This window comes from Ictidomys tridecemlineatus, chromosome Y, assembly GCF_052094955.1.
Source record: "Ictidomys tridecemlineatus isolate mIctTri1 chromosome Y, mIctTri1.hap1, whole genome shotgun sequence".
Lineage (NCBI taxonomy): Eukaryota > Metazoa > Chordata > Mammalia > Rodentia > Sciuridae > Ictidomys > Ictidomys tridecemlineatus.
Genome location: NC_135494.1, coordinates 22,310,717 through 22,382,805, shown reverse-complemented (window position 1 = coordinate 22,382,805; position 72,089 = coordinate 22,310,717). Strand labels below are relative to the sequence as shown.

The following is a 72,089-nucleotide window of genomic DNA, read 5'->3' as shown; positions in this document are numbered from 1 at the left end:
AATGTTTCTAGAGAGTATACTGGGATTTGGGCTTGGTTGAACAAGTAGGAATTGGAATCCTTCTTAGAGCCAGCAGTTACAAGATTTACTTAGAAGTTTCTGTGTCTTGTATAAAGCAGAGTTTGTTGCTCATGGGTACCATCATTTCCAGTGAGTTTTCAAAAAATTTGAGAAAAATATTTCAATGAAACTCTGGGCCATTAATCTTGTCAACCGTCAAATGTTCCACGTCAATATTGGTGATGTCCCAAGATACACAATTTGCACTTTGGGTGTAAACATCGTCTGAACGTGCTGGCTGAGAAAAGCTTGGAAGTGCAGAACAGAAGCATTTTGTGCAGGCAGCTTCCAATTGAAGGAATGGTCTTGTTCCCTGTAAGCACATTGAGGTTTGTTTCTGGTTTAAGCTGCATGAAGTGGAACTGCTTCTCAGAGCCTGCACTCTCAGTTTCTCTCTGAAGCATCTGTTCCATTGGAAATGTATATTCCCTTCAATAGGGCCTCATCTAGGGAGCCTGCCCATGTGCCTCCCACTTGATTCAAACTTCTCCAGTGCACTTGTTGTCAAAGCAGGGACTCTAGGAGAGAGGGCCTCTCCATTCTCCACACTGAGATCTCTCAGCAGGGAGGACTCCTCCATGCTTGGATGGCAGGGCTGTGATCATCTGGAAGGTGTAAATAGGAGGCTTTCAGGGGGCTGGTGGTGTTCCTAGCCAGGGTGTTGGTGACTGCAGTGCTTTTAATCTATGGATCTCAAGGAGCCTTATGCTGCAGGTTTGTGTACTTCTGCATCTGTATGCACACAGTTCTTCATGTGGGGAAAAAGCAGTGTTCTCAAAGTTTGCTTTATATTATATTCAACTGGTAATTTACAAACCCCAGTGTCCCATCTTAGCCCAGAGCCATTCCATCAGCCCAGGGCCAGTGGGTAGTCCAGCAGTCAGTACTATGCACAGCTCCCAGGTGGCTCCAGTGTGTAGCTGAATTTGACAGCCAGTGTACTGTAGGATTTGCCCTTGAGGTTAGAATTTATTGACTTCCTCTTATGTCATTTGACTAGTCAGGATGTCTCATTAACTATCTGTGAAATCTTCAAGTTAGCAATCTCTGGTCATTTCTACCCTCTGAGGAACCCAGTTCAACAGTTGGTCATGGTCATGAGTAGTCCTGGGTCACAATGAGGGAGGAGAAGACAATAATGTGGAATGGTGGTGTAGAGAGTCAGGGTGGGGCCGGAGCCCACACTGTGGTTAGGGTAGGGAAGGGATCTGAAGAGACTACCTTGAAAGCGAGCTCTGGCTGCAGTTAACCAGGAATCAGGGCCTGGAAATGGAAGCCATGACAGGGCTTCTGACTAGAAAGGACACATCCTTCTGGGCTGAGTTGGAGGTCCATCCAGGCAGAGGCAAACAGAGAGGATGAAGGAGAGCGGGGGATGGTCTAGATCACAGAGTAGCTTCGTCATCATATCTTAGAGAATGGATTTTTTTCTTCCAGTTGTTGGTAAATGCTAATTCATTCACGTGTTACATTCACATCCACCTCATCCATTTGAAAGGCCGCTCAACCACCACAGGCAGTGATATCTTGGTGGATGTGTGCATTCTAAAAGGAGGTGAGGTTGGTGCCAATAGAGTGTGTGGGCACTCAGGCATTGGCAAGCTTGCTTTGGAGAGTGAATCCTCTAAATGTTACTGGGCTTCTTTTGAAAGCTCGTGTGGTTTGGCTGGACTTAGAATTTTTCCACACAATTTAGCATGGTGTATATTTTAGAGAGCATGATCACTGAGGGGCAGCTTGCCGGTTTGAAGCCGTGAGCATGAACATCTATCAAGTTTCTCACCTGGAGTTGGCTACCTACAACTGGTGACAGTGTTTTGCTACTGTTGAGCAATACTGAACAAGTCTCTGTGCCAGTAATTCATTCCTGAACTACATCACCAACAAAAAGACACTGAGTGAAGGTGAGGACCAGAAGAGCCCGGGAACCACCAGACAGCAGCCCTGAAGTCCTGAGCTCTGGCACATCATATGCCAACTCAACTGGGTATCAACCTTGCCTTTCTGGACTCATTAGAACTGTGTCCTTCAACTTTCAGAAGCAAATGCAGAATGACAGAATCTTCTCTGAGGACACTTTTCTAAGTCTTATTTGCAGCACATCTTCTAAGTCTTGTTTTCAGCATGTCTTCACTGGAATGAGTAGTCATTTGGCATTCTGTTGTACTTAAAATTTCATGAGATTCTACCCCTACTTGGTAGGTTGTGTGAAAGTGACTCGGCCTGAATGCATTTTACATCCCAAAATATGGCTTGTCTTTTCTCCTAAACCTATCAGGGCAGTCAGAGCAGCCAAGGAGTACTATAAATTCAGGCATAAAATGGCCAGATAGACTTGGATCACTGTACATCTTTCTAGAACCTTCTTTCATGCTCTGGCTTCCCTGAGGTAAAGTGTGGGGACTCTGGGATCCAGATTTGTTAGAAAGTAGTTTTCTTGGGAGGCAATGCTAGATAACTCCAGGTGGGAACAGGAAGTGATTAGGAACTGGAAGACAGGGTGTACCAGCCAGTTGTTGTCACTAAGTGAGTAAGCACAGTTCTGATAAGGAGTGCTGGAGGTTCATGTAAATCATGTTATTAATAGAACCCTTCCTACAGGGTGAGAGAGCTGGGGGTTCTCCACCCACTCCTGCCAGCCATGGCAGGATTCTGCTGCTGGCCTTCACTGTAGGCAAATGGGCCATGGTCCTGGGGGCTCTAGGTCAGGTGGGGTGTGAAGAAATGGCATAGTGCTGGACAATGTCATCCAGATTTAAATCCCCAGACTGGGATCTTTAGCAGGGCAAGGTCAGAGACTGTACTCAATGCAGCATGTACTTCTCAGCATAGTGCCAGGCACACAGCAGAACTTCATCAATACCCTTGGAATGCGCTGGCTCGCCCCAGCCCTGCTACAGGCCTCTCTAAGCTGAGCTCTCTCTGCTGGTCCTGTCTGTTCTAGTATATTCAGCTCTTGCTTCTTTGTATTTTGCTTTCCTGAATTATGTCCTCTTTCTCCACACTCCTGTGGTCACTCTTTCTCCACACTCCTGTGGTCCCAAATGGCTGTCTGGAGGGGCTGTGGCAGAGAGATCTCATTACTTCCAGAGATGGAGTTTTTAAACCAAATAAGACACGTGCTCTGCTGGTTAGGATTGTCTTCACCATAACGTGAGGTAGAAGGTTTGAAATTAGGATTGTCCTCCCAATCTTAAGGCATGTCATCCCTGTGTGCAGACCAGGAAGTGCCCTGGGAAGAAAGGCAGGTGTGGGTTTGGAATCAGAGACCAGCATGAGAAGAACACTTTCACTGCTTACTAGACAATGAGCTTGGCCTTGTTCTGTAACCTCTTGGGACCTCAGTGTTTGCATATCTGAAATGGGGATAGTTGTATGACTGACTTCAGGAGGTGGGTAGAGAGAATCCTAGAAGTAGAGGAAGAAAACACACAGCATCTGTGAAGCACCCCGCCTCCACCTTTAGTCTTTCCATGATTTTCTAAGCATGTGTTGATTGACTGTTGGTTACAGCATGCCTGTAGATCTACCTGACGCCCCGTCTAATCCACATGGATGGAGAAGCTCACTTTTGCTCAGTTGCCACATTTGCAAGGACACCTTCTAATAGAATCAGATCTAGGAAGCTTGGGTCCCTTTGCAGAAAATACAGGATCCACAGCAAAGTTCAAGCCCCTGAGACAGAGGGCTTCTCCTGGTATCCTTAAGTCCTCATGGGCACTGCAATGCCTTTCTCCACCGATGTTCATTGAGAGCCTGGTCCAGGCCAGGCCAGGGTTCCTTGCTGAGGATGTGGCAGAGAATGAAGCACATGCCTGGCTGGCTTGTAGGGGACTCAACAATCGGGGGCAAGACAGGCCAGTGATGGTGAAGACAAGACCAGTTAGTTGACTTGTCCAAAGGTCTTGGAGCCAAGTACTCTTCTAAGCACCTTATCATAAAAGCTTCCTCATCCCTCAATAGTTGGAGGAGGAACAGTGCTTTGGTTGTCCCCATTTTCCATAGGTGACAACTGAGGCACTGAAAAATCAGGTCACTTGGCCAAGGTCATGGAGATAGCACAGGGGGAAGTGTTGGCTGCAAAACCCTCCCAGGGGGCTACTGCTTTGGGCTCTTTATCACCCACGGCCTGCAACCTCTTGGTCATGCTGTGGCCCCTGTGACTTGTCTGTCACCAAATAGTGATTCACTGCAGGGCATTTCCCGAGTCCATTTCCACCTCAGAGTGCCTTTGTCTCACAGAGAGTTAACCAGTTTCCTGGGCCCCACTGGAGTTCCTAGTTTTGCCAATCTGGGGTGGGGTCTGAGAATGTGTGTTTTTAACAAGGTCTCAGGTGACCCTGCAGGTGATGGGTCTCAACACAGGTGACTTTCCCCCTCCCCTTGGGTCATTTGACAATGCCTGGAGACCTTTCATGTTATCACAAGTCAGGGGTGCTAGTGCAAAACTCAGGTAGAGGCCATGGGTGCTGCTGAATGTCTACACTGCACGGGGAAGACCTCTACAGACTGTGAAGGATATGGCCTGATGGGCCAAGGGCGCCAAGGTGAGGAACCCAGTGTGGAGTACAAGCACATGAACTTGGTTGTGTGAAGGTATGGCCTTGGGGCTTGTTTCAAACGTGGCTTCTGTCAGTGCAAAACTCCAGCACCTCTGAGTGGCAGCGTTTCTGACAAGCTCTGAGCAGGGATGCTGGTGCTTCTGACCAAGCGACCACACTTTGAATAGCAAAAGTGACATGGAGTTCTTAGGACACCATGGACTTCTCAGAAACACAAAGTGGACATCTCCTGTGTTAGATCAGAAGAAAAGAAACTCTGAGTTGGAATAATCCCTTTTCAACTCACCTAGTTGCAAGTTTTCCCCTAAAGCAGTGCTGAGACAGCGGGGCCAGGTGGGGGACAGTGCTCCACTCCTCTCCTAGCTGCAGGCAGTGACCTGCTGAAAATGAGGAGGGAGAAGAGGTGGGTGAGAACTGCCTTGCTTCAGTCCCCAAGCATTCAGTCAAGTCTATTTTCACCTGGAGTGGTGGCTTCTTTTCCAGGGCCCATGCTAGCATTGGGGTTTGCATCTGCCTGACTTTCAATTCTGAAAATGGAAGATGGGAACTGGCTGCTTGAGACATGGTTGCTCTCTTGGGAGAGGGTATGGGAGAAATGACAAGATGTCCAGCCCTCCAGAGCCCGCACCCCTGCCCCTGTGATAAATGGCAGCATTAACAAGGTTTGGTTGAGAGGGTCTCCACAGATTTGTGACTTCCCATGTCCGCCAGCAAATGTCACTATGGCTGGCAGAACAGAAGGCCTTTCAAGAGTGAGCTGGGGAGAACAGAGAGGGGAAAATATCATCAAATAGAAGGCAGAAGCCAAAAGTACCCTTGGCCTAGCGGGATATGGTCCATACTATCATTTTAGGAATGGGGGACATTCTGCAATAAACCCACTATCAGATCGTGTCATTGAGGTTTAGCTTCTGAGATTTAGGCAGAAACTCTCCAATGAAACACAAAGTTCCTGGCTTCTTTCAACTGAGAAAGTCTCCAGGTTTTGGCTCCTGGCCTATATGTATCAGGAAACATTTTCTTGAAGGAAACAAACACGTTGCACTGAATAAACATATATTTGTTGTAGCTTACCCTGAGACATCATATTGATGGGTCTTAAAAATTGATTCATTTTACAAATTCAGCAGCTTATTCTGAAGTTCCATTTCCCTCAAAATCCCTTATGATTGGCACATTAGCCAACAAGCAGAATTCTCTGAAGCCCCAGCAAGAAAAAAATAAAGTCAAATTCCTATTTGCTGATATTTGAGGAAAACAAGGGAGAAGCAAGGGGCCCCACTCACTGGTGACAAGGTCTGGTTGAACATCTTGTATCTAATGCTTACCAAGAATGGTAGCAGAAACAGCACTGGTTCCTCAAACAGGGCAAGAGAGAGGTTGACACAGATGAAGAAGTACATGGCCATCCGCATGGCCCAGTGATTAAAAAATGGTAAAGTCTGGAGAGGAAAAACAGTAAAGGTGGTTCTAACCACTGAGCAGGAGTTATATAACACTCAAACTTCTGTGCTAAGATGAACAGGGGCCGGGGCTGGGACGGCATCTCAGTGGTAGAGCAGTACCCAGCACGCACCAGGTCCTGGGTTCCATCCCCAGCACTGCCAAATAAACGGGTAAATACACAAATAAATAAATAAGACTTGTGATGGGTCACATGCCCTTTAGGTTCTCAGGAGCAGGGGTGATATTACTTGAGCTCAAACTATAAAACACTAACAGAAACATCAAGATGATGATCATATCTCAAAGCACACTTGGTGGACAGTCTCGAGCCAGCTTTAGCACCCTCTTAACGGAGTTGTTGTGACAGTAATAAGAGAACACTCTGAACCAGAGACTGGCAAGGTGAACCCTCAATTACAGTGACCTAATGCCATGTGGGCGTAGCTGAGTCCAATGTGAAAATGTGCACAGCCCGTCTCAACGCGGTATACTCAGGACAGATGTGGCTGCCACACGCCAGATCTCTGCAGGGTGGGACAGTCCCCCACTCTTGCTTGGCAGTCTGGGCATATGAGATGTTTGTTGCTTTTGGAGACCCTGACACCAAGTGCTGATGTAAGAGAGGGTTTTTCCTTACTCTAGCCAAGGGCTTGGTCTTAGTTGAAACTTTAGGGGGAGATAGAAAAGGCTGGATTTTCAGGAAAGGAGTGAATGTGTGGGTAGCATTAGGAGGTAAAAGAAGGGAAAAGAGAAGCCCTCTTTTGCACTCCAGGTAACGCTGGCTAGGAAGAAAGGTGGCCATGTGCGTCCAGCTTGGGCAATCCATCTCCTGGCCCTGGTGGTGTCCATTACCCCCGATCTGATATTAATTGACCGGATGCTCCCTGCACGAGGAACACTGTGTTCTTAGAACTTAACCCAAACCACCAGGCTCAGGGGCTGGGCTGCAGCTCCATGGTGGAGCACTTGCCTAGCACAGGCCTGTCTCTGAGTCAGCTCCCACCACCGCAGAACAAAACACTCTTGGGTTTTACCCAAATTATGTGCCGTACCTAGACCCCTCTGAAAAGTTTCTGTAGAAAGAATGCCTCCAGGTTTGTCTCAACCTCTAGAACTTAAGGTGGACAAGTGGGACAGCTAGATGATTAAATTACCTGATAGCCTGAGGGGAAGTTTGGAATGGAACATTCCTGTTGTACTGGGCATCAGAAACATAGGCAGCTCCAAGAGAAGGTTCTGGAAGGGAGAAAACGTCAGCACAGGAACTAAACTGCTTTCCTTGTGGTAATGCATCAGGCACGGAGGGGAGCCCTGCCCCTCCACCTGCAGCCTGGCTCCCTAGAGGTTGCCACCATCAGCAGAGCCATAGGTGCCTTTCCTGGTGGGTTCCCTGGGACCAAGGATCCTGCAGCAGAGCTGGCCACGTGCACACTGCATTTTCTAGAACTCAAATACAGGTTCTCATTTGAGGAAGGAAAATAAGAAAGCACTAAACAGAATATGTACATGGCTTACGTGGCATATTTACACATAAATAAAGGTTGCATCTGTCCAAATATACATATGAGTATATGCACACAAACCCAAGTATAGAAACCCCAAATTATATTTAAGCCACTTGGTGGGTGATTGAAGGGATTTTTGAGGCGAAATCTGACAAGTGAATTATCCATGTCTTCCAAATCTACTTAAGGTAGATCTCTATACATACATGGAACTGAAAACCAGTCACAAGGCTTTCATGTAACTCATGGTGGGCACTTTTCAGCCAATATATTCTGGACTTTATCCCCCTGTCAGGACACAGAGCTGTATTCTTCTTAACAAGCAACTTATCATTCTGATAATACTCATTTTTTTTCTATTCAAACATAGTTGCATTACATATTCTTATGAGGGTGGGTACGACAGAACAAAGGGAGCTTAACCACTCAGCAACATCCCCCCTTCCCCACCCCCAGCCTTGAGACAGGGGCTTGCTAAGTTGCTGAGGCTGGCTTTAAACTTGCAATCCTCCTACCACAGCCTCCAAGTGCTGGGATTACAGGCATGTGCCAATGTGCTCAGCTCAACATTCTTTTGTATATTATACACACACACACACACACACACACACACACACACACACAAGAATATCACACGTGCACACATAAATACCTTGGGACCCTATGAGTGGTTTTGTAGGATTAAAAAAGTGCATTACGTCTTGATGAAAGAAGACATAGACATCCCACAGGCTTCCAAATGGTATGCAAAGAAGACATGTGCAGGTAAGCATGCGCATGCGCCCAAACACATACACACTTGCGTGCACGTTCTCCTGCTTGTCACTAAGGGTGATGTGATTTTAAACAGTGTCTAACACCGACCAGCCAAAAGGGCTTCTAGAGACTTTGTTTGCCTTTCCTTAGGACCAGGACTGCTGCCTCCCTGTGTGATGATTCACATTCTGATTCTGCATTGATGAGATAAGAACATACACACACTGACCAGCTATTTAGCCCTTTCCATAGACTTCAGAAAGAAAAATAGTCTGATAAGCTAATTGACTGCCTGAGCTATCCACTGTAAACAGAAGCCATCTTCCTGCCTGTTTTGAATGGGTGTCTCTTACTGGTCAGGCAAGTTAATCTTAAAAATGCATCACGTATTCAAAGGGTCAAAAGATTCCCAGCTGTATGCAGATGGTCAATCATAGTTCTATAAAGCTGTTAAAAATTATCCAAACAGAAAAGAAATGCTTGAATTAAAAGTTGATGCAGAACGATATCCTTAGAGATGAATTCACTGCTGTAAGAATGGATTGCTTTTGGAGTCTCACACATTCCAGGGCAGGAGGACACTTCACCAGGGCACATTACCAAAACCTCAGATGCACTATATATGTTTTTGACACATTATACATTTTCTTTAACATATCTAATAAAATATTAATAGAAAAACTATTAATATCAATTATTTTTCCATCAAGCATCTTTAATATTGAGCAATAAAGAGTTTCCCAGTATACTCTTAGAATTCTGTTTTAGGTAAAAACATCTTGTATCAATAAGAGTTGATTTGTTTCTAGCTTTTTCAGTGCATGCACATCAACTTTAAGAAAATTCTTTACCTTATATAAATGTTAAAATAGATTCTACTGTCTTTTATGCCTAAAAAAGAAAAAGAAAAAAATATATGTTTAAAAAAAATAAAGTCCTATTAAAGCTCAGAAAGATCATACTGGGGCAGCAAAGAATTCTGACTTTTTAAAAAAGAATTTACAGCAATATCTTTTTAAAGTTCTGCTGTTCCTGGTTTGAGAAGATGACACAGGGTTTGGTGTAGCCTGTGTGCTCAGCATGTACAAAGCCTGGATTTGATTGACACCCAGGAAAAGAAATTTAAAAAATGAAGCCTCCTTATGACTGGACCCTGAGACAGGAGCCCTTTGACACTCACAAGCTTGAGGTAGACCATTCACAGGCCCTCCAGAGGGAGGATGGGGAAAACCACTCCCACCAACCCTGGGAGCCAGGCCAGGGGGTTATCTCCCTGAGACATCACCCAGACACAGACCTTAATGAGACCAGCACAGGTTTCCCTCCAGTGCCCCTGGCCATGCGGACACCTCTGGTTGTCAAGATCTGCTCAGGCTCTGTAACACCAAGCCTGCTCCAGACAGTCCACAGAAGTGCTCTCGAGGCTTTCCCTGCCTTAAGAGGAGGCACATTTCTGACATCTGTCTCCACTTGCAATCTCCTCTACTCTGCCTTCTGGGCCTACTTCCCTCCTTCCCGTTACTATGCAACTTCTTTCTCCTGCCCATTTCACTTGGGAAATGTTGTTCTCAGCAGATGAACTGTAGTAAGCACGCTTACTTGTACTAAAGCCATTTGTGTCTTCCCAGAAAACAAATTCTTTTCCCCCAACTCAAGAATGTGACCTATCTTAGACACCCCATTCTAACACTTTATACTTTTTAAGTTCATATGGTGTATTAGTTTGCTTTATGCCACTGTAAGACCTGAGGTTGCTCATTTATAAAGAGAAAAAAGTTTATTTGGCTCACAGTTTCCATTTCCAGTTCATATTTGATTGACCCTGTTGCTTTAGACCTGTAGTGAGGCAGCACAGTATGGCAGGCAATGCATGGTAGAGCTACCCACTCACCTCACGGCAGCTGGGAAGTAGAAAGAGAAAGCCAGGAAGGGACCAGGGTCCCAACATGCCCTTCAGAGGCACACCCTTAATGACCCAAGATCCCCCACTGGACCCCACCTCTTAAACATTCCACTACCTCCCAAGAGAGTCACAGGCTGAGGATGGAGCCTTTAATATATGGGAGTTTGGGGAACATTCTTGATCCAAATGATAGCCTTTGGGAACCACTGTCAGTATCTACCATGAAAATGGCAACCACCAAATACAGATGCTCCCCTGGAGGCACCTTATACAGGCTGCACCAGCCCACAGAGGGCCCTGGTGGACACAGGGGTTCTCAGTCTCCACGGCAGGGGTCCACTCCCTGGGGAGCTCTCAAAGACCCTGGTGCCAAGAACACCCCACACCAGCCATGTCAGAACCCACAGGAGGCGGGACCTGGGATCAGCTTTTTAAAGTTCAAATGTGACTTGACGGTCCAGTGACAGTGGGAAGCAGGGTCTACACTGGCATTTCCCTGCAGCTTCCCTCCTGAGGTCGGTTCTCACTGCACCGTGAGGGATGCACCTCCCTTGTCTCCTCTTCTCATAGCTGTGACGTTTCCTCTTCTCCTCGAGATTGAAAACTGGATTTTAAACAGTTGTGTTTCCTCCCTCCCCTCCTGTCCCATCTTTGTAAGCCTTAGAAGGGAGGGGAGAGCACAGAAAGGAGGCACAGATGATTCCAGAGGTTCTCAGGGGAGAGCAAGGATGTTCCTTCCAAACGCCCAGCAGACACCCTCTTCCGTCTCCCCTGCCCTAGGAGTGACCACCGCGAGCCCCAGATTCCGTCAGGCAGGCAGGCGACAGGAGCCAGGAATCTGAAGCTGCTGATGGAAGTGCTGTGAAACACACTAACATGTCTTGATGATATAGATAAGAAAATCAGCAAATCTAGCTTTATTTCAAGGTCAAGAGAAGTCCCCACACTTCTTAACTTACATTCTTCCACTCGGGTTTTTCCTCTCAATGCCAATACTCCGTCTGTCACTACATACAGTCTTGCCCCCGTCTTGCCTGACTCCACTCCTGCCATAAACTCATCCTGCACGTGGATAAACAGAGCAGGCCCCTGTTTCCCAGGGCCCCCTGTGTGAAAGCTGCCAGTGACTTCTCTTCCCTTAGAGCTACTCTCCTTTGCCCAGATAACCAAGTGGGAGATCCTTGGCTTGGCCTTTAGGGGCCCCACAATCCCCTCTCTCCAACTTTATCTCCCTGGCTTTTCCTCCAGGAACAACATTCTCTGGAAAAAACAGATGGGATTCCTTGTCCACTGCCCTCCACGGGCTCCCCCTCCATGCCTGATCTCATGCTCAGGTGATACCCTCCCACTGTCCTTCCTTGGACTCCGTCTCACACTGCAGTCTCTCCAGGAGGACGAGCGATCCCACATTTCCACATGGAAAGACCACCCAGAGAAGCTGGGGCAATGCCCGTACAGTGCGCATCCGGTACAGACAGCAGCCACAGGTGGAGGGCACCGGCCACTCTAGCAAGAAGGGTGAGTGAGTAAGTGACTGCATACAGGCATTATGACAAACACCTCGTGTCCCTCAGCATAGCCACTTGCAAACCAACAACCCACAGGCCAAGTGCAGTCTAAAGGTATGTTTTGTTTGGCCTGTAGAATGTGTTTAGGATGTTGGCTACTAATTCAATTTTTTTCAAAACTGGAACTTACACAAAAATTTGAAATTATGATTTCTCTTTAAAAGATGAATAACATCTGGCAAGGTGGGGCTGTGTTATGGTTAGTTATTGCTGTTCGCCCCAGTACTTCATCACCTGAACTTAATATTTTCCCGTGTTCTTCGGGTCAGCTGGGCAGTCCTTTTGGAGTCCACTTAGCTGATCCTGAAGGTCATGAGCACTGGGTGTTCTAGGAGGATCTTGCTCACATCTCTTGGCCATGTGCATCCAGAGCATCGAGAGAGCAAGCACCAACACTCATGGGCTTCACACACCTCTGCTTATGGACATCTGCTAATGTCCCATTGGCCAAAGCAAGTCCCATGGCCCACTGCAGGTTCAAGGGCTGCAGAAATGGACCCTAACTGTATGGAAAGGAATGGCAAAGTCACCTTGCAAAGGGGCCTGTATTCAAGGATCAGAAGTCTTGGTGAGCATTTTTGCAATCTATGATCAACCCCATGACACAGCTGGAGGTGGGTGACTGTGCTTTTCTTAGGGCAAGGAACATGCCCTCCTGATCATCACAAGCCCTGTCCCCTCTGTCACTGAATCATTCCCACCTAGCTGGCTGGTTTTATGTTGCTCTTGAGGGCACTGCAGATTAAACCCACACTGCTCTCTGGTGAGCCCAGGGAGCCCTGGCCAGCCCTCTGCAGGCTTCTGGTAACTGCCATCTTCCCCTGACAAGAACTTCTCTGCAAATGGCTATAAGGTAACACCAGGGACCCAAGAGCTTGAAGACAGAGTAATCACAGACCTGCATGAAAAAGTTGAAGAGTGAGAACATTCAAATAGAAGCACACAAAATATCAAGAGGTGACCACAGAGGACAGTTGACAAGAAACAGCATGGGGCACAGGCTCTCAGCCCTGGCTGCACCTCAGAATCCCCTAGCAGCCTTAAAGTTACTGGTGGCATGAGCCACATCCTGACCAGTAAAATCAGAATCTCAGGGGCAAAGCTGAACAAAGTACCTTTCTAAAAACTTCCCAATGAGTCTGACCAACAGTGAGGTTGGGAATCCCTAGCATTGGGATATTTCTATTTCAACTCTGAAAGTGAGGGATTCTGATGCATTTTTCAAGGACTATGCAGTTTCCTGTTTTGTGACCCAAAGGTAACTTACAAAAGATTAACCCAGTCAACTGGCCACCCACCTCCCCAGATCTAGATGTTCTGCCGTCTCAGAAAATATGGGGCTCTGCTGAGGACTGTTTGTTGGTACCAGGTGCATTACCCTTAGTGCCTGCTGCCTGGAGGAGGTCTCTGAAAGACCTGGAGTCACAAAATCTCTGGCTTCTGTAGACAAGCATTAAACAAAACGGCTCACACTGGAGTCAGCCAGGACTCTGACTTATTCTCTGTTCTTCTTCTATTTGCTAAGTTGCTGAGGCTGGCTTTGAACTTGAGATCCTCTTGCCTTAGCCTCCCCAGCCACTGCGATTTCAGGCCAGTGGCACCATGCCCAGCTGTATTTCTTGATCTCTCAAAGTATTAGTCATCTGCATGCATCTCTTATTTAGACAAAGAAATATGAAACACACAGAGGGAGGGCATCGAGCATCTCTGGCTAAAATGATTTTCTCTCCACTGAAGGCTCTCATGATCACAATGAAGCCTGTCATTGTGTAAATGCTGGGACCAAGGGCAAGACTGGGAACCAAGAAACCATCTCCTCCTCCTGTCCTTTGCCTGATCACTCATTCATTCACCCACTCACTCACAGAGAGGACTTAGTAGAATCCACCTGTTGGAAGGGGCCTGACTTCTGTGGGAGAACAGCAGGCCAGATGGGAAGCCCAATGTTCCACCCCACACATAAGGGCCCTGTGGACTCTCTCCAGCAGTCTACTAGCCCACTGGGAAGCAAGGAAGCAGGGGATGCCATTCAGCCCAGAGTTGAATGGCAGGGCCAGCCCAGGAAAGATGGGAAGCAGGACTAAAACACTCTGACCTCCTACACACTTGCATGGCCTGAAGGAAATGACCAGCATCACTGTGTGCTAGACACTGGGCTGGACCCAACCTGCGTGGTCATCCCCCAAGGTGACTGAGATTTACCAATCCCACCTTACAGAGGCTCAAGGAGGAGACCAGCCCGTGATCTGGAAACTGCTCCATCAGAACAGGGGTTCTTGCCTCTCTCTCCACCCTCTGTTTCTTATCCCTCCAAAAGACGCAGCCTAAGAGCAGCAGCTTGGAAGCTCCAAGTCATCCAGAGTAGCCTGTCTGTCACAGCAAACACACAGAGCCCACTGTGGAGCTGGGTCCCACAGGCTCAGGAAAAGCCAGGGCTGCAAAACCCCATCCTGTGGTGGGACCCTTGGTTGTTTTCCTTTTGGTACAGAGCCCAGTGTGAGGCTCTGGAGCCAGGCCAGCAAGACCTGGAATCAGGTCTCCACGCAATCCAACTCAGTCCCCAGAGATGGGAGGCCTCTCCTGTGGCACAGGCTTGACAACTTCAAGTGACCCCCAACTCGCAGGGCTGCCCTCCAGCCCACCGTGAGCTTCTTGGCTTCGCAGCTCTCCAGAGCAGCCGGGGCTCTCAGGGTGCAGAGGACAGAGAAAGCGCCCCAAGCAGAGGTTCTCCCTGTCCCATGTCCCCACAGGGGCCTTCGTTCGCAGCAGCAGGTGCTTGCTTTTAGCCGGTTCGTTTTCTCCGGGGGGCTTTTCTCTGGGGAGGCATCTGGCGAGGGGAGGGCGACCAGACGCGCTGCGATCCGGGCGCCCTCGGGCACCAGGGACGGCGTCCCTTACCTTTTGGGCGAGAGGCTCATCGCAGGGCTCCAGACGTAAGCGACTCACCCCTGTGGCTGGGCCGGTCCGGGGCATCACGGCTGCGGCGCACCAGAAAGGGATGCTCCAGCATCTGGGCCCGCCAGCAGACTCTGCCCCCAGCAGGCCCCGGTTGTGCTGGGCTGTCCAGGTGACACAGTGGATCGGCCCGGGGCGAAGGACCTGCTCTGGCCAGAGGAGACAGCTCCGGAGGCCCCTTCCAGGACACGCTGGCCGGGGCGGAGCGGGGTGGACCGCATGCGGGGCTGCGGGACCGCGCGGGTGGCCTGGTCAGCAGCCCTTGGCCCAGCGCGCAGACTGTGCGCCCCAGCGCGACACTGTGTGTGCCCTGCTTTGGGATCAGCGGAATAGGAAGGGAACCTTCCTCCAGAGCTTTTTTGGAGAATTAAATGATTTAATATATGCCCAGGGGCTGCTGCTGCTGGGCGCTGGTAAATATTGGCTCCCTCTTGCCCTGGTGGAGTCCCCCAGAGATGGGGTGTGGACTTTAACTCGGGCTCCTGTCGAGGATGCCCCCAGAGAAAGATATGTGGGTCCTCCTTTCTTCTCCTGGGGCTTCCCAGTACCAGCCTGACCTGGAACTCTGTGTTGCCAGAAATGCTAAATTTTCAAGAGAAAATGGAAATGTGAATTTATTTATTTATTTATTTTGTGTACTAGGGATTGACCTCAGGGGCACTCAACTGAGCCACATCCCCAGCCCTGTTTTGTATTTTATTTAGAGACAGGGTCTCACTGAGTTGCTTTGAAATTGCAATTCTCCTACCTCAACCTTTGGAGCTGCTGGGATTATAGGCATGTGCCACCAAGACCAGCGGAAATCTGAATTTTCATGATCCTGTTCCTGAGGTTTTTTTCTTTTAATGTTGGCTATGAATTTAAAATAAAGATAAATCCTTCCATGCCACCAAGGGCCAGCAAGGGCAAGTGTTGCTGGACACCAGTACCCACCAAATCCCTGGTCACCTCCAGAAGGGCGAGGCCTGGAGAGGCTGTGACTGGCTCTGTCACCTGTAGGCACCTACTGTCCTTCTGGATGGTTCAGCAGGAATCTGTTAGGTCCTGATGGCTTTCAAGGTCAAGGTCAGAGAGAGAAAGATGGGCAGAATTACAGCCCCAAGGATTCTATCCCTTATCCCTGGAAGTGTATAATCTATTTCTTTTCAGACAAATGAGAAGTTTACAGATGTAATTCAGGTTCCTAATCAAGTGACTTTAAAAATAGGGAGGTCACCCTAGATGACCTGGGTTGGCCCCATGGAATCCCAAGGGCTCTTAATGTCAGCAGAGGATGGAAGGGGAGGTGAACCTTTCCAAGCCCATCAAGGACCCTGGGCAGGTTGGAAAGCTGTTACCTCCACCTGCAGGGGCAGCCCCAGGCCTCCAGGAAGGAGCAAGGCTCAGCCCGTGCATTTATGGGCGCCTGTGAGACCCCACTCAGAGGATGCGGCCTTGCCTCACGGACCTCTGGCAATACAGGCTGTGTGAGAAAGCACTTCAGTCTCCTCAGTGTGTTAAGGTGGAAACCTGACAGAATGCTGGCCTGCGCCTCAGAGCTCACATCATGCTCCAGTCACAAGGCTGGCCCGTAGAGCCAACTGTGTGGCCTCAGCTCCTTGGGGGCGGCCAAATCCCACATCTGCAGCCCCACCTTTGATTGTTCCCACCCAGGCCCCACCTCACATCCCCTCTGAGCCCTTCCTCAACTTCTCAAGGCCAGCGGATCACGTCCTCTCTGGTCCTGACTCTTCATGAAGAAAGCCACGTGGCACTTTGCAGATGTAATCCTCCCCATCTTTCCGGCCACAGCATCTGTCAGAGGAAGGAGAAAGGCAGGCTCTTGACTGAGAATCTGTCTGGTCCTATTCCTATCTTGGTTGGTAGGCTTCTATTTTATTGCTTGAAATTGATCTGTTTAAATTTTCTTTGTCTTCCTGATTCAATTTGGGTAGTTCATATGTCTGTAGAAAAATGTTGATGTCTTCAAGATATTCTATTTTATTGGAGTATAAATTTTCAAAATAGGTTTTTTTTAAAAAAATATTTTTTAGTTGTAGTTGGACACAATACCTTTATTTACTTATTTTTATGTGGTGCTGAGGATCGGACCCAGGGCCTCATGTGCTAGGTGAGTGCTCTACCGCTGAGCCACAACCCCAGTCCCAAAATAGGATCTTATTATACGTATTTCAGTAGTGTTTTTCATGATATTTTCTTTTTCTTCACGAATTTTAGTGATTTGAGCTCTCTCTCCCCTTTTTTTCGTTATCGTGGCTGAGGGTTTATCAATTTTATTTATTTTTTCAAAGAACCAAAATTTTGTTTTGTCAATTTTTTCATTTGTTTCTTTTGTTTTAATTTCATTAATTTCAGCTCTGATTTTAATTATTATTTCCTGTCTTTGACTACTTTTGGTGTTGATTTTGTTCTTTTTCTGGGGCTTTGAGATGTAATGTTAGGTCATTGATTTGTTGACTTTTTATTCTTTTAATGAGTGAGCTTAATGCAATGAACTCTCCCTTTAGCACTGCCTTCATAGTGTCCCAGAGATTTTGAAAAGATTGTTCATTCCTTTGGTTTGTATCTCTGTGCCTTCATCTATTCCAATAAATCTTAAATGTGGTCTTTTATGTTATCCCATTTTTCTTGGAAGTTCTGTTCATGGTTTCTTACCATCTTCTTTGTGCGGTTGACTTAATTTCCAGAGTATATATTTTGTCTTCATTCTTGAAGTTCTGTCTTCTAAGTGGTCTAGTCTGTGGTTGATGATACTTCCATTGAAATTTTAATTTTGTTCGTTTCCTTAATTTCAGGGATTTTGGTTGTTGTATTTTTCCACAATCTAACTCTATTGAAATGATCTTTCACTTCCTGTATTTTCTCTTTGATTTTACTCCTTGTACTACCTTTAATTCATATTAGCTTAACTATGTACATTTTAAATTCCTTCTACTATGTTATCTATGGATTCTATTGTTGGAACATCTTGGTTTGTTTGAGGTGCTTTGTTCCCTTGTTTTTTCATGTTGTTGTTGTGTCTTCTGATCTAGTGGTATGGATCTGAGGCAGTAGTTTCTACCCTGTAATCTTATAGTGTCCCTGAAGGCTTCTAGTACCTTACCTTTAAGGGAGAGACTAATAGTAACAGCACCCAGTGCAAACAATATACACTTTTAAACAAAATAGTTCCTATTAAGGCTTCTACAGTTTTGTCACAATAAACAGAAATAATATGTTAAATTATTGTCTACAATATAAAGAGTAAGTCTACTGAAAGGGTTTACAGTTTCTAATGATGGACAGTGAAGGAACAGAAGTAGTGTGAGATGTGATATTTATGAGGGAGAAAGAGAGAAGATAAAGGTAAAAATTTATAGTAAGGACAAGGGGGGAATTAATAGAGGTTGGCTGTTCGTATGAGAGAAGTAAGAGAATCCAGGGAGACAGGTAGGTGAGAGAAAAAAATATATACAGATTTTAAAGAATAATATAAATAATCAAAAAGTAAATATATAAGAATACACAGAAAATCTGTATTATACTATTCAGCCATTCCATTTCTCAATAAATTGATGCATGAAAAATATTTAAATTCTAAGATGATAGAGATGTGAGAGAGGGGGCAAAAGAAAAAATAAAAGGAAAAGTCTCAATGGAAAATTGAATGATAGCTTCCATTGGCTTTCAAAAAATTTCTCAGCTTCCCTTCTTTGATGATAGGTGGAGTTGTCTGAAGTTTGATGGTAGGTCCGGTCCAGTTTTCTGGGACCTGTTGGGTGGTGATCCGATAGCAAAATGCCCTCACGCCCTTTTCCAGTCTTCCCCACCATTGTAGCTGGCCTCCTTTGTACCTGTGCACTTCAGGACTCACTAAGCTGTAGACAGCCCAGTTTTCTCCAGCTGAGTTCCCCGCAGCAAACTGCCCCAAGTCTCTGGTGTTCCATGGGTTTGATAGACCCAGACTGACCCACATAAGCCCAGCTACAATCTGTTGGACTTGGGCTTCAGATTTCCCCAGGCTCTGCCTTGCTACAGACCCTCAATCTCAATTCCTCTGTTTCAACTTACAAGGAGAACACCAGGAATGTCCTCACACAAAGGAACAACACTACAAATAGGCAGCCAGAAGGCGGCCACTAGCACACCCAGCAGAAAGACCTCAGATGCAACCAGATTTGCAGTTCCCCGACAATATATCTCCAGGCCCTGGCTGGTGTCTCCAAACTGAAGCCCTGCCACAGTGGCAAACTTGGAGGCCCTAGATGGTGTCCCAAAATTGTGGTGGCCACGTTTAATCAAACCTGTGGGTACTTTGTCAGTGGACTTCTGGGTAGTGGGCAGCGGGTGATCCACTTGCAGTCTGTGGGCAGTCTGCAGGCAGGAGATCTGCAGGTGGACATTGGGCTGTGGGCAATGTGCAGGCAAGAGGTGGGCAGATAGGCAAATGGCTGATGATAGGTAAAAGTCATTTAATGATCTATGCTCAAAAGGTGAGGGATTTGCTGGTAGATGGCAGGTGATCACGGAGGGCAAATGAGGGGTAGCCAGGGATCAGTGGGCAGTAAGGCTGCCTTTCAGAGGAACAGTATTTCCTCTGGTTGAATCCAGAGTCATGGAGTGACAAGGAATGTAGCCTCTCTCTAAGTCCACCATCTTGGATCTCCCTGATGGTGACACTTTTGAAGTATTTTTGAATGCAGGAAAGTGTAACAGTCAGCTAGTAGTGTCTTCCTACCATCAGCATATCAACAAATAACTCCTCACTAAACTCAGGCAATAATCATATTTTTTTTAACTTTGGAGTGGCAGACCTAGTACTAAGCTAGTAGCATTAATAATCAAGTAAATTCAAATAAGCAATCTACTGGAGTCTGATATAGAAACTGTGGTTTGATTTGGCAGTGACTTGTAAATGTTAAGAGAAGTAGAACTTAAATTATTCCTAAGGACAATTATCCATTTACAATAAGTGGGTTATGTTTATTTTTTAAGTTTCTTATTCTGTAAATATATGTCTAGAATTATGCTTCTTAAGCACTCAGTACCACTTATAATTACAGTATGTGAGCAATTTATATGGCTATCTGTTCATAAGGAGAGCTAGTCCCTGGCAGGACAATCTAGCTCCCCAAAACAACTTCACACCCAAGAAGGGAGAGGATGGATTTTTGGTGGACAGTTAGCTGTGTCTGCCACAGGTTGGGACAGGAAATAACCTCTCAGTTACAGTTAGCCATCTGTATGAAAATACACTAATTTTATAAACAGGGTATTTTTTTTTAAAAGTTAGCCATAAGTGAACTTCCTTATTTCAGGCTTCAGTATTTCTAAAGAAGCAAACTATGTATGATAGAAGACTTCATAGCTCAGACCTTCTTGAAGTTTGTTTTCTAAAGCAGAGTGTCTGATAAATTTAATTTTGTATTTTTAGGTGGGAAAAGGATCTAGAAAGATATTAGTTGTTCTTATTTTAACTTAATTAGAACCAATAGAAAAAATAAGCTAGTGATATCTAAATTCTAGAAAGAATCTTTGGAGATAAGGGGCAATGTCATCATGATTTTTATTAAAAGTATGAGGGAAGAGAATTCTCTATATACTATGTGTGCCTTAGATTTCAGGAATCATGAGAAAAGCAGTAAGAATATGATGTAAGATTCTAATAATGTACCACCCAAAGGAATGAAAAGTCTAAAAATGCTCCAAACATTTTATAGGTAAAGTACAAGCACTCTGGTGGGAGAGGGAGTTCAGAGTTAGACTAGGACTGTTTCTGTATTTACTCAGCACTTCTGGTAATTGAGGAAAGACATTAAGTAGTCATATCAAAGAATTTGATGGGGGTGGTAGCAGGTAGAAATTAATAGTGAAGCTGACATTCCCTCTCCCCCACCATGTTACTTGCTCACCTTTCCTTTCACTACTCCATTAGCTACTCCTACTGGGGCTTGCTCTGTTGTGTTTTTGAGGAATGTAAATAGGAGGAGGAACTCATAATAAAGTCAAGTAGAAGAGAGGGTCATGAACCTGTTAGTATATATTTTTAGATATATTTGTAGTTGTAGTTGGACACACCACCTTTATTTTATTTATTTATTTTTATGTGGTGCTGAGGATTTAACACAGCGCCTAACTCATACTAGGCGAGCACTCTACCATTGAGCCACAACCCAGCCCCCTGTTAGTATATTCTTACAGTACAAATAGGATTTTTAGAATGACTGCTGTTTAGGAGAAGGAAAAACTAATAATAAGAGAAACATAGATCCACAGCGTAGGATAATAGAAATAATAGACGACAGAGAATACCTTGTACTGTAACGATTAATATCATTTAACATTTGTATCAAGAGGTTGCTCTTTAAATAAAAAAAAGTTAAAACAAAGATAAGAAAATAGTTAATAAGAGAGCATTTAGCTTTAAGTTATTTCAGGTCTCTCGGTTCGAAAGAATTATCTTAAGTTTCTGAAAGACTTTTTTTATATTCCCAGAGCCACACCAGTAGTAGAGAAATCATGGAGATAGGTAGACATTTCAGAAAAAAGTAAAATGATTAAAGGGTAAATTTTAATAAGTGCAGACACTGAAGTTGCCTTTAATTCTTGATAAAATTCTAGAACTGTTTATTAAACAGATGTTTGTGATAGTTTTTAAGCAATTAGGAGATTATAGACGTATTTTTAAGAATTTTTTATTAGTTGTTGAACCTTTATTTATTTATTCATATGTGGTGCTGAGAATTGAACCCAGGGCCTCCCACACACTTGGCAAGTGCTCTTCCATTGAGCCACAATCCCAGCCCCTATAGAATTACATTTTTTAAATAGTTACTTGTCCAGCAATGCTTTATTGACTCACTGAACCTCTATCTCTATAGAGTTGAGTAAATGCTGCCTACAAGATCATCTGTCAGTAGTACTTTCCTGTGCCATTCAGTGGTCAAACCTGAGAGGTTCCCTTCTGACAATAAGATCTAGTGATTCCTTTTTTTATCTTTTGGGGAGGGTGTGCTGGCTCTCTTTTTATTTTTCCCACATCCATAATTATTCTAATGACATGATAAATTGATTTATCTTTTTTGGTGATATTAGAGCCTGGAATATTAAGAGCTTTAAGGCTCATTTTATATCTTTCCAGGTGTTTTGTTTTGCTCTTTTAGGAAGATTGAATTGGAATAATATATAAGCCTGCTTATTTATTAATAACATCTGTAAAATTGTTTTACTTTTGCTAGTATGTGAATAAAGATACCTTAGTTTTCTTTCGAGGTAGGGTCAGACAGGTCTCAAACTTATGGGTTTAAGCCATCCTCTCTCTGCCTTAGCCTCTCAAGGAACTAGAACTCCAGTGTGCACCACTGTACCCAGCCCCTTAAAGTTACTTTAATTTGACTTTCCAATTGAAGCCTACTCTACATTTTTCCAAATGGTGAATTGCTTTGTCAGTAACCTTTGCCAATTTTTTTGATTGATTTTTTAGAAGCTCTTAATTTATTGTGGATATTGATTCTTTCTATGTCTTTAGGTTGCACTTTCTCCATATCTGTGCTTGTCATTTCTTCATCTAATTCTTATATCTTTTTTTTTATTTTTTGGCACCAGGGATTGAACTCAGGGGCACTCAACCACTAAGCCACATCCCCAGCCCTATTTTGTATTTATTTAGAGACAGGGTCTCACTGAGTTGCTTGGCGCCTCACCATTGCTGAGTCTGGCCTTGAACTCAAGATCCTCCTGTCTTAGCCTTTAGAACTACTGGGATTACAGGCATAGCAACCGTGCCAGGCTTTCCTTATATCTTTTTTTTAAAGTATGTTAAAATAATTTTCCTCTATGATTATGGATTTTCTGTTTCAAGAATACTTTCTCTCAAAATTTTTATCTGTCTTTTTATCTATCAGATAAGATAAAAATATCTTATACATAAGAATCATTAAAAAAATTCTATTATAGGTTTGTATTTTGTTTCACAATGTTAATTATTTAGCTCTTTACTCTGGAATTTATGTATGTTATGAAGTAAGGATCCAGTTTTTTTCCCTTCAGATGATAAAGCTTTCCAGTGCTAGTTATTAAAAGCTTTTTCACACCCGTGGCATTTACATTTTTGTTTTTTAAATACCCTTGGGTCTGGTTCTAGACTTACCCCCCACACCTCGCCCTTTTCTTTTCCAGGAACTTCAATGTTTATTCCTATGCCAGTACCACATGGCTTGATGCTGAGAACTCTGACCATGATAACAGTAGCAGCAGGGAATAAAATGTATTGAGCGTTGACATGTGTCAGTCCCAGTGATAAATGCTTTGATGTAGTTTAGCTGATTATTTCTTACAAAGCTCTTATGAGTTATGTGCTTTTAATATCTTTATTTCTTCAGGTAAAAAAAGCTTCAAGAGATTTAATTTATTCAAGTTACCAGATTATTCTAAAACCCATGTCGGTTGGTCTGTGTGTGTGTGTGTGTGTGTGTGTGTGCGTGTGCGTGCGTGTGTGTGTGTCTCTCTCTCTCTCTCTCTCTCGTCAGTTTTTAACAAAAGCAACTTTAAGAATACACTTTTCATTAGTGTTTGCATTCATAGTTTCCTAAGTACATATTATTATTTTCTTTCTTTTTAGATATACCTGACAGTATAATATTTTTGACATACATACATGAAGTATAACTTATTCTAATTAGAGTTCCATTTTTGTGGTTGAACATGATGTGGAGTTATACTGATCATGTACTCATATATGAACATATGAAAGTTATGACTGATTCTTTCTACCTTCTTTCCTCTTCCAATTCCTCTCCCTTCCCTTCATTTCCCTTTGTCTAATCCAATGAACTTCTGCCCCTCACCCCCTTGTGTGTTAGTGTGTTAGTATTCATATATCAGAGAGAACATTTGGCCTTTGGATTTTTTGGAGATTGGTTCATTTCACTTAACATTGATTGTTTCCAGTTCTGTCTGTTTACTGGCAAGTACCATACTTTTATTCTTCTTTATGTCTGAGTAATATTCCATTGTGTATATATACCACATTTTGAGCATTTTTTTGTTACACTTATTTATAGATATTTGTATGTGTACTTAAAAAAATGTTAGTTTAGAAATAATTTCAAAGTTGCAAAAGAGTTTCAAAGAACTGGATACCTTCACCCATATCTACCAGATGTTAACTTTTTGTCTATGTATTCTGTGATCCCCTGCTTAGATACAGATGTATGTATATGTGTATCCCCCTACACCATTTGAGAGTTAGTTGCAATCATACTGTCTTAATACCCTTGAATATTCAAGGTGTATTTCCTAAAAATAAGGACATTTTTCTTATATAACCACAATATACAATTATCAAATTCAGTTAAGTTTTTAGTATCGCTATAATATCATTACCTAATTTCTAGTTGTGGTTATTAAATTCTATTCCTCAAAATGTCCTTATTTATTCACCCACCTGTGAATGTGAATGTGACCTTGTCATATTTGGAAATTGGGTCTTTGTGGATATCATGAAGTTAAGTTGAAATCATCCTGAATTAGGGTGGGCCCTTGATTCACTATGACTGGCATTCTTACAAAAGGAATACACCATGTGAAGACAAAGACATCAAGGGAGAATGCCATATGACAACAGGCAGAGATTAATGTGATGCAGCTATAAACCAGGGAACACCAAGGATTTCCAGCCACAGTCAGAAGGTAGAAGGAAGCACAAAACTATTTTACCCAGAGTTTTAGAGGGAGCATGGCCCTGCTCACACCTTGAGTTTGGAGTTCTTACCTCCAGAAATATGAGAGAACACATTTCTGTTTTAAGCTTTTTTTTAATAGCAGCCTTAGGAAATATTATAACAGACCATAGTCACAAATTTCCAATTGTCATAATTCCTTTTATAACAAAAATCTAGAATCCAATCTAGGAGCACATGTATTTAGTTATATTTCTTTAGTCTTCTTTAACCTGAACAGTTCTTCAAATCTTTCTTTATTTCTCCAAACATTGATGTTTTTTAAATCAGACTACTTGTTTTGTACAGTGTGTATCAAGATTTGTCTGATGTTTTCTCATGAGTAGATTAAGTTTACAAATTTGGGGCAGGAATACAGCATAAGGGGTATTGTATCCTTCCTCATATAACACATTAAGAGGCACACTATGTTAATCTGTCCAATTATTGGCAATATTAACTTGATTTCTTAGTTACAGTGATATTTGTCAGGTTTCTTCAGTGTAAATTTAGCATTTTTCTCTTTAATTAGTCATTTATATGTGGGTAAAGTTTTAGCCTCCTCTGATGATTCTTGCCTTAATTCACCTGAGTTAATTATTGCAATGATGGTTACAGAATAATACTTTTCTAACTCTGTATTCTTTTTCTTTGGGGCAGCAGGTACCTGGGGTTGAACTCAGAGCACTCAATCACTGAGCCACATCTGTAGCCCTGTTTTGTACTTTATACAGAGACAGGGTCTTACTGAGTTCTTAGTGCCTTGAGGCTGGCTTTGAACTCTGGATCCTGAGCCACTGGGATTACAGGCATGTGCTACTGCTGCTGGCCTGTGTTCTTTTACATTTATTAGTTGGGATTCTGTAAGAGAATATTTATTTATTATCAGAAGAATTTATGGAGTTATTTTTAGTTAGCATGTTATAATTTATGTATAGTATGACTATGCATTTTGGTTCTCAAGTTTATTCTAGTTTTGGATAGCAAGAGCCTCTTTAAGCTGTCTCCTGTGTACTTTTGATAGACACCCAATATTTTTTGAGTAGTACTTTATTTATTTTTGGTATATGATGTCCCAGGTGCATCTCATGTTTGCCTTGCTGTAACTTTGAAATCTGCCACTTATTCAAGGAGTATTGGTTCCTTTTAGCAGGTGTGAATGGTTTTCAAATGGTTCATTTTTAAATTAATATATTATATTATGGTACACACCTATAATCCCAGTGATTTGGGAGGCTGATGGAGGAAGATCACAAGTTCAAGGCCAGCTGCAGCAATTTAGAGAGAGCCTTAGTGACTTAGTGAGATTCTATATCTCAAGTTTTTTAAAAAAGGACTAGGGATATAGCTTAGTGGTAAAGTACCCCTGGGTTCAATCGCCAGTTCTACCAATCAGTCAGTAAAACTTTAAATAATCATATTATGCAGAAATAATGATTATAATCCTAGTTTATTGCCAGTATTTACCCATCTTATTTAAAAATGTTTTCAAAATAAAAAAAATTGTTACACATTTTAATTAGACTATTTCTAGTATTTACTGTTCCAACTATGATGCCAGAGTTTGAGCTTTAAATATAGATATATAATATACAGAAGATTCTTCTATTTCATAAGTTTTTATTTTATTAAATGTAGCAGTAGATGTTGACTTAAATAATTTTTCTTGGCTTTTATTGAAAGAAATGCCTTTTCTTGTTTTTTAACGTGTTGATGAGCAGACTAATGATTAGTAAACCATTCTTACATTCTGAGAATAATTTTTTTTTCTCCCAGTGGAGAAGGATAGAACAGGGATTATGAGCATTTTCCAGTGTAGTATCTACCAGCTAGGAGAAACAGTTGAGCACTTAAAGCGTAGCCAGACCAAACTAAGATGTGCTATAAGTGTAAAATACACGTGAGATTTTAAAGACTTAATATAGTAAAAAATAACGTAAAATAACTTGGTTTTAAAATGTTGATTACATTTTGTGTATATTAGGTTAAATTAGATATTTTGTTAATCTTAACCTGTTTTAACTTTTACCCTAAATGTTTCTACTAGTTTTTTGTTTTGTTTTTTTGAGGGGGTGCGGGGGAGCAGTAGTGAAGATTGAACCTTGGGCCCCTGCACATGATATTTGAGTTCTGTACCCCTGAGTTACATCCCAGCCCAGATACCAGAAAATTTAAAATTACATGTGTAACTTATGTGGCTCTCATTGTATTTCTGTTGGACAATCCTGCTCTAGAGCCATACGGCAGACACAACATCTTTGTTTGTATATGGTGCTGAGGATTGAACCTGGGCCGCACGCTTGCCAGGCGAGCACACTACCACTTGAGCCACATCCCTAGCCTATTGAACTGATTTTTATTTGCAAATTATATAGGAATTTTTATTATAACAATAAAATTAAAAGAAAAGGTAATAAATTAGAAATATAAGTGGGAAATTCCAGTATGTTTACAAATAAAACCCCCTTTTTTGTTGTTGTTATTTTTCTCTAAATTCTAAATATTTAATTCATTTGCTTATATTATTTTGTCTTTAGTAAAGTTACATGGCTTTGAATTTTTTCTGACTACAGCTTTTGCTATAGCTCATTGATGTATAAAGTTGTTATTTTATAATTGTAGTTTTTGTTTCTTGTTTGACATAAGAGCATTGGATCATGAAAATTTTTCATCTCACTTAGGAAAGTTTGAAAAAAACAGATGTACAAATTTTTTAGGACTTCTGGTCTATATTCTGTTTTTATTACTCAAAAAAATGCTAATCAACACTATGAGGAAATTGTTTCCAGTCAGAATTGATTTCAGCATGTAGACATGAAATTTTAAACACCCATTCCTAAAACAAACAATATAAAATATGGACAATTGTATGACAAATGTTCCTACAATTCAGTTCAACAAACTTTTATATACTTGCTCTGAGCAATCAAAAACTGCTAGTAGTATTATAACAGTCTGGTAAGGGTATAAAATAGTATCAAGATTTCAAATGTTGTTAACATGTTGAATTCTAATATAGTTTTTCATAGAACTTTGTGTATTTCTAAATTGGAAACTTTCACACCTTTATGTGATAATTTGGAAAATCAAAATGTTTTTCATTTTTAATAAGACTTTTAAAATGTTGACATTCATACACATACTTATTATGTACATGTTTTTAAAAATTATTTCAGGCTTGAAATAGTACAGCACAGAAGTAAAGAATATTTCAGAAATATTAAACCAAGATTATTTCTGGCTTTCTTTGGTCATCTTTAAGAAACTAGATACTGAGTATAAATGATCAATTATATAGCGTATGGTAAAATGCTCCCTATAAAGCATCAGCTTTTATGTGATGAAAAACTTGTTTATCTCCTTTTAATGTGACAATTTCATCAGACTAGAATAAAACCATCCATGCTGTTTCCACATTCATTTCTTGACTCCTGTATTTTGCTTCAAAAAGCAAAACAGACAAATTGATATTTTTTTGGAGATTCGAAATGTAAACGCATTTGAAATTCAAAATATAAATTGATTGAAGTCCTTCAGAGCATATATTATATATCTGTTTTTGCCTTTGTAATATAGCCCTTAGAGCTCAGCTATATATAATTTGATAAATACCAGATCCTATTTTCTCATAATTTTTTACTTTCATTTATTCAGGTGCCTTTAAGATTTCTACCTATTTCTACATTGAAATAGCAGCAATTTCTAAATAATCCGTAATGCAAAAAATAGATTTTTATCGATTGTCATTGTCAGAATGAACTGATAAACTTTGTTGTAAATTGATGCTACCATGAATTGGCATCTGTGATTTTTTTATATCCTTTTGAGGTGAGGGATATTGGATTTTAGAACCAATCCCCCATAGATACCAAAGGATGACTGTATGCTGATTCCAAGTATGGGTCCTGTGAGAGACAAAATCATGGCTCCCTACGATGTCCATGGCCTGTGAATATATCAAGTTATATGAGATGGCTTGGTCTGTTTTCTGTTGCTATAACTGAATAACAGACTGTATAATTTTTAAAGAATAAAGGTTTATTCAGCTCAATCTTGAGGCTGGGAAATTCGAGGCTAGGGAGATGTCTTTTATGTGGGCCTTGCTGGTGGGAGAGGGGTCCATACAAGAGACAGTCAGACTGGCTTTGATTACAAACCCATTCTCAAGACAACCCATTAAGCCATGAATAGATTAATTCTTTCATGAGAGAAAACCCTTCATGACCTGCTCCCCTTTTAAAGGTCCCACCTGCTCCATCTCACCTCTTTATGCCTCACAATGGCAATTAAACAGCAACATGAATTTGGGGAGCAGACATTCAAACCATATTACTTGATAAAGGGGAAATTACAGTTGCAAATGGAGTGAAGGTTACTATTAAACTGATTTTTAAAAAGGGAGCACATACTGGAGTATCCGGGTGGGCCCAATCCAGTAACAAAGATTTTTGTTTGTTTGTTTTATGGTGCTGGGGCTTGAACCCAGGGTGTCATTCATGCAAGGAAAGTTGTTCCATCACTAAGCTACATCCCCAGCTTCAGTAACAAAGGTTTTTAAGAATGGAAGAAGGTAGAAGAGTAAAAAAATAAATAAATAAAAGTGTTGCTGCCTTAAAAGATTGAGGAAGAAATCTGTAAGTTAAGGAATGCAAGCATCACCTAGAAGCTGGAAAAGTCAAGAAAACCCATTTTGTCTTGAGAATGCGTTGAGTCTCTTTGAAATACAGCCATGCTGACACCTTTGAGTTTTAGCCCAATGAGACTGCTATCTGACTTCCAAAGTATTAAGTTTGCATTGTTTTAAGCCACCAAATTTGTGGTAATTTATTATAGCAGAAATAGAAATGGCACTGAGTCTTCAATCAACTTTTAATTCTGTCACTACTTTAGTGACATACAGCTTCACTGCTCAGGCCTCAGTTTCTCCATCTGTAAAAGAGATAATAATAGCACATATATTGCAGGATGTGGTGATGCTTGCCTGTAATCTTGGTAACCTGGGAAGATTGCAAGTTTGAGGCCTGCCTCAGCACCTTAGTGAGGCCTGAAGAAATTTTAGTAAGACCCTGTCTCAAAATTTAAAATAAAAAGAGTTGGGGATGTAGCTCAGTGGTAAGGTGCCCTGGTTTCAGTCCCCTGGTGCTTCCATTGCATACACTTACATATATCTGTTGTTTAAATGGTAATATTGTGAGTGTATTCAGAAATATGAAATTAAAAGAAAAATGCTCAATACAAAAGAAATTAGACACTTAGCAAATATCTTCTGGACATTAATAATTACAAAGAATGTTTCTTAAAATGCGCATTTTTTGCCAATATGAAATTTGGAAAGATTCCATCAATATCATTCCTGTTGTTTAAGGTATGAAAATGGATCTTCTTATACTTAAAAAAGAAAACTAAGTAACTCTTATTAAGTTACTAAGTTTTATTTATACAGTGTTAATTGTATGTTATAAATATTAATGCCAGGTGAAAAAGTACTCAGACTGTGATACAATAGAAGCTTAGAAAAATCTGTTGTGTCGGCATGTGGGAGGCAGATATGTTATGAGTTCACTCACAGAGCACCATTTTATCCTGGTTTTTCCAATTCAACTAAGTCAAGCTTTCAGGTTCAATTTTGGTACAATATTGCAACCATTTTTTGCTAGAATGCCATAAAAGGTTATGTGATGGTTTTTCCCACATGGTTTTTCTACTTTAGGAAGTGTTTTCATGCCAGGCATGGTGTAATCATGCCTGTAATCCCAGTGGCTCAGAAGGCTAAGGCAGGAGGATCGAGAGATCAAAGAGAGCCTCAGCAAAATTGAGGCGCTAACCCGTCCAAAAAAAAAAAAAAGAAGTGTTTTTATTTCAGTTTAGAACAAGACTATGCTAGTTTAAATTGTTTTTTAATATCATTTTTTTGGGGGGGGGGTAGATGGACACAACACAATGTCTTTATTTTTATGTGGTGCTGAGAATTGAACCTGGGTCCCGCCCATGCTAGGCGAGTGCTCTACTGCTGAGCCACAATCCCAGCCCTGCTAGGTTAAATTTTAAAATGTACTTTTGAGGTCTTTTCCTAACCTTCCCTTTTCATCTTTAAAATATGCTGTACATTTATTTGTTCGTTTGCTATCTAATTTAATAAAAGTTTTAAAAGAATATCCTTAATCCTTATCCTTTTAAAAAGAAATGTTTACCTTTGTAGTCTATTTTGCAACATTTAGCTATTGAGATAAGAAATTTAGTAAAAGAATTTAAAACAGGAAAAAACTAATCCTTTAACATGTTTTATATTGATATACATTTTCCACTCATAGGTCATAGAAATGTAACTTTAAACTTGTGACTGATAACTACTACATTTTTATTGTAGTTGGTTAACTTAAGTTTTTAGTTCTCCTGAAATGCTGCTGCCTTTTACTTATTACGTGCAATAATATTTTGATTGCCCAGACTTCTTAAGACCCATTTCACCATCTCAAAGTTAAAATGGGACCTGCTGTGTTCCAGCAGCAATCCAACCTTTGTCTAGAAAAGACTCACCCAGAAGGAAGTTCAGAGTGCTTTAGGAATTCAAAGTTGATTCTTAAAATCTCTGTCTTAACTGTAAAATTAAGACTATAATATGTTTTACCTTGTGAAGCAAAGGGCTGAAAAGGCCATTCTGCCACAGGAGAGCAGAATGAAGCAGATATATAGAGGGGCAGAGTGCAAGATGGATAGAGACTGAGACAAACTTGTAAGAGGGGAGCTGAGATGAGGAAAAAATGGGTGTGATAGAGGGACCAGGAGAAAGAGAAGGTAACAAACTAAATTTCTAGGACTTAGATTCCTTTTTCTAGTTTTCTTTTATAATTTCAAGTTCCTTGTAACCTTTCAGTAACCTTTATAAAAATTTTCTTTTTGCTTAAGCCAGAAGTCTTAATCAAAGCAAACACTTGCTTTTCTTAGGGTATGTACTGGTTGCTTTACATATGATATCAGTTAATTCTTAGAACCTTGAAAGATAGGTATTTTTCTTCTGAATAAAAATTAGGAAACTCGGGCTTGGGAGAGATTAAGTATTTTAACCAGGGATCACAATAATATGTAATGAAATCATAATTGAAATGTAGGTCTAACTCCAAAGTCACTCTAAAAATATTTATTGGGTATTAGCTATAGAACAAATACTGGAAAGATTTTTTTAAAAAAATATTTAAAAATTGTTGCCCCAAAGCTTACAGTTCAGAGGAACATAGTGAAAAACAGGCAGTAGCAATTCAGTAAAGTGACTTGCCTTATTTAGGAATAAAATATTAGCATATTTATGAATAAAATGTGCTTTGAGAAATCAGGGAAGATTCCTTGAACATATAAGATAAGACTTGAGAAGGCTGAGTAGTCATAAGCCAAGCGTAAAGAAAGAGGTAGGTGGATGTATCAAACATTTATGAAAGCAGTATTTCTAAAATAAATTCAGTATGCCAAGAAGCACTGGATATAGGAAGAGGGATGGGAAGATCCAGGAGAGGTAAATAAAGCAAATTATACAGGGCCTTCTGTTGCATGTTAAGGAGTGCAGACTTTATACTGGGAGAAAGGAAGTGGGAGTCAGGCTAATCAAGGCTCATAATCAGATTTATTTATTTATTCATTAATTCATTTATTTATAGATACATACATAAATACATACCAGGGATTGAACCCAGAGATGTTTAACCACTGAGCCACATTTCCAACCAGCATACTATTTTTATTGATTGATTGATTGATTGATTGGAGATAGGGTCTCACTAAGTTACTCAGAGCCTCACTGAATTGCTAAGCTTGCTTTCAACTTGTGATTCTCCTGCCTTGGTCTCCTGAGCCACTGGGATTACAGGTGTGCACCATCACTGCATATGGTTTTTTGTTTGTTTTGTTTTGTTTTGTTTTTTGAGAACATGCAAACATACTGTATAATCAGAGTGATAAGAGAACTAACACAGAGACAGGCTAGTCAAGGAAGCTTTTGCAATAATCTAGGTAATAAATAATAGGTAATTAAGGGAAGTAGTAATTAGCTGAAGAAGTGAAAAAATTTTTATAGATTATGGGCTATTATGATCAGGTATTGGTTACTAATCATATGGAACATGGGAGAAGTAGAAGTTAAACATGACTCTCAGGCTTCTAGTGAAGTGTGGATGGGAGCACTGTGCTTACCGTTCACAGAGACATGAGTGACAAGAGGAAGGAGTAATAGATTGTGATGGGAAAGATGACAGGTCCCATTTTGGATAAGGTAAATTTGAGATTCCTGGAAGATATTCTAACAGGTGCCTATAATACACAGCTATATCCACTAAATGAGCTTTCTGTGGAGAGTATTTTGACAAAATGAGACCTAATCTTTTATTTTATTCTATAAGTTTCAGGAAAAGAATGACTTTAGGTATCTAATACATTTTGCTATTTTAGATGATCTGAGAGATGTTTTATATTCATTTAAAAAGTAAAGTCATGTTCTTTCCCCACACCCTCCCCCCAAAAAATTGGTAGGAAAATCATTGCTTGTCTTTACTATTCTTCTGTGTAATTGTCATTATTTCTTAGACATATATTTGGGAAAATTCCTGTTTAAAAAGTAGAACAGAGGCCACTGCAGTGGTGCACTCCTGTAATACCAGTGGCCTGGGAGATTGAGGCAGGAAGATTGAAAGTTCAAAGTTAGCCTCAGCAATTTAGCAAGCCCTAAGCAACTTAGCTAGACCCTGTCTCAAAATAAAATATCTAAAGGGCCAGGGATGTGGCTTAGTGCTTAAGTACCCCTAGGTTCTATCCATGGTACCAAAAAAAAAAGGCAAAATTGATATTTTATAGATCTTTTTACCTAGAGGGTATCCATGGAATTATATTAGCTTGATTTTGAATGAGACAAAAGCTAAGAAAACTGAGTAATAAGCACTTATTAAACACCTATTATATGCCCAAACCTTAGTTTTTTGTTTAATATATTAATTACAAGACAGAACTTTCTTAATGGAATTTAAAAATTAAAAATTTTTTAATGTGTTTGGAGATTTAAAAATTTGAAGCAAATGTCAAAATTTTACTGATTTCTAACAAAACCAAAATAAACTGTTTACTTCATGAAGTAATATATCATGATTGAGAAGGAAAGGTTTATTAATCACCTCTCAAGGACAGTGATTTTATTTATTAATTTTTTGTGGTACTGAGGATTAAAGCCAGGGGTATGCTACCCCTGAGCTACATCTTCAGCCCTTTTTATTTTATTTTGATATAGAGTCTCACAAAATTGCTCATGCTATGATCCTCCAACCTTGGCCTCCCAAGTAGAAAGTCACAGGCATGCACCATCATGCCTAATTTAAGAGAAACCAATTACAAATATGTAAAATTATTTCAGAGTTTTTTGTTTTTAACAATGGAAAAAATGCAATGGTTTTAAATGTAGTTTATATGTACAATTTAAAATGAAATTCTGGTATACCAGTCTCAACTTATTTTTCACAACTTATTTTTTAATTACTTCCATTACCAGATATATTACCTTGAGTTTGAAAGGCACTGTTATGGCTTCTGCTAATTTCTAAGAGAAGATTAGTGGTTTAACAAAAATACAACATCTGTAACAAAAGCTCCATGGTCTTAAAACTTATTGATTGTGGTTTCTTGCTTTGCCTCTTCAACTCATCTCCACCCATGCTTGTCATCATGTGATTCATTTTGTTTTCTTAAATCACTTGGCTATTTCTTGCTTTTGTTGCTTCATTGCTGAAAACTCCCTTTCCTTGGGTCTGCTGTATTATTGTCATACTTATAGTTGTGTACATTTGACTTATATATCAAACTTTTGGTTTTTAATCTGTTGATTAAAACATACATTGAAATTCAAGATAGTAATAAGTAAATATCCCAAGAATTTGGGGAAAAGTAAAGAGTTCCAGTCAATAACTAAATGCAATTTCTTTAGTTTAGTCTTACTTAAAGAAAAAAAAACAGAAGGGAGATACAATGTTGTTACACAAATAATTGTTTAAAGAAGAGTCCATGTAGCATCTGAGGAGCATTTAACTGACCAACAAAGGTTAAAGCAGTATCTGATACAGCAATTTGCTCCTAAAAAATCTTAACAAAAGTCAGACATGGTGGCATACACCTGTAATCCCAGCTACTTGGGACGTTAAAACAGGAGGATCACAAATTGAAGGCCAGCTGCAGCAGATTAGGGAGACCCTGCCTCAAAAAAAAAAAAAAAGGGGCTTGGAATATCTTGGGGCGGGGTGGTGGTGGTGGTGTTGGTGGAGGATATTGACAAAAGATGTGAAAATCTGAGAGGTTAAAAATTCTTAAGGGATAAAATCAGCTTACTTTTTCAAGAGTTGGCAGAATTTGAGAAGGGAATGATGCCTAATAGTTCTTTATAGGTGCTTTTCTACCAACAAATTGTTTTTAACAATTGTTGAAAGTAGCTAAAAGTAATTCATTCTTACACTTGGATCTGATCTATGTTGAATTTAATTCACTTTTTAAATCTGTGGTTTAACATTGATTTGTAAGTTATTTTTATTACTATAATCCATAGCAAAAAAAAAAAAAAAAAGAAAAAGAAACAATGAAGGATTCATTTTTTGACTTCAGACCCTTGTCAGACTTAAACCATGAGGCTCCAGGGATTTGGAATGAGTTGCTTATTTTTTAAGGTCAATTGTTAAAAGTGTAAAAAAAAAAAGAAAGAAAAAAGATTGCAGTGGTAGAAAATTGCCACCATTAGAGAACTCTACAAGCCTCAGTTTTTCATTGCTTACATTTTCTATTTCTTTCACTCTTGGAAAATTAAGTTATTTATTTGCTTTTACAAGACAGGAGTTCACGCCCTTTAAGCAATCTGCTTCTTCCTTCTCTTTGCTTATGTTTTCTGTTTTTTTTTTTTTTTTATGATCCTGCTGTCCTTTGTGCTTTATATTAAAGGGGAAGATTTAAAAATGAAAGATAAAAGTCACTGACTTATGTTTATGACCTGTAAGGCTTCTTGATTTCACAGTCAAATGAAATTGTTCATTTCATACCTTATGAAATTAAATTTATAATTTATCTAAGATTTCTTAAAACTCTGTGGTAAATTGGAACCATCTGGGCAAAATGCCAAAGTAGGACTCTGGCCCTTCCCCCAAACTGGATATAGCATATAATGAATGCCACAGTTGGTTAGATTGCTAAGGTTAGAACATTTAAGTCTTTCTTAAAGTTCAAAAATGTGTTAAATTAGCCAGGTAGGTGATGTGTGCCTGTAATCCTAGCTACTTTAGGAGGTGGACATAAGAGTATTCTAAATTCAAGGCCAGCATAGTCCACATAGTGAGATCCTGTCTCAAAAAAAATGAAAATGTAAAATGTGTTATATTACTTGAGAATTTTTATTCACTGTTACTACCAGTAATGCAACATGGTTAGAGTGAAGGATGGAAGACTGTTTTCAAAGTTAATAGATTGGTGTTAGTTGTGCAGTGAAGCTGGCTGCCAATAATGTTGTTATGTTTGTAATGTTTTCTAAAGAGTTAGTATTTAGTGACTTATCAATGAACAGAAAATGTCATACACAATTTTCTTAGAGGTTATGTTGAGTAGTGAAAAGAATGCAACTTGGAAGTTAGAAAATATAGTTCCCTGGTTGTGTTTCCTTTTAGCCTCAACTCCTGAACAAGACAGCTTCCCTGGGCTTGAGGTTCTATAATATGTAGAAATTATGCCTACTTCTCCTGGTAGTACATTAGGATTATTATGGGGTCAAATTAAATAATAAATATTTCAGAGACAGAAAACATTGTCAAAGTGGAAAATATTATTTAAAAGATACTTAACAATATACAGTGTAATAATGTTATCTGCTAATGATTAAGCCAATTGCATTAAAAACATTTCAAATTTGTCCCCAATTCACTGAATACAGTGTTATAGATTCTTATATAGTGTAGGTAATTCTGACATATACCCACCTAAGATAAAGCTGAAAAACTTTAATCTGCCTTAGGGAATTGATGTGTTAGAAACTTGCTGGAAAACTTAAGTATTTCTAGACCTTTTGGTATGCTTGGCTCTTTGCAGGGGATATAAATATTAGGTAGTTGTATAGAATTCATCAGCATCAAATTTTAATTCAGTAATTTATTTCAGTGAAAATTAAATGAATGCCAGTGTATAAAATGCAGCTTGTGTCAAGTAGAAAGAACAAAATATCTCTGAGATAGACTGTTTCCTATTACTATCTCTTCTGTTCTCATCTTTCCCTTTTTATTTGTATGTTGTACTTCAGCATTGAACTACTTAACATTCTTAAAACTCACTTCATTCTTGGGTTTGTAGTAGGCTTTTTTTTTAGTTTAATAGGGATCTTTATTTTTGTTTGTTTTATTTATTCTAAATTTATTACATATGATAGCAGAATGTAATTTAATTCATATTATACAAATAGAGTACAATTTTTCATGTCTCTGATTTGCACAGCATGCTCGCTCTGCTTAAAAGGCTGTCTTTGCCTCCTGGTAGACTGTCTCTGCCTCCTGGTTTTCTTAATTAATATTGATTATCCTTTTTTGTCTTCCCTAACTCTGAGGCTGAGTTTTAGATTAGTAGGTGATAGGGAAAGCAGAATGGGAAAAGGAATTAGGGAAATTAGCCTGAAGTACTGGGGCTAAGGGAGTTCAGATTTTATTTTGTTGGTAGTAGAAAACCTGTGTCAAATGTGGCTGATGGCTAATGGTCAAGTAAGATGAGAGGACTGAAAGTTGGTCATTGGATTTAGCAGTGTGGAGTTATTTGGGGACCTGTTGGGAAGTTTTAATATAGTGAAAGCAGCAAACACAGTCAGAACAAAAATTCAGATTATATTTTAAGCAAGTGTGAGGAACAGGAATGTTGGAATGAAGTTTGCTGAAAGAATAGGGTATGTGGAAAGAAAAGCGGAAAAATATAGTGGGCAGGATTAAAAGATCAGAGATTTGAAAAAAAGAATACCTGACCATCTTAAATAACTAATAACAATTTTTGGTGCTGTCACTATCTTATCTTTTATTTCCTACCGAATTTTGAAACAAAAGACAAAGGTGATAGGGCAGATATTTTAGTTCAGTGATTTATTTTCTTTTGAAGGGTGACAAGATGGCTATATAAGAAATGGGAAAGGAACTGTTTTACTTCTCTGCTCCTGAGAATTTGCCCTATCAGCAAAGCCCTTTTAGTCTTACTCTTCCTTTTCTTACTCATTATCAAACATGAAAAAGTAGTTCAGGTGTGATGAGAGAACAAGGTAAATCCTTATCTTCTGTCCAGTAAAAATAAAGTGACTTTGTGGTGGAACTGGATCAGCATTCAAACATTAATCTTCCAGATCTCTGAAGTCATCTCCATTAAAGAAAAATAATGTAATGTGGTGATTTGTTTCAGTCTGAGAAGTTTTTACTTTTTAGTGCATTTTGCTAAAACATGTTTCAACACTTGCTATTAAAGCAAGAACAATCCAGGAGACTTTGTTAAAGAGTTTACACTGAATACTGATCAGTCATCCTGGTTCCTTCCAGGCTCATGAAGAAACCATGGGATGAACCAACAGCCAATTCATAACTGGTTACAAGGTTAAGGCAATTGGGTAGTACTTCATATTCTTTTAATTTTGCTCATTCAAATGCAAAGTCCCAAAATAGGCAAATCATATAATTGTGGAATATTGAGAGACCCTTGAGTCCGTCACAAATGAATAAAGTATGTAGAAATTGTGAGATAGATAGGGAATGGCTGTGTCAATAGAAAGTGAAGTAGTTGGTTTTAAAACATCAGAAGAACAAGGACCAGAGGTGTAGTCTGGTGGCAGAGTACTTGTGTAGCTTATAAGAGGTGCTAGCTTCAATCTCCAGCACTGCAAAAAAAAAAAGTACAAAAATAGAGATGCTATTTCCACATAATGGAAGGGAAGCAATAAACTCCTGACAATAAAACAGTGATTATAGTAGTAAGACTGCAATCATTATAATCAGATTATTCTATAGCTTCTGATTTTTATATATTCTTTCTTTGATTATGCTTATCTTTATAAGAACCCCTCTTCCCATCTAAAAGAGCCTATCTGAAGCTGAGTATAAAGTTTAAACTAATCAGATACATAAATGAGTACTTAAAAATGTTTCCTTTCTTCAACTTGTACAAAAGAAAAATGCCACAGAGTACTTTTAACAGATTATAGTGAAACACCTAAAATTTATTTGAAGGTGATTTATTATTAAGGGATAAATTCTGTTATACAAACTGAAGTACAGATTTATTAATATTTTTAGTTACACATGGACACAATCTATTTATTTTTATGTGGTGCTGAGGATCAAACCCAGTGCCTCACATGTACAAGGCAAATGCTCTGCCACTGAGCCAATACCCCAGCCCTAAAGTACAGATTTATTTAGAAAGTAATACCCTCTGCACTTTGATGATATTAAAATCAAGGAATGAAATATTTTTCTGGATTTAAACTTTTAAGAACAAATTAAGTGGTCATGATGAATTTAATCCATCCCCAGCCTCCTTCCCCAAAAGCGTGAAACCTGGACAAAATAAATTGAAGCAGTGATTTTTTTTTAGACAGTGGATAACATCACTACACACAGTGGTCCCTGAAAGACTAGAAATCAGGTGCAGTTTTCAGTTACCTAACCCCCTCAGCAAAGGTAGAGAATGATGGCCTTAACAAGTTGAAGAGACAGACTTCAGAATTTATGGAAACGGAGGTAGCTGGAGTTTGCAGAGGAAAAGAAAAGTTCCAGCCGACACAATGTAGACAAATAATGTTAAAAGTGTGTGTGTGTGCATAGAAGTCTTTTTACTTTTTCTTAATGTAGGCATAGAGTGAGACTATAAAACCGCACGAAGAGTGGCCAAATTAATGTGACCTGACGTACATCGGGGGTCATAGATGAGTGGTAGGTATTTGAGCTTTTACTAACCAGAGGGGAAAAGTTCTTGTTGATCACTCAGGGCATTTAGTGAAAACTCCCAAAGAGCCTTGGGCCTTGCTGGGGGAGGGTGGGGCTAAACTAGAGTAATAATGGAATGTTGTAAATGACTTTATGCTGATATTAATTTAACAACTGGGATGAGTTTAAGAAATCCTTGGAAGTTAATGCAAGAAACAAAATCAAGAATATAAATAGTGCTATATATTAAAGATACTTAATTTATAATTGAAAACTCCAGGCCCTAATAGCTTCTCTGGTGAATTCTTTTCAACATTTAAGGAACAAGTAATACCTGTCTTAAATTCTTTAAAAATACACACACATACAAATACACACACGTATGGGGAATTCTTCCCAACTCATTCCATGAGGCCAACATGATTAGTCTAATACCAGAAGCAACACAAAATTCAAAAGAAAATTAAAAAATAATGTCTCTTGACCACAGACCTAAAAATAGTTTACAAAATATTAACTTTCAGGAATATAATAAAAGGGTGATATACTGTGACCAAATGTTATTCATCCCAAGAATTCAAAGGTTCCAAGTTTGATTTAACATTGAAAAATCAATGTAATTCACCTTATAAGTTGAATAAAAAAGACCTATATGATTGTATAAGTACAAATAGAGAAACTGGAAGAAATTCAACATCCCCATTAATGATTTAAAACTCTCAGGCAAACAAAGAATTTCAAGGGAAATTTCCTCAGCCTGAGGACAGTCAACTACCAAAAAATCTTTCAGACAACTTAAAGGTATAGATTGAATGTTTTTCACTTAATATTAGGAGCCATTGCAAAGATGTTTTCTCTCTTCACTTCTATCAACATTGTACTGTAAAGGAGCAAGCCAGTGCAGTAAGCCAGGCAGGCAAAGGCATACATTGGAAAGGAAAATAAAACTGGTTTGTGGTCTTTCTGGATGTAGATAATTCTATGGAACCTATTAAAAAAAAAAACTAGTAGAACTGATAACAGAGAGGCTAGCAGGAACATAACAAGTTAATACACACATCAGTATAGAAGTATCTTTTTAAAAATTATTTTATTATCATTATTATTAGATTGGGAATTAGACCCAGAGTTTTTTTTTTTTTTTACCACTGAGTGACATACCCAATCTTTTATCTTAAAATTTGAGACAAAGTATTGCTGAGGATCCCAAACTTGAGGTCCTTTTCCCTCCCTCTCCTGAGTAATTGGGATTCCAGGTGTGTGCCCAGGAAGTATCTGTCTCATTAAAAACTGAAAATAGAAATAAAGCAATATCATTTATAATAGTATTTAGAAAACCAAGAAATGCTTAGAGGTTTACTTAACAAAAATTGGACAAGACCTATAACATTAAAAACTACAAAATATTTTTGAGAAAAAACTTGAAGATCCTAAATAAATACAGTACTACACTTAGGTGTCTTTCAGTAGATGAATGGATAAAAATAATGTGGTGTATATATTCAATGGAATATTACTCAGTTTTAAAGAAGAATGAAATTATGGCATTTGTGGGTAAATGGATGGAGTTGGAGAATATCACATTAAATAAAATAAGTCAATCCCAAAAAACCAAAGGGCGAATGTTTTTTCTAATGTGTGGATCCTAATTCACAGGGGTGTGTGTGTGTGGGGGGTTAAACATAGACAAGAGGATAGAGTTACCTCAGATTAGGTAGAGGGAAGGGGAGAGGATGTGGGGATAAGACAAATAGTTGAATGAAACAGACTGCATGACCAATGTGAAATTATATCCCATCTGTGTATGATATATCAAAGTGTATTCTACTGTGATGTGTAACTAATTAAAACAAATTTAAAAAGTCAACCTCCCCCCCACCTCTTGGCACTGGGGATTGAACCCAGAGATGCTTTACCACTGAGCTACATCCTCAGTCCTCATTATTTTATTTATTTATTTTTAAATTTTGAGACAGGGTCTCACTAAGTTTCTGCGGATCTCACTGAATTGCTAAGGCTGGTCTCAAACTTGTGATGCTTCTGCTTTAACCTCCCAAAGCACTGGAATTCTATTGTGCACCACCATGATCGGCAAGATATCAAATTGATCTGTAGAGTTAGTCCCAGCAGCCTTTTTTTTTTTTTTAAGAAATTGACACTCTGATAGTAAAATTTGTATAGTAATACATAGACTCTACTTCATGGTTTGACAGACTACTACTTGCAAGCCAAACTGGCTCACTGTCTGTTTTTTGGAAATTGTGTCATTGCAACACTGCCACACTTAATGTATTTGTGTATTGTGCATAGATGCTTTTACAATAACGTGGCAGAGTCAAGTAGTTGTTACAGAGACCAACATGGTCTACAAAACTTAAAACACTGTCCGGCCTTTTACAGCAAAAATTTGCAGACCCCTGGCCTAGAGTATCCAAAGCAAATTTGAAAAACAAAAAAATGGAGGACTTATTTAATTTCAAGACTTACTCTAAAGCTACAGTAATGAAAAGAGTGAAATAATTGATCATAGGCATAGAACAGGGAAACAGACCATAGAAATAGTCTTAAACAAATGTGGTAAATTGATTTTGAAAAAGGTACCAACGTAATTCAGTGGGATATAGTTAATTTTTTTTCACAAATAGTAGTTAGGAACACTGGATGTCAAATTTGGAGAAATTGAAACTCATACTTGACTTTACAGAATAATCAAAAGTTAGCTTAAAATAACCTGATAGTCTTGATGTAAGAGGCTAGAATTCTAGTGAAAACATAAGAGAAAATCTTCTACTAAAGAATTCTCAGGACGTATAAACCACAAACCATAAAATTAAAAATTCTTAATTGGATTTTATCAAAATTTAAAAAACACATACAAGGGCCTGTGGCTATAGCTCAGTCGTAGAATGCTTGCCTAGCATGTGTGAGGCACTGGGTTTGATCCTCAGCACCACATAAAAGTAAATAAAATAAAGACATTCTGTCTATCTACAACTACCAAAAAAATTAAAAAAAAAAAAACACGTACAAGGATACCATTAGAATAATGCAAAGGCAACATATATTCTGAGAGGAAATAGAATAATATATGTATATCTGACAAAGAACATGATTCCAGAATATATAAAGACTATAGAGTGTTATAATAGCAAATATTTTTGTTTCCAGTACACAACCCAATTAAAGGACCAGTTTAAATATATATGTTACCAAAGTAGATATGGTTAGCAAAGTAGAAAATAAGCATGAAAACATGCTCAATATCAGGTGCTTAGTCATTAGGGGAAAGTGAATTAAAACCATAGAGAGATCAAGAGATCTCGATTCACACTTATTAGAATAATTTAAAATTTTGACATAAACAAGTGTTAAGAATGTGGAACAGGGGCTGGGGATGTGGCTCAAGCGGTAGCATGCTCGCCTGGCATGCATGTGGCCCGGGTTCAATTCTCAGCAACACATACAAACAAAGATGTTGTGTCTGCCGAAAAACTAAAAAATAAATATTAAAATATTCTCTCTCTCTCTCTCTCTCTCTCTCTCTCTCTCTCTTTCTCTCTCTCTCTCTCTCTCTCAAAAAAATGTGGAACAACTGGAATTCTCATTTTGTTGGTGAGAATGCAAAATGTTAAGGCCACTTTGGAAACATTTTGTCATTTCTCCTAAGATTGTACTTCCATACAGGCCAGCAGTTTCACACCTTGGTAATTACTCAGATGAAATGAAAGCTTATTATGTTCACAGAAAACCCTGCAGGTATATGCTGATAGTGGCTCTATGTGTGATTTTCAAAAATTGGAAACTCAAATGTCTCTCTATTGGGGAATGAATAAACAGTAGTATGTGCATACAGTAGTATGTGCATACAGTAGTATGTGCATACAGTGGCATAGTACTCATTCGTAAAGGAATGAACTGTTGACATTTGCAGAAACATGCCTGCATCTCAGATACATTAAGCTAGGTGAAGGAAACCAGAATCAAAAAGCTGAATATCATATGATTCTATTTGTATGGTATCTGGAAAAGATACAACTATAAGAACAGGAAATAGATCAGTGGTTCTCTGGGCTTGTATGGAGAGTACATAGGGGAATAGGAGAATCCTGGGAGGTGATGCAATTGCTCTTTATTGACATTGATGTAGCCAATGTACAATTGTATGCATCTGTCAAAACTTGCAGACCTGAGCCAGACATGGTGGCACACATCTATAATCCCAACTACTTGAGAGGTTGAGGCATGAGGATTGCAAGTTCGAGGCCAACCTGAGCAATTTAATGAGACCCTAACTCAATTTTTTTTAAATGGCTGGGGGTTGTAACAGTGGGAAAACACTTGTCAAGCATGTGCGAGGCCCTGGGTTTAGTCTCCAGGACCACCACCAAAAAAAAAAAAAAAAGTGCATACCTGAATAACCTGTATATTAATAAGGGTGACTTTAAATTATGTAAGTTGAATCCTGGTTTTTAAATAGGATTTTTAGAAAGTGAGAAACTGATCCTTGAAGCATTGCAAATGTAAAAGATTCCTCATCATATCTTAGTAATTAATGTGCATGCTTACTTAGTTTACCATTGAAACTAACCTAAGTGAAGAAATAGTATATTTTAGAAGATAGGATGTTGTTTAACTGCTTTTTGCTGACTTTGGCAAATAAAGAGAGATTAAAGATGATATGCCATTATTCAGTACCTGACTGTAATTTGTATCAGTGAATTGGTTAGCGTTAATATGTAGTTCATATGATTTTTATAATATCAGTTCAGCCAGATGCATTTTATGATGTCATATACATTTTGATATCAATAGATTTCCATTGCCAGAGCTTGGAAATGTAAAACATAGCTATACAGAATATTTGGATTCTATCCAAATCCATGTAGGTATATGACAAGTTTTTGACAGAAAAAAAGAAGTATTGTTGAGGACGTAAAGCAACTGAAATTCACATTGATTACTGGTGGGATGCAAAATGGTATAGACAATATGGAAAATAGTTTAATAGCTTTTTGTGGTAAAAGTAGGCATAACTTTATATTACATGATCAAACAGTTCTATTCCTAGATATTGCTGGTGGTGGTGGTGAAGAGAATGACTCATGTTCACCCCACCCCTGAAGACTTACTGGAATGTTTATAGTAGCTTCATTTGTAATAGCCTCAGTCTGGAACATTTCAAAAAACCTATCAACAAGTGAATGTGGTTATAGGCAAGTGATGGGATTCTACATAGCAATAAAAATTAACAAACTACTGATACATTGCAATGATATGGAAGTATCTCAGACAGGATTTAATGAAAAAGCTAAATACAAAATACATATGATTTTATTTAGGTAAGACCCTAGAAAAGATAAATCTATAGTTAGAAAAAACAGATCATGATTGCCTAGGGCTGAGGTTATGGATTGAAGTTAGGATTTGCATGGAGAAGGGTACAAATGAACCTTTTGGGATGATCAGAATATTCTGTATTGTGAATATAGTATATAATTTTACACATTTGCCAAAACTCATTGAACCTTATGCTTAAAATGCTTGCCTGTTATTGTATGTAAATTATATCTTCAAAGTTGATTTTTTTTATTTTTTAAAGAATTTTAGATAAAAACTTTATGACAGTGTCAGGACAGATTTCCATGATTTTTAAATAAGTTCATGTTTAAAAAAATCTTCAGAATAGCAGTAATAAATAAGATTGAGAGTTAAAACATTGTTTTCCAGCAAATATTCATACACATATCAGAATAAAATAGTTTGCCTATGATTTTAAGGTTTAAATTTTACAACTTAATATTTTATGGAGGGCTGGAGTTGTAGCGCAGTGGTAGAGCAATTGCCTTGTATGTGTGAGGCACTGGGTTCGATTCCCAGCACCACATATAAATAAGCAAATACAGTAAAAGTCCATCAACAACTAAAAAACTTAAAAAGAAAAGAATATTTTATGATTATATAAACACTTTGAGGGAAGTTTGAAATCTTTGTTGTTATGCTATTGAATCCTGATATCTGGAGCCTGGGAATGTAGCTGAAAGATAGTGTGCTTGCCTAGTATGCACAGGATTGTTCTGGATTTGACCTCAAGCACAAGGAAGGCAAGAGAAGAGCTGATATGTCCTTATGATATGTTGAAAAGAGACTTTAGGTTTATACAATATTTGAGTAACACTATCTAGGACCCAAGTGCCTTATGTCTTCCTGCCCTTCCATTCTCAATATATTGGTATGTTACCTCTGCTAGGTACTTGAGGTCTCTGGATGGCAGCCCCAGATATGGGCATTCATATTTGTGAATGTAACATCTGTGCAAGAAAAATGGAAAGTAAGGAAAACTTTCTAGAAACCTGTGTTCATGGCTCAACAAGCAAACTGTCAAGGGAACGAGACTTCCTGAGTGGCTTAAGTCAATCATTAGGGCTAGAAAGGTGTCAAGCCTCCTCTGAATGACTTGGCAAATGAAAGGAGGGTAAATAAAGTCAGGGTTCTTCTATCCGAAAACTGGGAGAATGATTGTTCAGTAACCAAATATCTGTTGTATCAGATTACATTAAGACTGTGAAGGAGAGGCTCAGTAAATTATACAAAGAAATTATAGAAGCCATCTTGATAGTAAATGTATGTTCTCAGCTGATGAAGATGTAGTCCAATAATTATCCATATTTTTATGACCTAGTCATTATTGTATTCTTCAGTATACTCTAATCTATCCTATGTCTTCATGACATTAAGAAATGTTCCAGCTGGGTACAGTGCCACAGGCCTGGTAATCTCAGCCAAGGCAAGAGGATGCTAAAGCAAGAGTATCATAAGTTCAAGACCAACCTAGGTAACTTAGTGAGACTGTCTCAAAATAAGAAAGTACTGGAGATATAAGTCAGTGGTCAACTTTCTGGCACCAGGTTCTATCTCCGTTGGTGGGGAGGGATTGGCAGAGATTCCTGAGACTGGGAGTATGGTTCAGTGGTAGAATACTTACCTGGCCAGCTAAACTGGAGGGTCCTGAATTTGATTCTCAGCTCTTTGAAAAGAAACACTAAAGCCCCTATCAGGCTTCTAATTTCTAATCAGCTAACCTTTAAAAATCAGTTTAAATGTCACTTCATTTTGGTCTTTAAACACTGTTAGTCATTTTTATCTGGAGAGTCTGTGTCTTTATTCCCTCTATACTATTCTACTTATTAGCACTTGTTAAAAAATTACAATGTACTTCACCTGAAAATAGTTACATAATTACCTACATTTAATACATTAACATTTTTCACTATTTGTTTATGTTTATTTTACGATAAAAATGTTATAGTTGAAGCTCTTTCCCACCCAACTCATGTCATTGTCTTAAGCTTATGATTATCTTTTTCAATATGGAAATATTAACAGCTGTAATTTCTGCTTATCTCTTATATGTAGGTATCCTCCAGCATTGTGTTAATTTTTCATTTTCCTTTAAATCTGTACCTTGGGTGAGTTTTATTATGTCCAAAAGAGTTAAAGTGTGAAAATATTTTGTTTATTTTTTTCTCTAGTTCCCCACCTTTTTCTGAGCTTTATATTATCCTTCACTAAGCTTCACAGCAACCTACAATATACATCTGGAATTAAACTCATTGGTCAAAAAAAAAAAAACAACTTATCCCTCTCTACTTGTTTCCTTTCAGCTATGGTTTTTCTTTCCACTTGATTGAAACTACAAACTTTGAAGTCATTCATTACACATGTATAAAAACTAAGTGTCAATAAATACTATAAATACTAAGATGAATAAATGACCACTTTTTTCTTTGTGTTTTCTCTCCCCATATTCAGCTTATCATCTACACTTATTTATTCTGCATATCAACTAACTCATTTTTCCTTTCATAATTTACTGCTCCATTTTTCTTATTTTGCTTTTTTCTCATATGGGTCATTAAATGATGATGTTTCCTAATACTTTTATTTTAGTAGCAGTTGCCTTTTTTTGTGGGGGGGGTACTCGGGGGCACTCAACCGCTGAGCCACATCCCCAGCCCTGTATTTTTATTTTTATTTTTTTATTGGTTGTTCAAAACATTACAAAGATTGCAGAATCACATCGGTTACACATCCACATTTTTACATAATGCCATATTAGTAACTGTTGTATTTAGAATTTAGAGACAGGGTCTCACTGAGTTACTTAGTGCCTATTGCTGAGGCTGGCTTTTAACTCATGATCTTCTTACCTCACCCTTGTAAGCCACTGGGATTACAGATGTGCACCACTTGCCCGGCAGCAATTGCCTTTTTTTTTTTTAAGTTGTAGGTGGACACAATATCTTTATTTCATTTTTATGTGGTGCTGAGGATTGGAAGAAGTGCCTCACATGTGATGGGCGCACACTCTACTACTGAGCTACAATGCTAGCCCCAGCAATTGCCTTTTATTGTTTAGTTTATAATTCCTTCATAGTTTTCAGTATATATTTAAATTCAGTATATACTTAAATTTCCAGACCCATCTTGTTTTGATGTGTGTATTCAATTGTCACATCTTTAGAATGTGTCCACTTAAAGTAGTGATCTGAAAACCCTTCAACTGTGAGTTTCTGAGACTGCTTATATTTTAATATTTACAGCTATATTTTGAATTAATATTACATAACTGAAGTTATGAATGTTCACTCTTTCAGAATTTACCAGGCAGTCATCATTCACCTGCTTTCTTCTGAATGTTATAGGATGGGAAAAACTACAACTAAGAATTACTGTTTTTTAAAAAGAATTACCTTTAAAGTTACTATTTGTAGTTTATTTGCTGCTCAATTTAAGTTTTTATAGTTGTCATATATAGAATAATGGGACATAATTTAATACTGCTTTTTTTCTGGGTAGCAAGGATGGGAGGATGCTTTATTTAAAGTCATATTTTCCATTGTATTTTTTTAAAGTATGATGTATATTAACTATTTCTCAAAATACTTGCCTGTTTCCTCTGTAGATTTGATAATGGGCTGCATTAAAAGTAAAGAAAACAAAAGTCCAGCTATTAAATATAGAACTGAAAACACTCCAGAGCCTGTCAGTACAAGTGTCAGCCATTATGGAGCAGAGCACACTGCAGTGGCACCATCATCTTCAGCAAAAGGAACTTCGGTTAATTTTAGCAATCTTTCCATAACACCATTTGGAGGATCCTCAGGGGTGACTCCTTTTGGAGGAGCATCTTCCTCATTCTCAGTGGTGCCAAGTTCATATCCTACTGGTTTAACAGGTGAAATTTAAATGGATAATTATGTTGCCTGTTTGAGAACATAACCTTGGGCAGTACATACTTATGGTCTATTTGCTAAGAAAAATATCTTACTGGAGGACTTTTAAAAATTGTATATGTGAAAATTCAATATCTAACATAAAAATTAAAGTCAATATATATATATGGTTCTGGGAAATTTGGTGACAGTTTGATAGGGTAATACTTTTAATTATTTCATTAATTTACCAGTAATTATTAAGCAATTAATATGTGGCAGGCACTGGGAAAATGAAGATTAAAAACATACATTCCTCTTCCAAGAATCTTATAACTTCTCAGGATTAGAAAGTGCTAACTAGTATTAAAGTAATCCAGTAGTTACTTAATAAGTGTTAATTATTTGGCATTACAGTCACGATAATGCAGTATTTCTATCAGATACTATGACTTATAAAAGAAAAATCCTGAGGCTCAGAAAAAATTTTCCCCCAGAGATTATAAGCATAAGAGCTTGGATTCAGTGTCATACTGCAGGACTCCCATTTTTACATTATCATATCTTTTCAGAGAACAGCAAGAAGAGATAGTTGACAATCTTCCATGGATACAGAATGCCCTAAAAAAGTAGATTTTAAAAACTTGAAAAAGAGAAAATGAGCTCTTACATTACATGAGGGCTCCCGCATCAGGATGCTTTTCCCTTGAAATAACAAAGCACAGGTAGCTAAAGCAAAGAAGATGAACTTCAAGATTCATTTGTGTGGCAGTTCCATGATATCAACAGGATTTGGGTTTATTTCATCTGTTTCCTTTTTATCCTTAGGCATAAACAGCTACCAGCATCAAATGGAGTAACATATGTCCTTATTTTTTTAAAAAATATATTTATTTATTTATTTATGTATCTTTTAGTTTTATGTGGACACATTATTTTGTTTTTATGTGGTGCTGAGGATCAAACCTCTGCCTTATGCATGCTAGGTGAGCACTCTGCCACTGAGCCACAACCCTAGCCCTAACATATGTCCTTATTAACAGCCTGTGGGGGCAAAGGAGAAATCTCTGTCACAAGCATGGATTATAAATTTGTCTCCTCAGTTTGTTCACCTCTGAACCAATAATAGTGAGGACTGCCATACACTGATTCTGTTAGACAACATTTGGAGAATATTGGACATCACCACAATCACAGTCCTAATTCCAGCGTTCTGACTGCAAATATTTCAATAATCTATGGCCATGATGATATTTCTGTCATTAGTAAAAAGTTTAACTTATTTTCAGGATTATATGTTTTTGAAAGTTACTAATTCAAAATGATTAAAATAAATTTTAATACTTAAAAGACATACTTTAGTTACTTTAAATTTTTATTGATGTGCAGAGTGGACATGGTGGTGCACACCTGTAATCCAAACAACTGTGTAGGCTGCGGCAGGAAGATCACAAGTTTGAGGCCAACTATGGCAATTTACAGAGACCTTTTTTCAAAATAAAAAAGGGCTATGACTGGGGATGTAGCTTAGTGGTAGAACTACAATCTGGGCACAATCTCCAGTACTGAAGAAAAAGAAAAAGTATTTATTCATATGAAATACCCCATTCAAAGATGTTCACTTATTAACTCTTGTAAAAAACAGAGTGTCTTTGCATATAGGTATAAGAGATGGGCAAGACAAACAAGGCTTCTCTCCTGATAGAGTTTACCTAATAATGTTGATTGAACAATAATTAGTGAACAAACAACTAAATAAGTTGAGATCAGTATTTCTTAATTCTATGAAGGAACTAGCAAGAATAATTGGTAATGATCCTGTAGTTGATCAGGGAAAGCCTCCTTGAGAAGAAATCATTTTAACTGATATTTGTTTAATGAGAATGAACTATCTGCAGACCTCAGGAAAGAGCAGAATTTCTAGGAAGAGGGAATAACAAACACAAAGTTCAAGAGAAACAAATGGACTGGAAAGTTTTTAAGAACTGGTGGGAAGAACAATGTAGGCAGAGAGGAGAGTTGTATGATGTGATATTGATGTTAGGATACCACTATTACTTAGTACTACATAGACTCTAGTAAGGAGTTTGGATTTTTTCTGAAGCTGGGAAGAAGCTCATCAAGATTATATGTAAAGGATTTTGCATAATGGAATTCCCTTTTAAAAAAAATCATTCTTGCTGCTCTGTGGAGAAGTAGATTAATTAGCCAGTACTCATAGCCCCAGCAGTCCCAGTAAGAAATGACATGGATTGGGATTTAGGGGGCAGCAGTGGAAATGGAAAATAGATAAATGAAATATTATAGATGTAAAACTGGTAGTATTAGTAGTAGAATTGGCTCAAGTTATTACCTGACTTGATTCTAGTGCTATTTGCTTAAATAGAGAGGATTTGGGTAAATACAGGTTAGAGAAGAAAAATCAAGAGCTTCATTTTGTACATGTTTTAAATGGTTATTACACATTTAGTAGTGATGTCAAAAAGCAGTTGGTACATGACTAAAACTTGGGATAGAAGCCAGATGAATGAACTTTGGTTTGCTATTATTTTATATTTAGAGACAGTAGATTTTATACTGCTTTTTACATTTTGTATTTAGAGACAGTACGTTTTATACTGTTTTCTACATTTCATATTTTTACTTAGTCTGTAATTTTACTAACTGCCTTTCTTCCTACCATTAAAAAAAATCTATTGATGGATGCATGTAAACTAACCATTGATATTTGCCAAGTCAGCGGAATTACATTGAGTAAAATATATACATATTGAAATTAAGAATATGTTGGAAGAGAGCTCAGTGATAGAGCATTTGCCTTTCTTGTGCGATGCCCTTGCTTGTGCGATGCCCTTGCTTGTGCGATGCCTTGCTTGATCTCTAGCACTGAAAAAAAAATTAAAAAAGAATAAGTTCAAATCTATAGTACAATCTAGTGACCATAGCTAATAACAACGTATTGTAGTCTTCAAATTTGCTGAGAAATTTTAAGTTTTCTCACCAAAAAAAAAGAAATATGTGAAGCAATGCATATGTGAATTAACTTGATTTAACCATTTCACAGTGTATTCATGTTTCAAAACATTGTGTCATATGTGATAAATATATACAATAAAAACGAATTATATATTATGGGAAGTTTAGCCAGAATACCTGTCTGAAATAATTTTAAGCACTGACAAGTCATGCATATTGTATACATTTGTTCTATTGTTATTTGTTTTGCTTACATATAATAGTTTGGCTGTTCAGTGCGCTCTTCTCTTAAGCATCTGCACATGTTGCTAAATATGAGTTATTTTTGGAATTTATACTTTATAATTCATATCGGCCATGCCATTAAACTTCCACGACAAACCCAACAGTTTTATTTTTAAGGTAAGTATATAGTAAGTTAATCTTACTAAAACCCTAGTGTTTAGTATTAATGATTATGGATGTAAATGTTCACCTGTTGTTTATAAGAAGTTGAGAAGATTAATGTCAGTAGTCTATAGTGCTCCAGTAGTGTTCTTCCTTCCAAAGAATTGGTTCGAAATTTGACTGTCTTTTCAAGCCAGAGGCATTGGTTCAGAATCAAAATTAAATTTTTTTCCGAGTCTATAGAGTTTTAGAATATGTAAACTACAGTGATTTTGTGGAAGGTCTTAAGAGAACATCTCATTATTTAAACTCCAGCTGCTTAGAGCCCCAACTTTTAGAAGCCCCAATTGTCTAAAAATAGATTTTGAAAACTAGAGAGAAAAAATAAGATTTTTGCTGGCAATATTTTTTTATTTCTCTTTTGTTTCATTTTATCTATATAATTTACCTTGGTCTTTTTTTCCTTTGCTAGGTGGTGTTACTATATTTGTGGCCTTATATGATTATGAAGCTAGAACTACAGAAGATCTTTCATTTAAGAAGGGTGAAAGATTTCAAATAATTAACAATACATAAGTGTTGAGTATTCTGAGAGGGAGAAATACAGACAGACTCTTGTTCTTTACATTGAAACTTATAAGCTAGTTTATGATCTGGAGATAAGCATGACAGGGTATGAATCTCTGACCTCTGTGCTGGATAGATTTAGTTCCTTGAGACACGTGACATAATACTGCCTATAGAAGTTACTACTTCTACAAATTGTGCTGCTGTGGTTCAGCCATAAAGAGTAGAGATTTAAGAATGAAGAGTTGTAGCTAATAAAAAATTTTTTTTTAAATGAAGAGTTACTGAGGGGGCATATGCAAATATATTACTTTAAAAATCTTTTATAAAGAAAATTCTTTGTTCCTATTTAAGTATCCAGATGATTTAAAGATCTTTTCTTTTTTCTAAAAAACAAAGCCAAAAAGTTGAATAAGGAACTTTTGTACTCCCAAATGGACTAAATTAAGTTGCTTTTTCCTTATGTAACTCTCAAGACTTTCTGTCATTTAGTGATCCACATAGAAAATTTGATCCTTGTTTTGGAAAACCAGCCCATAATTTCATTAGCAAGCATAACAATCACTTATAACTTCTTGAAATATATACTTATAGTCCCTTTGATTCCAGTCAGGTTTCCCTCTATCCTTGTTTCCATCTGTTACCAGTTATTGTTCTAGAATGTAAAATACGATCATGACTGACTTGCTTTAAAGCAAGTCAAAAAAAAAAAAAAAACATGAATAGCCATCGTTCCCTCAGGATTTATTATGTGTTTCTTCAAATCCTTTTTAACTCTACCAATCAGCCATACTGTAGTAGGTGGAATTTTCTAAGTACACTAGAGTTTCTTGCCCTTTCCATGCCTTCACACATACTACTTTTTTCTGGAGTGACTGTTTCTCCATTCTCCTCCTTCTCTCCCTTTTTCTGTCGCTTCCTTTGTGCTGGGGATTGAACCCAGGGCCTCCTGTATATTAGACAAGTGTTCTAACATTTATGCTCTACAACCCATGTCCTGCTATATTGTTTCTATTAGGTATTAACATAGCACCTTATGCAGACTTCAGTCCCAGCTCCCAGGGAACTTTTAATTTGTCACTTAGCTTGTCATTCTTTTAGGTTAGTAGTTCTCAACCTGGGGCAAAATTACCTGGGAGATATTTGGCAATGGCTGGAAATATTTTTGGTTGTCATCAGGGTGTTGCTACTGTCATCTACGAAGTAGAGGCCAGTGATATTGGTAAACATCCTACTATGCATGCAGCAAAGATTTATCAAATCCAAAATGTCAGTATTATTGAGGCTGCAAAACCCCACTCTAGACTGAGTTATTTAAATTTAAGGACTGTCTTTTTACCTTTTTTCCACACATCCTGAGTGGCATCTATCACTCAGTAGGTATTCGGTTCATATGAATCATGATTGCTTATCAGGATCAAATACAATTCTATTTGTATGTTTCAAAATAATTAACGTACTAGAAAACCAAAAACCAAATGTACGAGTTTGTAAATGTTTGAATTACCAAAGGGCTTTCCATTTCAGTTTTTGAGAGCAAAATCAATGAATATTTTTAAAATTTTGGTATAAAAAATACATTTAATCTTTTTTTTTTAAATTTTTTTTTTTGGTCAATGGTGCCTCACACATGCTACGCAAGCACTCTGCCACTGAGCCACAACCCTATCCCTACACTTAATTTTAAGTAGTGAATGTCATGTACATCATCCTTATTAGAGACTAATATTTGTTCTTTTCATATTACTTTTGTAACAGTCAAGGTTTTTATACCACAAACCATATAGTTCTCATATTCTGAATTATGACTTAATTTGTGTATATTGAATTATTTTTAGATAACATTTTTCTAGAAATTGAGCTTTTTATTATTGTTTATTTGTAATTGCTTTTCTATAAGGAGTGCTCAGGCCTCATAATTTTTTTTTCTAAAATGACTAAAACAAGAACATTATAATTTTGTGTACTGTTAAAAAGAAAAGCATTCAACAACAACAAAGAACTATTGATATGTGCTAAAACATAGATTAACCTTGAAAAAAATATATGCTGAATGAAAAGCCAGTCACAAAAGACCACATAAATCATTCCATTTATATGAAATGCCCACAATATTCATATCCATAGAGATGGACAGCAGTTAAGTGGTTGCCAATAGTGGAAGGGGTTGGAGGTGATTACTCATAAGTATTGGGGTTCTTTTGTGGTAGTAAAAAATATTCTAAAATTTATTATGAAATGGCTATACAGCTCTATGAATATATTAAAAACCACTAAGTTTGTACCTTAAATTGGGGAGTATTATGGTAAGCAAATTATCTCAAGCTCTTAAGAAATTCAGACAAAGATGAATAATTTGAAAGTTTATTCAAAACTACTTAGTTCAGTATAGTTTATTGTCTTAGGTTGAAAGAATTGTGAAGAGGAATAAAAGATACTATAATTGAATTTTTAGTGTATGGTGTTTGGGGCTTTTGTTGTTGATTTATTGTAGTAGTATGTAATTATACTTTTGCTTAGTCTTAATTTCTTTAATTCATTTAACTTATTTTTAAAATGTTGTTCTTTTACAATGTTGAGTTTAATTCTTGATCAAGTGAATGCATAAGTAGAAAAATGGAAGTTATATCTTTCATTTACTTGAAATAAGAAAATGCAATATATTATACGTTGTAGTAATTGTTGTTTTATGTGTTTCAGGGAAGGAGACTGGTGGGAAGCAAGATCAATTGCTACAGGAAAGAATGGTTTCATCCCTAGCAATTATGTAGCGCCTGCAGATTCCATTCAGGCAGAAGAGTATGGCAGTACTTCATATTTTATTGATTATTTTGATTTTTAAAATGTTTTAATGCACATTCTACTTAGCCACAATTTTACACACACACAATTACATACCAGTCTTAATACAGCTAATGTATCATTAATAGATGTTACTTGAGAATTCATAATTAATGCTGTAGCTTCTGCTTAGATTGGTATCCTGAGTAAATCTTAATCATATTTTTATGCCTTGTCTTTTTCCTTTAGTTTTCCACTTAGTTTTTAAAATTATCTAGTCCTTTTCATATTCTGCAGACTTTCTTCAAAATTTACCTCAGAGAGGAGATTGTTTCAGTGTTTAACTACTTGATTTAGGTATTTGCATTGTGGTTATGTAGGACAGTATCCTTGTGTTCTACAAAGCATACACTGAAGTATTTAGGGTAATGATTCAGCATTTTGGCAACATTCAGTCAGTTCAAAGGGGAAAAAAGATGTAAACACATGCACCCAACATATAAAGGAAGGTGGGAAATAAAGAATATAACAAAGTAAAATATTAACAGCTGGGGAACTTGGGAGTTCTGTGTACTATTCTTACAACTTCTAAAATGTTAGAAGTCAATTTCAATAACATATTACTTTTTTGGTCCAACTAGTTGTTCTGGAATCCATAAATAATAACCTCTTTTTCATATTACAACAGTTAACACAGCATCTTGCATATAGCTAGGGGTTATCAATACTTGTTTGTTTTATTAACATTTGCCTCAATTACTATTTTTACTATAACATTTGTTACTTTTGTTCTTTTGCCTTCTTCACTGTTCTGTGAGTCTTTTCATAGCAAAGATTGTCATTTTTATTCATTAAACTTTATTAAATCAAACTCATATGAAATTAGAGTTCCTCATAATTTGAATATTATATACTTAGATCTTATCAATACAGGTGATCACATGTTATCAGAGAACAACTTCTGTTCTTCCTACCTGTATGTGTCACTGACAGAAAAGATCTGTTATTCTGTCTTTCTTCATTTGCTGTTTCCATGACTGCCAGGTAGAGTTCCAGTGACATGTTGAGTAGTCAGTACATGGAAATACTATCAGATATTTTAACAGTGATATTTGTAAATTCTTATTTAATAAATAAAAATTTATGTTTTACTATATCCTAAGCATGTTCTGTAGCTATTCTTTGTCAGCTCTCCTATCCTATTTCACTCTTATTTATTTATGAATATAATTTTTCTGACCTTCAAACCTTCCCAACTCAAAACATCATTAATATTTTTTTTCTAGATGGTATTTTGGCAAAATGGGGAGAAAAGATGCTGAAAGATTACTTTTGAATCCTGGCAATCAACGAGGTATATTCTTAGTAAGAGAAAGTGAAACCACTAAAGGTATGATTACTATTATATTAATATAAAATTTTGTTTGTCCAGTATTTTAAGAAAGAGATAATAAGCATTTATTTTCTTCCTCCCAGGTGCTTATTTCCTCTCTATTCATGATTGGGATGAAGTAAGGGGTGACAATGTGAAACACTACAAAATTAGAAAACTTGACAATGATGGTTACTATATAACAACCAGAGCACAATTTGACACTCTGCAGAATTTGGTGAAACACTACACAGCTAAAAATTATTTCCTCATGCTCTGTTGTATGAGAACAAAATTCATGTCCTCATCTCTCTTAAGGGTTAGCATACTACTACTTTATACACAGTATGTGCCCAGTGTATGTTAGTATTCTAGTTTTAAAATGAGAACAGGTAGTTCTTAGTATCTGAATTGGGTTATTGGATAGTGTGCTAAAATTAGACTGTTGTTGAAATTTTTATATCTTACAAGCATAATTTTTACAGTGGAGTTCCATTTCATAATGTACAAATACATTTTGAGGCTGGGTACAGTGGCACATGCCTTAAATCCCAGCAGTTCCAGAGACTGAGACCAGGAGGAGAGTGGGTCCAAAGCCAGCCTCAGCCAAAAGCAAGGCATTAAACAACTCAGTGAGACCCTGTCTCTAAATAAAATACAAAATATGGTGTGTCTCAGTGGTTGAGTGTCCCTGAATTCAATGCCCAGTACCCCCTCCCCCAAAATATATTATGGAAATAAATGAAAAACATAAAAGCAAATATTTTATTTATAAACACAGGTAAGTAGCTAAAGCTAAACACTTTGACACAAAAAGCTGTATCACATATCCTCTTGGATTACCTTCCCCTTCAGTGGCTGATCTCCTAAGATTTCCTAGAATATAAACCCAATAAAATATGGTCTGAAGGTATATTTTTCTTAGAAGATTAACCTGTGGCAACTATAGATATTCTTGTCTTTCAAAGATTTTGGAAATATTCAACTGTGGAGTCTTATGTCTCAGAATTTTTCATTATCAATTCATTATGTAAATGCATCTAAGTCTTTAAATTATTAGTACTGGAGGAGGGAAAGTTTCCATGGTAATATCTTCTTCAATGACAGGTAACTATAAACTGAGTCTACCAAGTCAATCAGCAGTCTTGACATCAATCAAATATGTTACCAAGCAGTGCCAACACATAATTGCCCTTGCTAGAATAGAAAATTTGTATGGTTGGTAACCATTCTTGATGAGAATGGGAGGAAACATGTCTCATTTACAATAAGAAAGACTGTATGAGAAAGATGCACAGATCAAGCCATTATAAATCTAAAGTTCCTTACATTGTGGCTCTCTTATTCAAAATTCAGTTAACTAAGTGAATTTTTTCCTGCTGGGAACAGTGGTGTGCATAACTGTAATCCCCATGGCTTGGGAGGCTGAGGCAGGAGGATTGCTGGTTTAAAGCCACCCTCAGCAATTTATTATGGCCTTAAGCAATTTAGCAAGATCTTGTTTCAGAATATAAAAGGGCTAGGGATGTGACTCAGTGGTAAAGTGCTGGGTTCAATCTCCAGGAAAAAAACAACAACAAAAAAGAAATAACAATTAATAAAAGCATTCTCTTAGGGATCAAATAAATCCCATTTATTAAATCAGAAATTTGGAGGTAGACAGACCTGGCTTTGAATCCCATCACTTATTAACTGTGGGACCTTGAGAAAGTTTCCTAAATTTTCCAAGCCTCATTTTTATGAGCAATTTATAAAGAGCCAAATTAACATAATAGCTAGAGCATAAGTATTCAGTAAACAATAACATAAAAATATATTTAACAAAATGTTTCACTTCTTATATGTGGGTTTTTTTTTACTTCTTGTAAACAACTTCCTTTTTGTTTTTAGAGAAAAACTTATGACAGTTTTTCTATAATTTATGAGCCCTTTTTAAGCATTTATATACTCTGTAGCTTAATTTTTATACATAATTCATTTTACATTGTAGTTTTATTCATTTATCTAGAACATGCTGATGGTTTATGCCACTAGTTAACAACCGTGTGTCCAACTGTGAAACCCCAGACTCAAGGTCTAGCAAAGGATGCTTGGGAAATCCCTCAAGAATCTTTGCGACTAGAGGTTAAACTAGGACAAGGATGTTTTGGTGAAGTGTGGATGGGTAAGAAGCCTGAATTTTTGGTTTTTGTCAATTTTTAGCCACAGATTAAAGTGCCGCAATTTTATTACAAATATATATATATATATATATATATATATATATATATATAATATTAAATATGTAATATAATTGCTATTCATTGAAATTTGTTCTAAAATCCCTTAAAATATTGATTAAAATAGTAAGAGGTATTGTTTCTCTAGGAACATGGAATGGAACCACAAAAGTAGCAATCAAAACACTAAAACCAGGTACAATGATGCCAGAAGCTTTTCTTCAAGAAGCTCAGATAATGAAAAAAATTAAGACATGATAGATAAACTTGTTCCACTCTATGCTGTTGTTTCTGAAGAACCAATTTACATTATCACTGAATTTATGTCAAAAGGTAAGTGTATATTAGTATCTTTTGGAATATTCATGTTGGTAACTTCTTTACAAAAGAATCATTCATTTCAGTTTTTATAAAAATGGAGTCTTATTGCATAGTACTTTCTAATTTATGATTATTTTTGGAAGCATTTGAAAAGAGAAATGGGACATTTTGGTTTTGTTTTTGTTGTTTGCTAGTCTGGGGATTGAACTCGGGAATGCTCTACCACTAGAGTTATATTACCAGCACCCCCCCACACACACACTTTTTTAAAAATTTTCTTTCTTTCTCTGTCTGTCTCTCTCTCTTTTTTTTTTTTAATTGAAACAGGGTTTCACTAGGTTGTCCAGGCTGGCCTTGAATTTGCCATCCTCCTGTCTTAGCCTCCCAAATTGCTAGGATTACAGGTATGTGCCATCATGCCCAAAAAAATGTGACACTTTGTTAATGAAATAGTGGTTAATTCCTGTTATTCCGGAGGATTTACAAAGTTTTAAAGGATGCCTAGGCAGTTTGAATTTATTTTGAAAGTAGGTGTTTTATTTTTAAATATGTTTTTTAGTTGTAGATGGACACTCAGCACCACATAAAAATAAATGAAAGTAGATTTGACTGAAGAAAAAAACAAAATATACAACAAAATATACAAACTGAGTTAAAATGAGAAAATCAGAATGATATTCATGTAGTACTGAAGCAAAGAAAAAAGGTAAAATTAAAGGAAATTTGTTTTAATGTAAACACAGTCTGTATACTCAGGACTCCTAGAAACTTCTTTTCTCCACTACTGTCAACTGCAGTTTCTCCATCTTTCAAACACAGACCACAAGGTGAGATCTTCTGTAACAGAGCTAGTTATGGCCAAGAAAAAGAGAAAAGAAAGTTGATGTTCTTTCCTCTTCATCCCTAGGCTACTGATGCTTTAGAAGAAGGACGAGTAAATCTGCAAGTATGCTTACTGGCTCAATTTTTACCCATTTGAATTTGATCTTTTTTTTTCTTTTAAGTTGTAGATGGACACAATATTTTTATTTTATTTATGTATGTTCGTGTGGTGCTGAGGATCGAACAAAGTGCCTCACATGTGCTAGCAAGCACTCTACCACTAAGCCATAACCCCAGCCCTTGATCTATTTTTTAAGTTATTTTATTTTTTTACTCTCTTGAATCAAACTAAATAACTGCACAGGTTATGTTACCCTCTCTATAGTCTACCTTGTCCAATGTTATAGTTCCCTCTAGTGGTAACAAGGGCAACAACAAGACACATATTTACTATAGGAATTTTTTTTTTCTCAAAAGGGACTGAAACAAACTGACATAGCCTGTTAATTGATAGTCAAAACATACCTAAACCCAATAATTCATGGCTCTCTTTGGGAAGAGTTTCTACTGTAAACAGCTTCCTTTTCAAAGAGTACTCTGGTTTAACTAGAATACAAAGGAGAAAGGGATAAGGAAGAAATTTAAATCAAGACATTGCTAACAAAAGAAATATAATGGAAGTAAAGCTAATGGTTCACTTATCTCTGTATTACTTTAAAAATTATTTAATTTTGAGAACATGTTAGAATTCTGTGTTGTCAGATATCTAGTTTAGGATTATTTCTAGGTAAGAGGTTAAGAATACAAGATAACAAAAGTCCTTTCTAGTTTTGAAACTCAGAAATTCCCCATTTTGGTTTTTAACTTAGCAGTTGGCCCCTATAATACATCCAGACTCATTGCCTTATGTGCTCCAGTGTAAACCCACTGTTTTGGACAGATAGATTTTTTTCATTCCTTGCTTCCATTACTTGGAATTTCTTTTCCCTATCTCCTGGCCATTTGTTACATCAGTTGTAATTTCTCTTTGTCTCTTTGAGCTTGGAGCCATTCTTCTGACTTTCTGTTTCACAGCATTGTTGTTTAAGAAAACAATCCAATTTTATGTTTTATAAAATAAATCTTAGTTTGAATTTGTCTGATGGTTTCTCTTTATTAAATTGAAGCATGTGTATGTTTTTAACTAGTGATAGAGAGAGGCAACAAATAGACATTTCTTCCTGGCTTTTCTCTTTGCTGTATTCATAGTATTTTGCTTTTTCATTATAATTTCTGCTAAAATTAAGAGACATTGGTCAAGCCAGCACTTCCACAGAAGCTCATTTAGTTATAACCATATCTGAATTCTTGAATCATATTGATTTAAAATGTTATATTTTTTTGAGGGCTGTGGCTGTGGCTCAGTGATAGAGTGTTTGCCTGGTACATGTGAGGCTTTGGGTTCGATCCTCAGAACCACATAAAAATAAATAAAATAAAGTCCATCAACAACCGAAAAAGTATTTTTTAAAAAATATATTTTGGGATATAAAACTTAGAATCTTGATCAAAGCAGGAAAGAATGACACCAATTTGATGACATTTTCTGTAGGGAAATGGAAAATGGTACATTTTTCCTTTTTTTCATGTGTTATAAAGAGAATAAATTTCAGTTTAGGGGTCTTTTCTAGAATCTTTGAGGTAATTATTCAGAAATTTCAAAACTACAAAAGAAACTTTTTAAAAAAAAAAGTTGAGAAATTTTGTTAGAGTTTGGTTATTTGGGGGTAGAGGAATATTTATGTCAATCTTAATGTAAAATCTACTTATTTTCCATGGATATTTCACTGTCTCTTACAGGAAGTTTATTAGATTTCCTTAAGGAAGAAGATGGAAAATATTTGAAGCTTCCACAGCTGGTCAATATGGCTGCTCAGGTATTTGCATATAGATATATCAACTTGAATTGAAAGTTAACATTTAAAATGTAGAATAATCTTACCTAAATAATATGGTTTATGTAGAAAAGTAAAGGTATTTTAAAACAGAAAGGAACGTTGGAGATAATCTAGCATGAGCTCCTAGTATTACAAATAATATAGTATCTAAAGACCAGAGGGATTTAAAATTTTCAAAACTTATTCATAGCAGAACATATTAAAACTAGCTATGGAACTCCCAGTTCAGTGCTATCCCATATATTATGACCCTTTAGAAAGCATTTTCACAGATACAAAATCTATTTATATTTCAACAGATAAATCTGAGAAAATTAAAATGGCTGGGCATGGTAGCTCATGTCTGTAATTTCAGTAACTCCCAAGGCCGAGGCAGGAAGATTACAAGATCCAGGTCAGCCTTAGCAATTAAGTGAACCTCTCAGAAACTTAGTGAGACCCAGTCTCAAAATGAATAAATTAAAAGGATTCAGGGAATGTAGCTCAGTGGTAAATTGCCCTGGGTTAAATCTCCAGTAAAAAAAAAAGGAAGAAAATTAAAATGGATGATTAGTCTTCCAAAGAAAATATTAGAAATCTAAAGTGTATGCTGAATTTTTTATTTACTATGGTCCTAAACAAAAATTAAAATGGCAATATGCTGTTAAGAATGAGTCTTTTGAGCTGGGGTTATGGCTCAACGTTAGAGTGCTTGCCTAGCACGTGCAAGGCCCTGGGTTCAATCCTAAGCACCACATAAAAATAAATAAATAAAGATACTGTGTCCATCTACAACTTAAAAAAAAAGTAAAAAACATCTAAATATCATGCTCCTTACCAAAAAAATATATATTAAAAAAAAGAATGAGTCTCTTTAGGCTAGACAGACAGAGTAGTACACACATAATCCCATTGAATCAGGAGGCCAAGGCAGGAAGATCACAAGTTTAAAGCCAACCTCAAAAGCTTAGGGAAACCCAATCTCAAAATAAAAGGGTCTAGGGATTGTAGCTCAATGGTTAGTATGCACTCCTAGATTCAGTCCCTGGACCCCCCCCCAAAAAAATCTTTTTTAATTCTTCTGAATTTTTTGTTTTACTAAAGTGTAATGTTTCTATTCAGATATATTATAGGTGTTCGAAGGGCCTTTATTGAACTCAGTTGACATAACTGGTAATGCAGCTTTTACTTCTCAGTGAGCTTCCACATGGCCACAGAATCTGGCAGTTTAGAGGAACTTTATACAGAGGAACTATACATATAACACTGGCATATTCCAGGCCTTGAGGTCAAAATTCTAGATACTCTGTGTTAGGGTATCTGAACCTTTTTTTTTTTTTTAAGTCAGGTACATGTTTTAGGTTTTAGGAGCCATATACAATCTCTGTCAGACCCCATCCTCCTCCTCTTTACAACTCTTTAAAAATAGAAAAACCATTTTTAGTTCTTGGGCAATATAAAAAGAGTTTGCAGGCCACGTTAGGCAGCAAGTTCATTTACTTTTTTTCACCTGTGCTTACAGGGCATCTTAGGCTGTGCCTGATGCGAACTTTGATAGACTTTTATCCAAAAGTTCTAAATAACCCTGTGACTTATCTTTTCTCCCAACTACTGACACAGGAAGACATTAGGACATTTAGCTGCTAATGGTTACTAGATACACTAAGTGGTGCCCTCAAAAAAGGTGTTAGATTTTTGGTGGGTTTTTTGGTGGTTGTGCTGGGGATGTGTCCAATTTTTAAAAGCTGGATTTAGCCTGCTTTTTTATTATAGTGTTTTCTATTTTACCTACTAGCTCCTAAGTTCTATGCCTGTTACTGTCATCTCCTTTTGAGATATATGATTTTCCAGTGATCTATTAAACATTAACCAAAATTATCTTCTCCCTGGTTCCTTCTGCATCATGTTTTGTATGTATCTGTTTTTTCCTTTCCAAGATTGCTGATGGTATGGCATATATTGAAAGAATGAACTATATTCACCGAGATCTTCAAGCTGCTAATATTCTTGTAGGAGAAAATCTTGTGTGTAAAATAGCAGATTTTGATTTAGCAAGATTAATTGAAGACAATGAATACACGGCAAGACAAGGTAAGAGTACTTTTATTTAAATGCTTGTAATCTATTGTCCTTTGTTTTTTTCTCATTTAAAACTCTTTTCAATATGCAGTTTTATAGAGTAAGAATAATTACAGGTCCATCAGCAACCCACACAGGACTCTTAGATCCCCACTCATGCAGGAAACCTGGTGGTAACTGTCCCACAGGATCCTCAGCCATAACTTCTGTGTAGACTCCCATTATCAATGTGGGCTCCCCCAGTGTCCCTATAGGAACACTACAATCACTGCCATAGCTCCATACATGTGGTAGCCTGCACCTGGGGACACTGGACAGGGTCTGTAGATAGCTGCCAGTACATCTAGATCTCTGAACATGCCACCGAATGCCACTACCAGGCCAGACACAACCAACACCCTATCTCTGAAAGCAGTTGCCTCCAACTTGGGACACATTTGATGCCATCTTTAATAAGGGCAACTCCTAGCTTGGGACACAGGCTGGGGCCTAGAAGCAATATCAAGGTACCTAGAATCCCGAAATCTCCCCTCTCCCAAGCAGCTGCTAACCCCGCACAGTGCTTGCAGCCACACAGCAGGTCCATAGCTTACAGAGCCTGGTACTGCTCTGTTCAACATCTCTCTCTCCACAACAGGGAAGCAGTCCCCAGGGCACAGCCCATAAGATCTCTGGAGAGAGGAGATTCTGATTGGGAAGTAGAAAGGGGCAAATGAAAAAGAGTCCAGAGACTAAATTAGAGGCCAGGAATTGTGAGGTCTCCAGGTGGGCCCAAGACGAGATCCTTGGGGTGCAGTCTCCCATGTGGATTGACAAGTGCTACACCATTTCCAGGAACTCCATCCCAAGACCAACCCTCCCACCCTAATAACCTTCACCATCCTGAGGGTGGAGACACAAGTAAACAACCCCAACTTGTAGAAGAGAAAAGAAGCAGAAAAGATACTACTGAAGTCCAACAAAACAATCCTGTATCTTCTTTTTAGATTTTTTTTCTCTTTTCTCTCTTCTCCCACGTTTACATCCCCAACATTTGTAAAACAAAAAACTTTTCATAGATTAGGCTACTGATATCTGGAAGGTCTGATTACTATATTACAGTTCTATTGTATATTCTTTTATCTCCTATTTCTACATTATTCATTTCTTATTTTTTATGTTTTGTGTTTTGTATTCCCTCTACTGTCTTCCCACTAACTTGTCTCCCCCAAAACACTTTCTCTTTTCTCCTGCTACTATTCAACTTCTTTTCATTACTCTTTAACTCTTGCTAAGATCTAATAACTCTATATCCTCATCTCCCACCTTCTTAACATCTCAATCTATACTTCACTCCTGGTTCTTTGTCCATCACAGGAAATTGTAGACCTATTTGCAAACCTATTGTTTATGTTGTAGATAATGATTGAACTTGCCATTTCTGTATATTGTTACAAAGCCAGAAACATCTTAATAGCAGCTATTTGGTTTAAGGCTGCATAATTTTTGTATTGGAATCTGTGAATATTGATCTCCCCCTTAAAGGGGAGGTATTGGAGGAAATTAGGGACACTACAATCCTCCATAGTAAATAATGTGACTCCTTGAAAAAACAGAGCTGGAAGGGAAGATGAACATGAGAAACCAAGGGAAAAGTGTGCCCCAAACAAAAATGCTACATTATGGGAATCCATGACCACAACAGCAGGAGAAATAATAGAGAAGGAGCTGAGGAGGTACATAATTAAAATGTTCTATGAATTAAAATATTAAATAAGAGATCAAATACAGGCAGCAAAAGATATTTTTGACAAAGATCTAAATAACCAAATATAAGAAGCAAAAGATTACTTCAATGGGAGATAGAAGTTCTGGAAAAAAAATAAACAAAAATCATTGAAATGAAGGAAATAATAAACCACATTAAAAACTCAATAGGAAGCATCTCCAACAGAATAGATAACTTAGAACACTGAACTTCAGACAATGAAGACAAAGTATACAATCTTGAAAATAAAGTTAACCACAGTGAAGATGGTAAGAAACCATGAACACAACATTCAAGAATTATGGGATAATATGAAAAGACCAGACAGAGCTGCCCCACGTGCCTGCAGGATAGGCGGACCTGTGACCCACCAGCAGAACAGGTCCAGCGGCCTGCTGAGGGGCAGGCCTGCTCCCTCCCCCAGTGCCTGCAAGGTAGGTGGGACTGTGATCACTGGTATATCAGGCCCAGCGGCCTGCTGAGGGGCAGAACCACCCCCTCCCCCAGCACCTGCAAGGTAAGTAGACCTGCGACCCACCGGCAGGTCAGGCCCAGCAACCTGCAGAGTGACAGAGCTGCCCCACGTGCCGCAGGATAGGTGGATCTGCGACCAACCGGCAGAGCAGACCTAGTGGCCCGCCAGCGTGGTAGACAGATCACCCCAATTGGAGGAGGATCACAGCTACTACCTGCTCTGCAAGGGAGATTTTTCAACTATACAAGAGCAATATAAATAAATAGAGGGATAATTTCAAAAACAAACAGTTTTACCAAGCAGAAAGAAATGCGAGCAGTATGAAAAGACAAGGAACGAAAGGACCACAAGCAATGCAGGTCAACTCAACTCTAGAAGAAGTAATAGCTACAACAGATGGAATGTCAGATAAAGAATTCAAGATTTACATGCTTCAGATGATCTGGAGTCTCAAGGAAGACATGAGATAGCAAAATCAGACAATGAAAGATCACTTTGACAATGAATTACATAAACAAATCCAAGAAGCAAAAGATCAATTACACAGGGAGATAGAGGTAATAAAAAACAAACAAATAGAAATCCTAGAAATGCAGGAAACAATAAACCAACTTAAAAACTCAATTGAGAATACTACCAGCAAAGTAGAACACTTAGAAGATAGAACATCAGACAATGAAGACAAAGTATTTCAACTTGAAAAGAACATAGACAGCCCAGCAAGACTGTTAAGAAACCATGAGCAGAACATCCAAGAAATATGGGATAACATAAAAAGACCAAACTTAAGAGTCATTGGGATACAGGAAGGCATAGAGGTCCAAACCAAAAAAATAAACAATCTATTCAATGAAATAATATGAGAAAACTTCCCAGACTTGAAGAATGAGACAGAATCCCAAATCCTAGAAGCCTACAGGACGCCGAATGTGCAAAACCATAAGAGATCCACACCTAGACACATTATAATGAAGATGCCCAACATACAGAATAAGGAGAGAATTTTAAAAGCTACAAGAGAAAGGAAGCAAATTACATTTAGGGATAAACCAATCAGGATAACAGCTGATCTTTCAACACAGACTCTGAAAGCTAGAAGATCCTGGAATAACATATTTCAAACACTGAAAGAAAATGGGTTCCAACCAAGAATTGTGTATCCGGCGAAATTAAGTTTCAGGATGGAAGATGAAATTAAAACCTTCCACGATAAACAAAAGTTAATAGAAATTGCAGCTAGAAACCATCTCTTCAAAAAATCCTTGGCAAAACTTTACAGGAAGAGGAAATGGAAAACAACAATGAAAACCAACAGTGGGGTGTAGGACAGTAAAGGGGGAAAAATAATCAAAGAGGAAAACAAATCAGGTTTAGTAGCATTAATAAACAAATATGGCTGGAAGAACAAACCATATCTCAATAATAACCCTAAATGTTAATGGCTTAAACTCACCAATTAAGAGACACAGGCTAGTTGAATGGATCACAAAACAAGACCCAACAATATGCTGCCTACAGGAGACGCATTTGATAGGAAAAGATATACATAGACTGAAGGTGAAAGGTTGGGAAAAATCATATCACTCATATGGACTGCGGAAACAATCAGGAGTGTCCATACTCATATTAAATAAAATATATTTCAAGCCAAAGTTAATCAAAAGGGATAAAGAGGGACACTACATACTACTCAAGGGAACCATACACCAACAAGACATAACAATCATAAATATATATGCCCCAAACAACGGTGCTGCTATGTTCATCAAGCAAACTCTTCTCAAGTTCAAGAGTCTAAAAGACCACCATACAATAATCATGGGAGACTTCAACACACCTCTCTCACCACTGGACAGATCTTCCAAACAAAAGTTGAATAAGGAAACTATAGAACTCAAAAACACAATTAACAACCTAGACTTAATTGAAATATATAGAATATACCACCCAACATCAAGCAGTTACATTTTTTTCTCAGCAGCACATGGATACTTCTCAAAAATAGATCATATATTATGTCACAGGGCAACTCTTAGACAATATAAAGGAGTAGAGATAATACCATGCATTTTATCTGATCATAATAGAATAAAACTGAAAATCAATGATAACAGAAGGAAGGAAAAATCATGCATCACTTGGAGAATGAACAATAGGTTACTGAATGATCAATGGGTTATAGAAGACATCAAGGAGGAAATTAAAAAATTCTTAGAGTTAAATGAAAACACAGACACAACATATCGGAATTTATGGGACATATTGAAAGCAGTTCTAAGAGGAAAATTCATTGCTTGGAGTTCATTCCTTAAAAAAAGAAAAAAACAACAAATAAATGATCTCATACTTCATCTCAAAATCCTAGAAAAAGAAGAGCAAAACAACAGCAAAAGAAGTAGAAGGCAAAAAATAATTAAAATCAGAGCTGAAATTAATGAAATCGAAACAAAAGAAACAATTGAAAACATGGACAAAACTAAAGGTTGGTTCTTTGAAAAAATAAATAAAATTGACAGACCCTTAGTCATGCTAGCGAAGAGAAGAAGAGAGAGAACTCAAATTACTAGCATACGGGATGAAAAAGGCAATATCACAACAGACACTTCAGAAATACAGAAGATAATCAGAAATTATTTTGAATCCTTATACTCCAATAAAATAGAAGATAGTGAAGGCATCAATAAATTTCTTAAGTCATATAATCTGCCCAGATTGAGTCAGGAGGATATAGACAACCTAAACAGACCAATATCAATTGAGGAAATAGAAAAAACCATCAAAACATTACCATCTAAGAAAAGCCCAGGACCGGATGGGTATACAGCAGAGTTTTACAAAACCTTTAAAGAGAAACTAATACCAATACTTTTCAAGCTATTTCAGGAAATAGAAAAAGAAGGAGAACTTCCAAATTCATTCTACGAGGCCAACATCACCCTGATTCCAAAACCAGACAAAGACACTTTAAAGAAAGAAAACTACAGACCAATATCTCTAATGAACCTAGATGCAAAAATCCTCAATAAAATTCTGGTGAATCAGATACAAAAACATCAAAAAAATTGTGCACCATGATCAAGTAGGATTCACCCCTGGAATGCAAGGCTGGTTCAATATACGAAAATCAATAAATGTTATTCATGACATCAATAGACTTAAAAATAAGAACCATATGATCATCTAGATAGATGAGGAAAAAGCATTCTACAAAGTACAGCATCCCTTTATGTTCAAAACTATCGAAAAACTAGGAATAACAGGAGCATACCTCAACATTGTAAAAGCAATCTATGCTAACCCTCAGGCTAGCATCATTCTGAATGGAGAAAAATTGAAGGCATTCCCTCTAAAATCTGGAACAAGACAGGGATGCCCTCTCTCACCACTTCTGTTCAACATAGTTCTCGAAACACTGGCCAGAGCAATTAGAGAGACGAAAGAAACTAAAGGCATAAAAATAGGAAAAGAAGAACTTAAATTATCACTATTTGCAGAAGACATGATTCTATACCTAGCAGACCCAAAAGGGTCTACAAAGAAACTATTAGAGCTAATAAATGAATTCAGCAAAGTGGCAGGATATAAAATCAACACGCATAAATCAAAGGCATTTCTGTATATCAGCGACAAATCCTCTGAAATGGAAATGAGGACAACCACTCCGTTCACAATATCCTCAAAAATAATAAAATACTTGGGAATCAACCTAACAAAAGATGTGAAAGACTTATACAATGAAAACTACAGAACCCTCAAGAGAGAAATAGAAGATCTTAGAAGATGGAAAAATATACCCTTTCATGGATAGGCAGAACTAACATCATCAAAATGGTGATATTACCAAAAGTTCTCTATAGGTTTAATGCAATGCCAATCAAAATCCCAATGGAATTTTTTGTAGAAATAGAGAAAGCAATCATGAAATTCATATGGAAGAATAAAAGACCCAGAATAGCAAAAACAATGCTAAGCAGGAAGTGTGAATCAGGTAATATACCAATACCAGATTTCAAACTATACTATAGAGCAATAGTAACAAAAACAGCATGGTACTGGTACCAAAACAGGTGGGTGGACAAATGGAACAGAATAGAGGACACAGAAACCAACCCACAAAATTACAACTTTCTTATATTTGATTAAGGGGCTAAAAGCATGCAATGGAGGAAGGATAGCATCTTCAACAAATGGTGCTGGGAAAACTGGAAATCTATATGCAACAAAATGAAACTGAATCCCTTTCTCTCGCCATGCACAAAAGTTAACTCAAAATGGATCAAGGAGCTTGATATCAAATCAGAGACATGGCATCTGATAGAAGAGAAAGTTGGCTACGACCTACATGCTGTAGGGTCGGGCTCCAAATTCCTCAATAGGACACCCATAGCACAAGAGTTAACATCTACAATCAACAAATGGGACTTACTCAAACTAAAAAGTTTTTTCTCAGCAAAAGAAACAATAAGAGAGGTAAATAGGGAGCCTACATCATGGGAACAAATCTTTTCTCCTCACACTTCAGATAGAGCCCTAATATCCAGAGTATATAAAGAACTCAAAAAATTAGACAATAAGATAACAAATAACCCAATCAACAAATGGGCCAAGGACCTGAACAGACACTTCTCAGAGGAGTACATACAATTAATCAACAAGTACATGGAAAAATGCTCACCATCTCTAGCAGTCAGAGAAATGCAAATCAAAACCACCCTAAGATACCATCTCACTCCCGTAAGATTGGCAGCCATTATGAAGTCTAACAACAACAAGTGCTGGCGAGGATGTGGGAAAAAGTGTACACTTGTACATTGTTGGTGGGATTGCAAATTGGTGCAGCCAATTTGGAAAGCAGTATGGAGATTTCTTGGAAAGCTGGGAATGGAACCACCATTTGACCCAGCTATTTCTCTTCTCGGTCTATTCCCTAAAGACCTAAAAAGAGGATGCTACAGGGAAACTGCTACATCAATGTTCATAGCAGCACAGTTCACAATAGCAAGACTGTGGAACCAACCTAGATTCCCTTCAATAGACGAATGGATAAAAAAAAATGTGGCATCTATACACAATGGAGTATTACTCTGCATTAAAAAATGACAAAATCATAGAATTTGGAGGGAAATGGATGGCATTAGAGCAGATTATGCTAAGTGAAGCTAGCCAAGCCCTAAAAAACAAATGCCAAATGTCTTCTTTGATATAAGGAGAGTAACTAAGAACACACTAGGGAAAAAGAGCATGAGAAGAAGACCAACATTAAACAAAGATGAGAGGTGGGAGGGAAAGGGAGTGAGAAGGGAAATCACATAAAAATGGAAGGTGATCCTCAGGGTTATACAAAATTACATATAAAAGGAAAGGAGGGGTAAGACAAGATAATACAAGTGGAAGAAATGATTTACAGTAGAGAGGGTAGAGAGAGAAGATGGGAGGGGAGGGGAGGGGGGATAGTAGAAGATAGGAAAGGTAGCAGAATACAACAATTACTAATAGGGCATTATGTAAAATTGTGGATGTGTAACTGACGTGATTCTGCAATTTGCATTTGGGGTAAAATTGGGATTTCCTAACCCACTTCAATCTAATGTATGAAATATGATATGTCAAAAGCCTTGTAATGTTTTGAACAACCAATAAAAAAATAAAAAAAAGAATAAAATCCTGCTTTACATAGAGGGTAGTAGATTGACTTAAAGCACGTTAATAAAAATCCTGCTGCAATCAAATACTCCTATTTTTCTTCCAAGAATCCAGATAAATATGAACAAATATTTCATTTGTATTTCCATAAGAAATACCTTCTATCCTCAAGATGAA

General features: G+C 37.7%; 1 pseudogene; it reads left to right on the top strand.

Moving 5' to 3' along the window:
* Nucleotides 1-48,357: 48,357 nt before the first annotated feature.
* Nucleotides 48,358-65,456, top strand: LOC144371891 (tyrosine-protein kinase Yes-like; annotated as a pseudogene).
* Nucleotides 65,457-72,089: the final 6,633 nt, after the last annotated feature.